A 72,089-nucleotide genomic window follows, 5' to 3' on the forward strand; every position below is an offset into this window, starting at 1 on the left:
AAGTTAGTCTGTCCACCCATAAAAAATTATTACGGCGCAAGAACCAATAAGTATTTGATCCCAGTATTGTATAATGATAATGACTGGTTGAGGCAAATGGACACACAGTTGAGCACATGTTCACTTAAAAAGAATCTGTTAAAAATATTAAACTTAGAATTTTCCAAAAATGTTAGTTAATGTATGTAGGTAGTCTGATGTTTTTAGTTTAAGTTAATTTCTATTTAATGTGTATTTTGATTTGCTTTTATGTTTATTTGTAAGTCCTGGTATGTTCCGAGGTTGTTTTAAATATTTTATAAAATGTAATAACGAGCGCTATTCCCGCCGTCAAACTGTCACAACAGTTTGGTGGGTTTATAAGATGTATGTTTTTTTGTTTAATACCAATAAAGGATTTTAATAATAATAATAATAATAGTTTTGTTTGTTTTGCATTAAAATTGAAATATGTGCCATTTAAAAGTTTGGGAATGGGGGAATTAGTTACGGTCGTAGGTTCTTAAAATTACAATTCATACGTAAAATATGAATGTTTTACATATTAATTCATTTGTTATTTTTGTAATTCAGATCTTCGCACTATGAGCGAGCGCCTGAAGGCACGTTACTACGTGTCAAAGCGACTGTTCATCGCTGACATGACGCGAATCTTCACCAACTGCCGGCTTTACAACTCGCCCGAAACTGATTACTACAGGTAAGGGTTTAAAGAACAGTATCCTATGATTTATTTGTTTTTTTTTTTAATGAAAAGTATATTTCAATACAAATCCAAACTTATTTTTTTTTCATCAACGACTATTAATTATGTAATTATCAAATACTTCCCTTTGATAACATGGATTGACTTGTATCAATGGCAGATTTAAATTGTCTCAAAAAGCATTTTTTCCATCATAAAATCATATAAAATGCTACTTTTACATATTTTACTTATCCATTATCTTGTTTCAGATGTGCCAACACTCTTGAGAAATACTTCCACACCAAGATGAAGGAGGCTGGGCTCTGGGACAAATGATACCCGGCCACCGCCACCTCCGCGCTCGAGGTGAAAAGTGAGCGGTCCTCTACCGACTAAACATGGAACTAAATATACCTTATGGGATAAAAACAATATTTAAAAAAAAGTATGTATTGATTTATTTGTGAAAGAAAACCAACAGCAACACGAATAAGTGATAAAACTAAGGTAAGATAAAGCCAATTAAAAGTTTTCACGAATAGAAATTGAATGTATTAAGTAGCTAGCTGGTCTCTGCAATTTTTCTAGCGTATTCGTGTAAAATACCGTTGAAATTAAGTAAGGAAAATTGGAAAGTTCATAATGATGGCGCGACCAAGATACCAAGAGCCCAGAACCCCTGTTCTGTGATTATAGTATTTATTGTATATATAGGGTGGAAAATTGCCTAAAATAGCTTCTCTGCTGGAGCCGTCTTAACAACCACAATTTCAACCCTGCTCATATAGCAATAGAGTCTATAATTGCTCCAGGAATTAGAGGCAGAAGTGACAAACCCGAGTACTTAAATGAAACTTAATTATAAGTGTTTCTTTCATTACATAATACTCTTGTGACAGACAAAATGTCTCGATAACTACTTAAAATTATGTAATGTTTAAGAATTCGGCTAAATAAGTCAAGTTCTGAATTACAAACATTGTTGTTATCCCGTAAGTCAAATCATTTGGTTCATAGTTAGTCGGTAGAAGTTTTATGTCACATGCAATCATTGTGGCATTATTAAACTCAGAAGTTTATTTTTATGTGATGACAGTTTTGTGCTATAAATTTTGTATTTTGATTTAAGTGATATTGTTAAATGAAATTTATTTTTGCTCTGCTATTTGCTGTTTAAAATTGCGTCTTTAAAATTGGTTCTCTGGTACCAAATTTGTTACCTGATTATGTCACTAATTTAGTGTAAATCTTGGATATTTAAATAGTAGCATAATATACTCCTAGTATTCCAAATACCTACCTACATAGGACTTATCAAGGCATTATTCGTCTGTTAATCTTTCAGTAGTGGGATTGGTGTTTAGTCTAACAATCAATAACGTCAGTAGACATTAGAATAAATGTAATAGAATTTTAGAAACCCGACGGCCTATAACCTCTTAAAGCAGTATGTAAATGTGTGGAAGAGATGGCGAATAGCACGGTGTCTCGCTTCAACAACTGATAAAATACTACTTTAAGATGTGCCTCGTGGGTTTGTTTGTTCCTTGATATAATAATATCTGTATATTAATGTGGGTAGTAACGGATTTAATATTTAGTAGTGGATTTAAGCAATTATTTGCTATGTATATAATAAGACTGAGTTTGTTTTTTTTACGTTGCAACATTTTAATTTGTTGTCCTCAAGTTTACCTAAATATAGGTATGTTTGCTCTTTTTTTACATTGTCTTGAAATGAAAACTAACCAAATAAAATCTCGAAAGTTTAATTGTAATATTTTAATTTATCTTTGATTTTTTTGTCAGTAGGATATTTTTTTTTACGAAACAAATGTATGTATTTTCTCGTGTAATAAGTTTTAATAAAATCATTATATTTAATAATCAATCGATGTTCTAGAATTGTTAATAAATGTTCAGTAGTAAAAGAATCGTAGTTGGTGTTTATCAATCGTGGCTCTGTTAGTAAAATTATTACAATTGTTCTAGAGTAGAACGTTTAGATTAGTTCTTTGTGTATATAAAGTATTGGCATTTCTGTCTCCGTAATAAGTCAATAAAATGCTTACATATATTATTGTTTCATTTCACTCTTATAAAATCAATTTCTTGATCATTCAAGGTCTACGATAGCGCATCTTCAGTTTCCTGAGGGTCTACCACCTCGTCTTCAAGTTGTGGACGCCTGACAGTGCTATATAAAGCGCAGAGCTGCTATTTCTCCCACACCCACTAAAGACAGGCGGTAGGAATTAAAATGCGTCACTTCCGACATAAAATTTTAGCGCATCCTAACGCCCAAAACTATAACTAGGCAAGCTGCCATGTTAAATGTCAGTGTTGCGAAAGTATTCCGTCTTTGTACATGTCGTTAGAGTTCAAAATCAGAATCTTACATCTGATTAAAAGATTAAAGATTTTGTTCGTACAAACGAGTTAGCTAGCTATCAGGAGAGAAGAAGTTAAAAATTAGTATTTTATTAAGTGTTAAGTGGACACTAGTGTTGATGTAGTGTAACCGGAGGTGAATTGTGTCGTCTGACTCAATGGAATTCGTGAGTGGTGCGGCTTCAAATTGTCATGCTTGATTCGAAGACTCATCTCATCTTCTGGGAAGTCGAATTCTACTACTTATTATTTATATCATTTGGTCGTAAACTATGCTAGCATGCCAAAGGCAGCTATGATCTGACGCGCAGTGTTATGAAAGTTCAAGCTGAGTACAAATAATCGAGGAGATGCGAACACTAAACGCGTAGTGCGAATTATATGTAGTTAGATTAGAAATCTACTCGGTACAAGCAAGTGCAAAAATGTGACTTACGTTACCCGCTACCCGCTTTCACGAAATTCTAAGTTTACCTTAGACGATCGATGGATGTTAAGCGGCTTTCGCGGCAGCCCCGTGTCTAACAAATTAGGATATTTTGGTAATTGGTAGGATGATGCTCATCATACGTGGTCTTCCGACACATCGGGACACATTCCGGTCATCCAACATAAACTAAGCACCCCGTCTTTTATTTGATATTGTCTTTGATGTTCTTTCGACAGGCTATATTGATTTGTTTGTAGATAGCAGTAGTTAGACGGTAGTCAGTATAGTTAGATTAAAACACAAATATCAATACTGTATTGGTTTTTATTTCAACACATTATGTTCGCACGTGTAGTTCGTAGAACAAGACTCGAACAAGCTCGGGAATGTATACAACATTACACAAATTACCTGTTACTAAAGTACACACCAGTCTCCTTGTTTTATATAAAATCCAATGGATTTAAGTACCTTTTGTCTATTTTCGTACATAATAACTTAAATGCTCACTTATTATAGCTTAAACTAAAATATTTTTTTATTTATATGATAAGGACAGTTTGAACGAACTAAGTCGCTTTTGAATACAATAGCTGTGAACACAATACTTTGATTACGTGGAAATGGCGCGAACCGCAAAAGGCGCGGTTCCCAACACATCTCCCTTTTTTATCTATGAACTATAGATCTATAGTGTTTGTCCTGAATGCAAATTAAAAAAGTATACCTCATAGTATCTATTTACAAATAATTCAGAACAAACACTTCGACCAATTTATTTAAAAAACAAATAAATTTGATTTGATTCAAGTTCATTGAAAATACGAGATGAAGCGAAAATCATTGGATTTAAAAGCGACATATCTTCAGACTAGATTTTATTAACTATATATTTCAGACACAGAAGTGTTTACAATATTATTTTCACAAATTGCACCATTAGAAGGTAGGTACACCAGTATTGTTCAAAATGAACTTTCGCTTAACATGTTATATTAACATTTGACATTCAGTTGCAATATGGCCCCTTTACACATCAATATGATTATTCCAAGATAAAGTTACTGAACATAGCTTACAATATCATTCATATGGCTGATGATTGTAGAAAACTTATAATTATAAACGACTGCCAACTAATATTAATAAAGCAGTCCATAAACCAACCAACACCTCTTATAAGATTGTTGTATTTGTGGGAGAGAGATGTTGCTATACAAAGTATACGCTGTCTCGCTCCCACAACGTCAACAGTCTTTTATAGGTGGTTGAAGGCCCTAGGAACAGACGTTTTAGTAGGGAGGTTACAGTCCGCTTAACGCGAGTATGGTTCAGTGTTAACTACAGACAAAGAACTGTATTACAATGTTAGTTATTATCATATGGACGGATACCCTTAATCCCAAAAACATTAAAAAAACAAAGGGCCACCACAACAAATACATTGTCTATCGGTTACATTGGCTGTAGGTTATTGCAGTTAATTAAGGATACGATTAACTTATGAGATCATGAACCAATCAAATATTAAGTACGATGATTGATATCAATATAAAAAACCGTTAATTTTCCTTGTTGATACATTAGTTGGGTCGTGGGGTCAAGCGTTAGGAAGAACACTTATTTCGTTGACTAGGCGGAGTTGCGGTGAAATCCATACGCTACGCTATAATGTCCTTAATTACGAAAAATATCACTTGATTCACCACTAGCGTCACTTCACTGGAGGTTTTCAATGTTTCGTGTTGAGTATTTGTATGAACACATAGTGTCACTGCACTGTCACTGTCACTGCAGCGTCTACTCGGGCGCGGTACTGCTGCCGGCCGCCTCGCCGCGCGATCCCGTTGGGGATGATGTGCACGATCTGTATAAAACATAATAATAATTATTATTACTAACTTCTTAAGTGTGCTGCGGGGGAGTTTGGTGCGTCGTTTTCTTTGCCGTTGCAAGAGCACTTAGGAAGCGATGAAGTTTGTGAGAACATGGGTTCTGTCAATTGTTTTGCTGTCCAAAAAATGTTTCTAAGTAGCTTTTTCGATAAATTGTTTTTGTCTTGGTTTTGATGTCGTTTAAATTTGATCATAACCAAAAAGTCTTTATCAGGATTGTGAACCCAAAAGCCAACGCAAGGAATTGGTACCTACTTAATAAGACCTAAGGCGCGGGCGCAGATCGCGTGATTTTTCGTAATTACCCTATTAGGATCTAATCAGAATGGTTTAGCTCCCCTCAGCTGTAGTGTATCTACGTTATGAGTCGGTGTTACCTGGGCGGGTGCGCGTGTCGGGGCGTGTCTGCGCGCGGCAGGGAGGGCACGAGCTCGTCCGGGGAGGACGCGCGGCTGCTGCGCTCGCTGCCCGCCTCCTCGTACGAGTTATCGCTCGTCAGCTGTAGGAGAAACATACACTGTTACAGGATTCATTTTATATATGTGGATATAAGACTCCCATGGGTACACAAACAATATAATTTAACTTCTTCCGCGGGTCTGACAGAAGAAATTTCTTATTAAATTAGAACTACCCATGTATATCTTTCCTTGGATGAGAACCCAACACACCAGTGAGTACACAACAATTGATTACAAAAAAGAGTTGGAAAACGAAGTGATGATGTTTTTTGTCCTGTATGAGTGGACAAAACTGAATTTTACTACGAACCGCTCTGTTCCACATAACAGCACTGCGTAATCTTTTCAACACGCAGAGATTCAAAACTGAAATATTCCCATTTAAATTGCTATAGGCCTTCCTTCTCTCCTTCCTCTTTTTCCTGTCATTTTACTTTTAACTAGCTTACCAAGTATAAATAACTATAAACATAAGTATGTATAACATTTACGAGTGTGAGCGGGTGTCGGTTGCGCGCTGGGCTGAGCGCGCGGCTGCGGGCCTCCTCAACCTCCAGTTGAAGGATCGACTCCTGGCTGCCCGTGAACTGTGAATACAAGAACACATTCAGAAGATGGAACTTGAATCGGACAAAACAAAATAGGAAAGCTAAATGTCCTCTAGGCAACATTTGATACGTGACATGTAGCACCACCACGTTTGGTTTGGGACGGTACCTTACCAAGGTAACTGGTATGAACGATTTATCGAGATATGAACTTTTCAATAGCGGCTTTTTGTTCATACCAAAAAGTAAAAAATACACAAGCTGGCCTCTTGATTGCTCGAGCTGTATGTCTAGGTAGACTACGCACACAAGAACGGTATAATGTCATAATTAAAACTAGGTATTTATACTCACCACGAAACCGTAGTATTTGAGTATGTCCATCTTGCACATGGGACAGGTGCGGTGCTCTAGCAACCACGGATCTATGCAGTTCTTGTGGAAGTCGTGTCTGGAAATCACAAGAAGTTATAACATTACTTACACAACATATATAATAATTCAAAACTATAAAGGTAGAGGATTTTGGACCTTATTTTTTGACATATTAGAGTTACATTTAATTGATATAACACTAAAATATTTGAGCATTGTCGACTGTTGAGACTTTGGCTAGTAATAATCGCCTAGCCAAGCGAAAATCTATCTTAAACCGTTTAGTACAGATTCTAAAATGTATTAAATCTTGATATTACAATATACTGACCTACAAGGAAGAGATCTTAGTGTTTCTGACACTTTGTAAGGTTCTATACAGATGGCGCAGCACTCGCCGTCACCTTGAACTTCCTGAAACGGAAATATAACAACCAAATTATAACAATATTACATGTATTAAGGCACCAGAATTAGATTTATTAAAAACATGTATTAAAAATAATAATATGATGTATTTTACAAATTACACACAGCGCCATCTGGTCCTAAACTAAGCAAAGCTTTTATAATGTTTAATACATAATATCTACAGCATTTAAGTTTGTATTAAAAAGATTAAGATAATGTAACTTCTTCATCTATTTTATTTATTTTTATTTATTTATTTATTAGGTATACCAACAGCATAACATACATATTTAACAAATTAGAAATTAAGTAACATAGTGTCTCGTATGCATGCCTATTATAGGTACACACAGCATTTATATTATAGGTGTACTAAGGTTTTTCTTACATGAATTTATATTAAATTAAAATTTACTTATACAAATAAAAAATAAAAATATACTAAAACTAGGGGTAATAAAACAAGTTAAACAACTAGCTCTATAGTTAAACAAAACAAAATGAAATATAACTTTAAAATCTTGAACACAAAAAATAAAATAAAACAAACAGTATTAAATTGGAAAATTTAAAAATTGAGCAAAATACTTTATGGTACGCATGTTACCCATCAACTGTTATTTTTTCAATGTAGTTTTTTAATGAATCAGCGTGTATATCGATATTACGCGATTTGACTCCAAGGGCGTTGTACGTTCTACATATTCGAAGAAGTGGTGCGTTAAGTCCCAGGTTTGTATTGCGGCGCGAAATATAAAATGTTTGTGTTATTGGATACCTGGGAATTCGTGATGGAACCGAATACATGATTTTTTCGACCAGGGCACTGCATCGGGTGATGCCGTTTACGATCTTAAATAAAAATACGAGATCATGTGATTGACGACGGTTTCGAAGAGATCTCATATTAAAATGTAGTAAACGCTCCACATACGGATACCGGTAACTAATGTCTGGGGAAAAGTAAGCTAGATGTCTGGTAAATGCCCTTTGTATGCTTTCAAGTTTTTGCGAATGGAGGGCATAGATGGGATTCCAAACTACACTTGCATATTCGAGTTGGCTTCCTACTAAAGCATTAAATAATATTGTTCTAGTCTTAGGTAGCTGAAAGCCCCGCGCATTACGCTTTAAAAATCCCAACATTTGGGCACCTTTTTTGACAACATTATTCATGTGTGGTTTAAAGCTTAGCACATCATCGACCGTAACACCAAGATCACGTATTTCTTTTACTTTCTGTAACTTAGTGTTGCATAGAATGTAGTTAACCGAAGAAGAAGTCTTTTTTTGGTAAAACGAATATGGAAGCATTTTATTGGATTCAGATTCATATTATTTGTTTTGCACCAGCTTTCTATTGCATGAAGGTCCATTTGTAAGAGTAAAGTGTCTTCGGAGGTTAAAATCGTTTTGTAAATTTTTAAATCATCTGCAAAAAGTAAACATTGACTATGCATGATCTTATCAACAATGTCGTTCACAAACAATAGAAACAAGACCGGTCCAAGGTGTGAGCCTTGCGGAACACCAGAGCGTGCATGAAATTCTCTCGATATGTAGCCATTCACTGCAACGAATTGAGAACGTTTTTCGAGGTATGATGAAAACCACCTCAGGAGTGATCCATGTACGCCACTAAATTGGAGCTTAGCAACAAGAAGAGGATGACTGACTTTATCGAAAGCGCTGCTGAAGTCTGTATATATAGCATCAACTTCTTGTCTTTTATCTAGTGCCCCTGAAATATCTGTTATATATTTGACAAGATTGGTTTCCGTAGATCGTCCGACTCGAAATCCGTGTTGACTGTCCGAAAATTTATTATCTAGGACTTTTGTAATTATTGGACTTACAAGACTTTCGAATAGTTTCGCAAAGCATGACAATATGGAAATTGGTCTATAGTTTGTAATATTTCTAGGATCGCCTTTTTTGTGTATCGGAACGATGCGCGCTTTTTTCCACTCATCCGGAAATACCGCTAACGATAGTGACTGGTTATATATGAGACAGAGTGGTTGAGCGAGTTGCCGTCCACATGACTTTATAAAAACAGGAGGTATTAAATCTGGACCCGCCCCTTTGGACGTATCTAGTTTTTTAATTTTTGATAAGACGTCTCTTTCCGATAGTTTAATTGAACTTATTACTTCAGACGATTCTGGAAAACCACTTAATGTGCTCGCTAATGGATCTGTGAAAACCGATGAAAAATGAGAAGCGAATAGGTGTGCGATTTCGGTTCCGTTGGTAGTTTCTATATTGTCCATAAACATGCTAGCAGGTATATTCGGTCTATTTTTGTTATTTCGTTTGTTCTTAATATAACTCCAGAATGCTCTTGAATTCTTGGATATGTCTTTTTCGATGTTATGTTTGTACTTACTAAATGTTTTATCAATCATTGCATGACAGCGGGATCTAAGTAACTCATAACTTAACCTATCTCGTGGATTTTTATAAGTGCGAAATTTTCTTCTGTATTTTTCTTTTTCGGCTAGCAGTTTGATCAGCGGTTTTGTGAACCACGAAGGATATTTTGTGCTTTTTGCTGCTTGCTTTGGCACATGTTTATCTATAATTTTTCTCAATTGCGAATAAAATGTGTGAACTATTTCGTTTATATTATTGTTTCATTGGGCAAATTGTTGTTGCCAGTTAATCATACTCAGATCAGATAGAATTTTTTGATAGTCACATTTGTAGAAATTAGACCGTACAACGCTCTTTGGGCGTAATCCTCTATCATTTCCCTGTGTTATAGTTACTAATAGAGGTGGGTGCTTAGGATCAACTTTCGTGAGTACATCAGTAGAGGAGGTAACTTCGACATTTAACGTAGTACTAATAACTAAATCTAAGATTCTATTATCACAGTTACAAATATAGTTAAATTGAGAGAGATTATTTATAGATATAAAGTCAACAAAAGTTTCGCCCAATATATTGCCATAATTTATTGGATTGCAGTAACTCTTATGGCTGTCAGTTGACCATGTGATAAAACCCAGGTTAAAGTCGCCAAGAATTAGGATTTCTTCAACTTTATTAATTATCGTACTGACTCTATCTGCTAAGTTAGTCAAAGAAATATTTTTAACAGGAGGAGGTAAATAGGTGACACACACAGCCACTCTTTTAACAGTGTTATTGATATTTATTTTAACTGACACCCATAGATCCTCGTTACTGCTTTCCCATTGGTGTACTCTGGTTGAATCGATTTCACGTGAGACAGCTAAAAGAACTCCTCCGCCGTCCTTTTTCAAATTATCGCATGAACGATCGCGTCTGTATACTTAATACCTGGAGTCAAACAACTCGCTATCAACTATGTTCGCATTCAACCAGGTCTCAGTAAAAGCTATAATTTTGTAATCATTTGACAAAATATTTTGGAACAATTCGTTTGTTTTTGTTCTTAATCCTCTTACATTCTGGTAATAAATATCGAATGTTACAAATATAAGTACCAAATCATTGTTAGTATGAATATAAAAATTGTTATTATTGTTAGTATGAATATAAAAATCTACAGGACGAAAGAGTTTTAAACAGTATTTAATAGACAATAAATATGAATTACTCAGAGGAGCTCGTGGCTAAGCTATAGCCGCATAAGTAAATCGATCACGGGTTAAGCTACACTTGACGCGGTTGGTCCGTAGATGGGTGGCCATCTTTGTCATAACGAGTTCGTCCGTGTTTTGGAAGGCACGTTAAATTGTGGGTAATGGCTGTTATTCCTACATCTTTGGCAGTCGTTACAAGTAGTTAGAAGCTTGAAAGTCTGACAACCAGTCTAACCAAGGGGTATCGTGTTGCCCAGGTAACTGGGTTGAGGAGGTCAGATAGGCAGTCGCTCCTTGTAAAAACACTGGTACTCAGCTGAATCCGGTTAGACTGGAAGCCGACCCCAACATAGTTGGGAAAACTAGCGTTTGGCCGATGATGAAATATAAATTACTCAGTTACTTTATGATGTAAGGTAATGGATTGTACATAATCTAATTAATACATAATTTATTATCAAATGTGACTCACCCTATCTTCAGTCTTTAAGCTCTTTACAGGTATTTTTGATAACGCCTTCTTAGCCGCACAACAAAGACGTTTCTGTAACAAAAATTACATCATTTAAACACGATTACAAAGATTCAATAAATATATGGAATAAAATTTAATTGAATAGATAGTAAGAACTTATTATATGCTGGCATTATAAAATTGTCTGGACCTTAAAAGAGACCGTGGGTTCTGAGTTTGTTTCGAAATATCTTTGCAGGGTAGTTAGACAATCAGCGTTCTCAAAATGTGTCTTTTATATTTAAAAGTGATGTTTTGTCCTACTTACAGAATAAATGATTTCATTTCATTTCATAGACAACTTCTTTAGAAAGATAATGCAAGGAAATAGGAAACAAAAGTTTCACTGAGGCACTAACATACAAAGACATGGCAACCGATTACACCTCTTGCGTTGCACAATTGGCTAAAAGTAGCAACTGGTTTGTTTTAAAGTGAATATTCTAGTAAATCGTTTATTTTATATCTCGAAACGTTTGTCCAACTGCATGCAGTGCATAAGGCGAGCTTACGAATTTATAATTAATTTATCATATTCCTAATAATGTTTGTATGCGTCAGAAAATATTTAAGCCTTTTTGGACATGGCCTTATTAGGTCTTCCGTAGCCTATATGATATAACATCATATAGATAAAGAATATTAATCAGATGCATTGTTTTGATTGTGTTAAGGTGTAGTTCCGTGTATTGCGACTGACCACAGTTGGGATGTGACAAAAATCAGAATCTGACAATGTACATATTTATTATTTTTGTCAAAGAAACTGAAACAATAGTTTTTTTTGTTGGAACAAGTTGAGTGTTTTTCCGCGATTTAAAAGAAACTTACGCAGTTTAGTTTTCAGTACAAAGTGAACCATACAACAAAATATTAAAATTTCCTTTAACGAGCATCTTTGTCTCGTTCAGGTTTTGTGTGATTTAATTTTTTTGATTTTTTTATGTGTACTTAATTGAAAATGTTATCCCCAGTACTTACTGCATACTCAAAATATTAAAAATCTATGTATTGTTGAGTCAAATATATCTATGCTCTTGGTTGTTGGTGTTGGAATACGCATGGAAATGTACCTTAAAACACCACCTAACAACAAAATATTCATTTGTTTGTCTGACTCAAGGCCCGTTTCGGTATCATATCATTATAAGATAAAAATCGAAGTTCAGATATCGGTCCACTTAGCGTTACCTAATATTTATTTATAAGTATTCGTCAGTTGTCAAAAGTTTTGGTCTTATCGAGCATAATTTGCATTAATGAAACATTTATGATTTTCTCGAGTCATCATATTTACACCGAATACTAAAACTTGCATCATCAGTTTTCTTATTTTATCAAAAGTACATAGTAATGCCAACGAATCTTCCTTTCACTTCAAAGGTTTAGGTACGTAGGACTATTCTATAGTCTGTGGTTTAGGTATTTAAAAGAGTAAACAATATTGGTTGTTATTTTTGTACGCACAAGTATTAAATAAATAAACGACTGATAATGATGTGATTGACAGCGGCACATTAGATTTTAAATTAGTTTTAAATCGCTTTTAATTTAAAAGTGAGATCTTCATCAAAAATTCTCACCAGGATTGTTCACTTTTAATACCCAAACAAATGATAAAAAATTCTTGCATAGCTCAGGATGGCCTTCTTACATACAAGTGGCCCGAATTGGCCTTCATAACTAATAGTAAAAAAACAGTATACTAACAGAGAGTCTGTCTTTGGCGTGTATGTATCGGAAGCGCTGGATGTAGTAGAAGACGAGCCACGCGAGGGATATCACCATCAGCACGATGAACGATATCGACACGAACAGCACAGACGTTCTGGAACAATAAAAACATTATTAATATATAGCTTAATAGTTAGAACAGTAAAACCCGAACACAGGCGCTATCGGACAGGTGGTAACGAAACTTCTTAAAATTGTAAGCTGTGTTATGATGATCCTAGACAGTCGTAAAGTCATTCCATTTTTGACGGATAGGTTTACTGTGGGCATATAACGAGCATGTTAGCAAGGCATTGTCTAAGCCAGATAGGCAATCGGTTTTCAAATATGATTTTGGTGAGGAAAAAATCTAAAGGAATTAGCTGAAGATTGGAATTCGAAACCTGACTATGTTATAAGTTTTAAAAAAAATGTTTCTGGAAAAAGACCTTCACTTTTTCTTATTAGTCCTGGTTTATTCAATTAATATTACTTACAACATGTTTTAATCTAATTATTTCGTTAATGAACGATTTAAAAATACTTGCACCAGCTTATCAAGTGAAACATCGATAATTTCGTAATTAATATATTTTATTACTCAATTAGTCATGCGACAATACCAACGGAAACAGACAAACACCTTTATTATGCAATAAAGGTGCTTTCCACATGTAAGTACCGTTTGCACACATTGAAACATCAAGAACAAACAATATAGATCAAGCGAAGTGGTACACAGCAGGGCCGGATTAAGCACGAAGTAAGATTAGCAAATACTACGGGCCCTGCGAATAGGAAGCCCTGGGTCCAACGCCTGTCGTAATAAAAAAAGAAAAGTTACACGCGATTGGAGTAAACTGCTTTGCTAATCCATGATGGCATTTATTATTATTGTTCAATTTAATTGCTTTTTAGTATTATTTATTTCAATTTCTTTTGGATCATTTCTTTATAAACTATTTAATGATAAAATCAAAAAATATTAAAAACCGTATGGTACAGAAATGTTACGCTATATTGCCGTAACGGACTTCCGTCACATTGTCGTCTAGTTACCTCCTAGTCGCGCCTTAAGAAGTTTTACTTCAAAAAGTTATACCACATTTTTAAAACTGAACTCTGGCCGCACACGTTTTTCTTTCTACCACTTACACTGGACTACATATAAGTTGTTATAACAGCACAGCAAAACAAACAGGAGAATTGGAAAATCTAAAGTAAACCAAAGGGCCCTGTTGGCCTTATTTGCTACAGGCCCGACGCTGTCTTAATCCGGCCCACACAGGCAGTAAGTGCAAAGCACTCGAAACGTTAAGCTTGGAACGCGATGGGCTATTAATCTGTCAGTCTGTCAGGTCGCCACTTCAGCCAACGTGAGTGCAGTAACACTCCTTGTATGCTTTTGTAGAGGTCGCTAGATGTCACTTGCCATGGCCGAATTGTTAGTTAAGATTATGGTTAAATAGAGAATTGTTTATTTGATATTGTTCTTATAGGCTGTAAATAGATGTGAATTATGTTTTGTCTCGTTCTTAAATTATAATCTTTACTTAATGTTCTCTTTAGATGGTACAACAGCGTGCTGGAGTTTGTTATATGTTTTGGTGTTGTTTAATCTCGTTGTTCAAAAAGTACTATTTAGCAGCCGATTTTAAACAAATACCTATCTTGAATTAATACATATTAGTTTGACAATTTTCTTAAATATTTTCTTTTCTAATATGTTTTTTAAGTTCAAATGTCATTTTATTATGACGTCGGGCTTAGAATTGGCAGCTGGTGTAATCGCTGCATTCGATCTATTATGGAAAATATTATAGTCTTCGCATTCTGAATCTGAATTATATTGTTAACATAAATATCTAAAATATGAATCTCGATTAATACGTTTGAGCTTTAACCAACCAAACATTGTGGAAATCGATTCGTGCTTAATCAAAATCCCATCAAAAAGAAATACCGAAAAAAATCAAAACTTATCATAGCTTCAGAAAACCCATAACCACTACACTTACTGAGTATTTTTCTCTAATTCCTCTCTGTCTACGTACTTGTTAATGTTGTTGCTGACGTGGGCGAAGGTTCGTCCCTTGATGATGCCGATGGTGACCCTGGTGCCGTTGTCCACCAAGCGAGCAATCTCCTCACCCTTCCATTTGTAAGTGAACACCGCGCTTATGTTACCTGTAAAGAAAAGAAACACAATATAAGTAAACTTGGTCATAGTGTGAAAATTTTTGTGCGAGTACTAAGTTCGACGCCTTAAAGTCGTTGAGAAAAAAGAGGTTTTATACATAGTTGTAATGCATTCTCGCGACCACAACGGTAATAGTTCCGATTTAAAGATTCATTGATGGTGGACTCTAATCTAGAAATAGTCCATGAGCTAACTTTGCCATTCAATACAAGTAGTGTTGCTTGAAGTGTAATGTTGTTTGTATGATGTATATAATAATCTAATATTCCACAATTTTCGCAGTACTTCATCTAGTCTTGTACTAAAACAAAAATACTATATAGTACAGTAATGTACTTATAGATACAGATCAGGCTAATCACACTAACATCTGGCCTCGATACAATTTAAATCGGATCCACGACCTCTAGACTGTTTGGGCAACTACACCAACAGTCAAAAGCGTTAAATCGTTCCAATTTTATCTATTTAAAAACTGTGCCTTAGCGAATCGTGCTAGCTTAAGTTCACATTGTCTATCCCCACAATGCAAACAACGGTTTCTTTCTAATTCTTTCCTAACGGACTTAAGAAACTACGCTACAGGCATTACTTAGACCAGGAACACGTAGTGTGCTAAGCTCCAGCTTAGTGCGCCATGTGCAATGCTAATGTGATCACCTCCAGCAGGTTTCACAGTCAAGGCGACGCCACGTGCGTTAGCCGATTAGACGTTATTCACTTATTTCTAGATAAAAATAGATGCGGTACAACTTTACAAGGTTAGGTTAGGTATGGTAGATTGAAATGAAAAAACCCGATCCAGTTTGGTGAAAAAGTTGATACGTTTAAATTCGATTGCATTATATTTTAACTTTGGAATTTTAATAAAGTTTTTGACTTTTTGTTGGTTAATATTGAGTATTGTTTAGTGTAACATTTTCGTATACATAGTTATAGTAGCCAATTATGTTATAAGTAATGATCAACTGTGATAAAGCCATAGAATCAATTTTTCAAGATCAACTTTTTGGTCGACAACAAAGTTTTAAATTAAAACAACGGCTTTTATTATTTATTATTACTTTTACACACTGATTTAATAATATCTTAAAATAAGAGCCAGTTTCGTTCAGTTTTGACAGCCATGATTTTATCTTACTGATTAAATAAAATAATGATTACCTTTACATACTTAATCAACTGGGAAATAAAATCTTTTTGTTGAAGTGTAATCTAGAGTCTGATATCAAATAGAAGAGGTGATATAGTTGGAGACCGTTATTAGATAAAATCTGTTGTTACCCGAGAATATGAGTACGTCAAGCTATAATGAAAATCTCGTGTGAAGTGTTTATTGTTTGTTGTCGAATTCCTCCAAAACCGCTTGATCGGTTGCCGTTTGTTTTTGTGGAGAAGTAGAAGAGATCGCAGCAATTTTTTATGTCCCAAACTTTTTGTGTATTTGACAAAACTATGTTTACGGGTCCGCTAGTAATTTTAAGATAAATGAAATACGATAAATTAGTATATAAAAAGGCTAATATTGTAAATTCGACTCCAGCTAACTTTAAAAAAAAGACTTGTAAAAGCTATGTTATTTATCATATTCGCAAAATAAACAATTCATATCGAAAAACAAGACAAGTCAGCATTTCTGCTAACTCAACCTGCTACATACTTCGTAAATCGTAAGTGAGTAAACAAAGTTCGCAAACGCAATGTTGCCATGACAACCGCTTCTGACGTAACAAAAACAGACAGATAATTTAGTTAATAACAGCGCCTCAGAAATAACAGGTTAAGACGCTACGTTATTATAACTAACGATTTAATTGCGCTCCGATTCAATAGCTTGTTACAAACACAATGTTTTGTGTTGTGATCAAAGGTGGACGTTAAATTTGAGAAGAAACGGCCCGCCATTTAAACTGTAAGTTAATGCACAACCACATTTGCTTGTAAAGAAAAAGTTGATCATTTTTCATGCTATTCACTGACATGTTCCATTAAAAAAAGTGCTTAAATCGATGTCAGATTACAAAAGAGGTTTTATAAAGATAAGTTTTAGTTAAAAATCATGACATTCAATTACTGACATTACTATAAATAAGTTGGTAAAACAAACAGAGTTTCCGTTTGTCATCGTTACTCTTATCTAAATAAAGTTACACACTATCTCAATATCTATCGTTGATAGCAGTGTGTGACGCTTATTAGTATAACGTTGGCTTCCAAGAGAGCAGTGCGAAACGTAATTTACATCGCGCCAACATGGAAGTGATGTTGTTTTTTACAAGTTGAGGAAAACTAAGCTAATTATACGTTATAAAAACCTTCTAGATACACATTCAAGCGGTAAGTTTAAGTTTTTTAAGTGATTTAAAGTGATTTTTCTTTGTCGTGTGATAATTTGTGATTGCATGGATTGTTTAACGTAAATGTTTTGTTTTAACGAATTCGGTTTTTAATCTCCATCAATGGGCGCATTTCGTATTTATTTGTAGACTATTTTAATATCAGAACTGGTTTTTAAAGTTTACGGCTCGTGACCGCTAGATGGCGTTAGTGCATTTATGTTTTTGGCTATTCACGATGTTTTGACTGATATTCTCCTCTTCCCCCCGGACCTCGGTAACGAGTAGACGTGTGTCAGATTTACGCAGTTTAAATTAAATATTTAAATAAAATATTATAAAATTAAGTTCAAAAATATAGAAAAAGTACTAGGAGTGCATAAACCACGAAGAGTTCACTGTCAAGCGGTGCACCGCAATATCCAGGGAAGCCCCTCCTACGGGTGAGCGAGACAAATATACTTTTACCATTGAATGAATTCCAATCACAAAGTACCAGGACAACAGACGCAAGAAGTATTATTTCTACAAAAAACAGAATTGTAAGAAGCACAATTTCAATATCCATGTTAATTGTCATCGTGGCTGAGTGGTATATTGTACTTACTTGCATGTAAGAGTCTCTTGTTCGATCCCGGTCACCAACTGATCTTTTTGGATTTATAAAAGTAATATTTCGCTTCGCTCTCCCCTGCATAACCGTATCGTGTAAATGTATAGAGGACAGCACGCATTAAATTATAATTAATAATTATTATATTCCACTTTTTAAGCAATAATTATGAACAGCTCTATGTCTGAGGACGGAAATGTCACTGAAAAGTGTATTGATGTCACTCCTCCGAATTATATTGCTATGCGTAGCAAAAGAGTGAGGGAAGAAAATTTACCCGCAGAGTTTAATAAATTTAAGCAAGAAATGAAGGAGCTATTTGAGGCCTTTATAGAAACTCAGCGTGACGAACTCAAGAATATCAACGCCAGTTTAAAGGACATTAATCTAACAAATTTCAAGATAGAAACTGCCATTTCGAATTTGTCAATGCAAAATGAAGAACTTAAAGAGAAGTTAGTTCAGTTAGAACTTCAAACAAAAAAAGACAAAGACCATATTATCATTTTGGAGGATAAAATCGAAGAACTTGAGCGTGGCATGCGTAAGAATAATATTGAAATAAAAAATGTCCCGAGGAAAACACAAGAAACGAGGGAAGATTTAATAAATATGGTTCTTTACTTTGCTAAAACTATTAATCTTGATATGAGCAAGCGAGACATTTCAGACATTTTTAGATCACAAGGGAAAAAAGAGGGTAAAAACCCTCCTGTTATAGTAAACCTAGGCTCTACGATCTTAAAACAAGATTTTTTAAAGAAAACTAAATCTTATAATATGAAGAACAAGACCAAAATACAGGCAAAACATCTGGGTTTCGTGACTGGCGAGGACGTACCTGTATTCATTTCAGAGCAGTTAACTCCGAAAAATGCACGTCTATTTTTCTTAGCCAGAGATCTGGCAAAATCCAAACAGTATAAATACTGCTGGACGTCTTTCGGCAGAGTGCTGATAAGAAAGGATGATAACGCAAGTGTCGTTCTTGTTAGGAGCGAGGCTCAGGTGCATAGCCTGATGCAAAGTATCTGACTAAAATCTATAAGTTTTTTTATGTCTAGTAATCTGCTTTTTATAATTCTATTGTTCTTTCTTGTGCTTTATAAGCTCGATACAGAAAGTTGCTTGAACAGTTTCTTTACTAGGATATTTTTGTATGAGACTTTTCACACAAAAAACTATCTAATATATACACAATCACACTTAATTTGTACTAAATACCCAACCCACAACTTCTGCATGGACACTTTTTGTCCTCAATACACATATCAAAATACACACATACAAAATGAACACGAGCGCCTATACGAGTATTACTGTCTTATTTTATTGATAAAAGCCGATAACTGTATTTTAAAACATTTGACTGTAGAGATACCCCTAATAGCGTTTTTACTTATGTATGGATAGTAATCTGATAACCTTGGGCGAGTTGGACAGTGTGGAAATTGCCAAGTCAGAATTAATTGACGTCACTAACATTCCTGGGGAGGTGCGAAATTCTGGAATGAAGATTTTAACGCAGAATATAAGAAGTGTATACCGTAATTTTGACGACCTGCAAATCAATCTGCAACAAATTGCTTTGGACCTCGATATACTGCTGCTCACTGAATGTAGACTCTCAAATACGAAAATTTTACCATTGCTCCCCAATTATACATCGTACTGCACTTCAAATCATCTAAACCAAAACGATGGCGTCGTAGCGTATGTTAAAAATAACCATTTGCCCATAATAACAGAATTAAATATAGTACATGCCTCAGCTTTACAAATAGTTTTCTCGGGTTTTACTATAATAGGAATTTATCGTTCGCCATCCAATAACTCTGCCGAAAATTTTATCAACTCAGTTAACAGTCATCTGGAAGCATGTGGTTCTCATAAAAATATAGTGGTGATTGGTGACATTAATATAAACATAATTGAAAAACCTACAGAAACACCACAAAAAAGATCCAATAGGCTTAACTATCTGAATATGCTATCTGTACATGGTTTACTTCCGGGACACTGTCTCCCTACAAGAGAGGAGAACTGTCTCGATCATATCATGATTAGACTTGATAAAACTAGATACTCAGCCTTCGTGTCTGTACTAAATACGACCATAACAGACCATGCCATGGTAGTCCTCGGTGTAACCAATTTACATACTATAAGAAAAACAACACGTAAAACTGTGACTGTAACAGACTATGAAAGCGCTCGAAATACCCTTTGCAACATAGACATTGCCCTCTTTGATACATATAAACTCCCAGATACTTTTGCCATAAAACTAATGGAAGTGATAAAATCATCACTCCTCGAAAACACAAAAATCAAATTGGTTTCCTGTAATAAGAAAACTAAAAAACCCTGGATCACAGCGGGTGCACTAAAATGTATTAGGCTAAGAAACAAAATGCACCACCAAACAAGAATTGACTGTTTTAATTTAATCCTGGTAATAACCTACAAACGATTCCGAAACTTCTGTTCCAATCTAATCAAAAAACTCAAAAGACAGTATCATAAAAAACAAATAGAGGAATCATCCAAAAACCCGAGAAAACTGTGGACTAAAATAAATGAGATAACGCAGTTCAGGACACCTAAAAACTCAAACGCTCACTTACTTAACGTAGCACCCCAACCACAGGACTCTTTAAACCGAGTTAATACGTTCTTTAGAACAATAGGTAAACAACTAGCCGATCGCATTGGCACCCAAGGCCAGGTGGATATACCGGCAACCACAAACAGTTACACTTTTTCTAATTCATTTGTTCTAGAGGATACTGACCCATTGGAAGTGAGTAGTATCCTTATGAGTCTAGACTCAAAGAGTGCACCTGGCTGGGATGGGATCCCCACTACATTTCTAAAATTATCACGGGATGTAGTGGTCCCACTGATATGCCGACTGGCTAACCTCTGCTTTAAAACAGGAACTTTCCCTAAAATTTTTAAACGTTCAGTGATCACACCAGTGTATAAGGGTGGGGACGTAAACGACATAAACAATTACAGGCCTATTGCGGTACTACCATGTATATCTAAAATACTAGAGAAGCTATTAAACAAAAGACTAATCAGCTATTTGCAGAAATATAAAATCATATCAGATTCACAATTCGGGTTCAGACAAGGGCTCTCAACACAAGACGCCATAAAAGCCCTAACATCTGAAATTATTGACAAGGTAGATAAAGGTCAAAAGGTTCTAACAGTGTTTATAGACATAAAAAAAGCCTTTGATACCGTTTCCGTCCCTATCCTTGTACGTAGGCTTGAAAGCATAGGTATAAGAGGCACAGCTCTCAACTTATTCGAGAGCTACCTCCAAAATAGATCACAAATGGTGAAAATTGATAATTTAAACAGTGACTTAGGAGAAATTGAGTATGGCGTTCCACAAGGGAGTGTGCTCGGCCCAACACTCTTTTTGATTTATATTAATAGCTTATGTAATTTAAAAAGTAACGGTGGCCGAATCTTCTCTTACGCAGACGATACCGCAGTTGTTTATTCGGGAATTACATGGAGTCACGTGAGAATTGCTTCTGAAAACGGTCTTGCAGAAATAGCAAAATGGCTCACAGAAAATCTTTTAAGTCTAAACACCAACAAAACTAAATTTATTTGCTTTTCTGCAGACCAGAGAACACAACCAGATATAGGATTTGGGGTCACAATTCATGTTTGTAATAGGAGTGTCTTGAACTGTGACTGTCAGGCTATAGAAAAGGTAAGCTATACAAAATATCTAGGTATTATAATTGACCAAAGATTGTCTTGGCACTCTCACCTAGAAATCCTAATGAAAAGAATCAGAAAGTTTATCTGGATATTTAAAACACTGCGCCATTTAATGACTGCACAGCTTTTAAATAGAATATACGTTTCTCTGGTTCAGTCAGTAATTGCTTACTGCATTCCAGTATGGGGAGGAGCCTCCAAGATGAAGGTCCTTGATCTTGAGAGGGCGCAGCGTTCATTAGTTAAGGTGATGTACTTCAAACCCTATAGGTTTCCTACAACTGACCTCTATAAGGTCAGTCAGTTGCTATCTGTTCGGAAATTATATATCCTAAATTTAACTCTGTGTCTACACAAATCACTTCCCTTTGATGTATCCACTCAGAGGAAGAGACGAAGAGATATAATGGCTTACTCATCTATGGTTCGCACAGTTTATGCGCAGAGGCAATATATGACCCAATCTACATACGTTTACAACAAAATAAACTCAAAAATTCAGATATACCCTCTCATGCTACATGAATGTAAAAAACGAGTACTTAAATGGCTAAATACACTAACGTACGAAGATACTGAAAACATCCTTATCAGAATGAGCTAAAGCATAGAACAAATCGCGCGCACACTCGCACACTCACACACACAACACACACACACACACACACACACACACACAACACACCCGCACATACACCCACCCTTTACACACACATATACAGTCTCTAATTTTAGTTGTGAAATATTAATATAATAATAATATATATAAAAAAAAAAAAAAAAAAAATGTAATTCAATTGAAATAAAATAACCTTTGCATTTTAAATAATATTAAATTAAAATAATTTTAAGTTTTGTATTTAAAACAAAATAATAGAATTGCCGTTGTTAATCGGTACCAACATTGTAATTATGTAATATTTACGGGAAGATGCGAGACAGCTCCAACACAAGTACATTCGTAACTTACCGGAGCTGCCTCAGTTCATGTATGTATTCAATGTTTAAGATAATAATAAAACATTTTTAATTTTTTTTTTTTAATATTGAGATACTAATTTTGATTGCTTGATGTGTTTAGTCATTACATAAGTTATGTCACAGATTAAATGAATGTCCGAAAGATGATTTCATTGAAAATTTGTCAATTCATGTTTTAAGTGAATATTTTTATTTGTTTGTTTTCAAAGGTATTGGCTTCTTATCTTTTTGAAAGTTGAACAACTGGGTAATGTTTATAAATAGCTTTTTATCTCTGTCAATTCACCGGTTTTTCTCTCTTCGATGAAAAGAGACCCGGTCTTTTTAAAGACACAAATGCCAAATTGGGAACGTTAAGATGTGATGGGACAATGACCAGGTGCCATCCACGCCTGCTCCATGAAATAATAAATGTCTTCGGGCATTTATTTTACACCGGTTTAACCATATTCCCTAAAGGCTTAAAGACTTTCTATGTATATTTTTGTAAAAAAAGTCTTTCTAATTTCAGGGTTTCAAAAATGTCGATCTCCGAGGATTTACAATGCATTGTGAGTACAAAAGAGGGTCCTATCTGTGGATATATCGACAAGACTGGTGGGACTGATCAATATAAGTTCAAAAGCATACCGTATGCGTTACCGCCTGTTGGCAGATTAAGATTCTTGGTAAGTGACAGAAACTTTACCTATCAATACCTTTTTTAAATGTTTTTTTTTCGTGTGCAATTGTTTATTTGTTCTCCTTGCGTTTCCAGCCGCCGTATCCAGTCCGACCATGGACAGAAGTACTCGATTGCACTAAGGACCACCCCATACCCAACTACAGTACCAAAAATCTGGATGTAACCGGCGCAGAAGACTGTCTCTACATAGAAGTGTGTTCTCCAAATATTCAGCCAGACAAACCCTTACCAGTCATGTTTTGGATAGGAGGATACTTCTTTACGTACGTAATAGACCAAATACTCGACCCAACGCTACTTGTAGAACAAAATGTAGTGTACGTGAGATGCGGATTCAGAACAGGACCCTTCGGATTCCTGTCCATTAATGATTACACAGCACCAGGAAACTGTGGACTCAAAGACGTAGTACTGGCACTTAAATGGGTGCAAAATAATATATGCTTTTTCGGAGGAGACCGAAATAATGTCACTCTGTTTGGAAGCTCCTCAGGCGGAGCTATTGTCAACTACATGATGCTATCCCCAATGGCAACGGGACTCTTTCACAAAGCAATCATACAGAGTGCTAGTGCCTTAAATAACTGGTCGTTAAACAAAAACCCATCACAACCTGTGATAGAACTAGCTAAGGAGCTGGGAATAAACAAGTCTTCGAAACAAGAAATTGTGGACGAGCTAAGAAAGCTGCCAGCTAAAGACATTATATCAGCATTTCTTAAGTTGAAGAAAGCATCGGAGAGCAAAGCTCACGGCTTCGTCATCGACTCAGTATTCAAGCCGTGCATCGAAGTCGATCTCGAAGGGCTCCCAGCTTTCATCACTAAAGGACCATCCGTAACCATTAAATCTGGGAACTTTAATAAAGTACCTATAATCATTGGAAGCAACAATACGGAAGGTTCTCTACTAGAGTTTATTGTCGAAGACTTTTATTCAGACTACGAAAAGTATAATGAGAATGTTAGTCTGCTTGTGCCAAGAGAATTGACAAGAGAAGATAAAATAACACAAACCATAGGACATAAGTTACTGAAATTTTATTTGGGGGGCGAGGAATATCTGACACCCGATACGAGAACGCAGTACTTACAACTGATAAGCGACTACTACTTCACGTACTATGTGAACAAGACTGTTAGGATGTTAAAACAGCCTATGAATGGGGTACCGATATATTATTATGTCCTAAACTTCGCTGGTGAATGGACTGTACCAAAAAAACTGGAGTTTCTGAACTCTGTTGGTCATGCCGCAGAACTACCTTTTCTTTTCCGTATTAAATCGGAAGATGAGGTCTGCAAAGGGAGCAGGGACTCCATAGCTACTAGGACAAGAGTCATTAAATTATGGACGAATTTTGCCAAGACTGGGTCAGTAGTTGCTTTTACTATCAATATTTTAATAGATAACTTATTATATCACCCAGATTTCATGGTTAGTTTTACGGTTGAACACGCGTTTATTTTAAAACTAGTTTTTGCTAGCTGCAAGTAATCTTCCCGAAAAAGGAATTATTCCAATCAAGTTCTATGTTTGTTGAGCTATTTGTAATGTTCTTTATCTGACTTGAAAAATAATATTAATGCTATTTACATTTTGTTTGCAGAAACCCCACACCCGAACCCCATGACCCAGCATTATCAATAACCTGGGACCCCGTCATGACCGAGGAGCACCTGAACTACCTCAGCATAGGGGCAGAACTCACGAAGGGCAGCAACCCCTTCTACGAACGGATGAAATTTTGGGACGACTTACAAAAAGAACATTCTTTCGTTAAAACACTCGTTCATTTTACTGATCTTGGCTGTATGTATTAATAGTAAACGAATTTTCAGCTAATATTAAAAAAAAGGACAAAGTGCTAGTAATATAAACGTTGTCATATTTTTTTTATTGTGATGCTTTGATACGAATACTTCTTCTACAGCGTTCGTGCTTATAGCTGTTTTAGAAACTAGGTGTAAATAGCTGATTTAAATTAGATTATATTTCTAGATGGAGGGTGCTGCATCGCCGCGAAAAACTAGGAAAAAGAATTCTTTGTTTTACTTTTCTAGCTATCTCTCTTTCTTCCGTATTGTTCGATTTCTGGGCAGTTGTCCATTATTATGTAAGGTATTTTTAATAAATAAATATTTTATAAAATAAATTTTGTTTTTCCTTTTTCATATTTTGTTATACTTAGAGTATGTCCAGTATTAGTGATATCTGTAGTACCTTTCTGAAGATTGTTCACAAAGTACGTTCAAAAGAGTACTTGTAAATATATCAATAGGTATTATTATATACAGATAATTGTCATTCACCGTCACATTAGGAGAACAATGTGGCGTCTGACCGGTCGGCCTTGTGTTGCCACTAGCCATAATCGGAGCAATCACAGAGTAGTTAGCAAATGGAGTGGAAAGTAGATTGATGACAAGCTTAAAACAGTTTTAAGAGTTTCTGAGTTTCTGTTAGAAAATATTTACAGTCTTATGAAATGTAGAATTTTTCAATTCTATTCATAGAAGTTAAAAGAATTACTTGTAATGTCATAAAAATGTACTCATTGTTGTCCTGTGAGTTTCATCATAGGCTTTGTCAGTTCGAAGATTACCTAAATAGACGATTCATTATCTGGTTTATAAATACGTAGATAAGTAAGGGGGATTATCGCAGAAATCTTAATCAAACGCAAAATTGTTGTGTAATTTAGTCTTACATAACAATTTCGCTATAAGATTTGCATCGTCACAACGCAAGTCTGATAAATCCAATTAGAGATAGACTGGAAATTGACAAGTAATCATTAAATGAGTTTCAAAACAAATGTTTACTTGTTTACGTATGCTTAAATTATCAATTATCATCACCCTACATTTTATAATCACATCATGCAGTTGGTCCTATCGCCAATTTTGCATCACTCATGATGCCACACTTTGATAACACGATCACAAGATTGTGAAGAGATTTTTTAGATAACGACACGAATACGCAAATAAACCCAAAACTGATAACCTTTCTTTTGACCGTTCCTTACATAATTTTAGATCATCATCCTCCTAGGCTTTCTCCCAACTATGTTGGGGACAGCTTCCAGTACAACCTATCTGACCTCCTCCACCCAGTTACCTGGACTTCACTATACCCGTTCGTAAGACCCAACCGGTTGTCAGACTTCCAGCTTCTGACTATCTGTCAAAAATGTATGAAAAACAGCTGGGACCCACAGTTAAACTTGCCTTTCGAAACACGGAAGAAATCATTATAGCAATAATGGTCACCCGTCTACGGACCGACCGCGTCAAGAGTAGCTTAACCTATGATCGATCAACTTATGTAGTAATAGCTTAGTCACGAGCTCCTATCATATTTTAAGATGTTCACTCCATCTGTTTACTACTCTTTGGCCGCGTATCACTCGTCAGTTTTGTTTTGTACGTCCAATAGAGGGGCGATGTTTTAATTGAGAGTTAAGTAAGAGAAACGGGTTATTACCCGTGAGAGCGATGCTCAGCCTTGTAGCAAGCGACATCGATAACTTATTAATTGTTTTTTAATTGACATAAAGGCTATAAACCCTTAAATGTTCGACAATTTTGCTGAATACAACTTTATAAAGTGTTTATTTCTCTTTATCATGTAGCTACGTAATTTTTTTGGCTAATCCTTTATCAAGCAAAGTATAGAATCAAAGCTTTCCTATTTCCTTAATGAAGCAAAATTTCTTCGAAGCTTTCCTCCCTTTGTCCTCATACTCATATCATAATATTTTTATTGCGGGCAACGACATTCATAACCTTATGATTAATCCGACCACAGGATATGAAAGATTAAGAACACCGTACCATTTAGTCAGCTTTTCTCTTTAAATTAACACTCCAATTAATAAACAAGTGAATTAATTTCAGACAAAGAGGAAGGAATCTGTTTTGTTGTCTGACATAGCATTTGTTTTGTCTGGTATTGATGTTAGTCATCGAATTGAAAGATAGCAAGTTATTGCGAGCTATCAAATGTATGTATTTGTCGAAAGATAAAATACTGTATCAATTTTATTATTGTGATATAAAAATATTACGCAACAGCCCGCTCTATTTTTACACACTTTGAAATGGAAATCTGTACGTACGTTCTTTCTACAGAAAAGTAATAAATTGCAATATAAAAAACACCTCCAATTGTACAAATAATATAATCATTTTATCGATAATTTTGTTTAAAAAGGCGAATCACTTCACGATTTTTTTTTATAAACTCTTCGTTTATACCTATAACCCTACTTAGCACGTGAAAGGAAGCAAATAACAACCTTAACTAGTAATATTATCAGTGCTAGCTGTAAGAAATATAACACAAGCTACACTTTTATCATAAACATTCCCCATGAGAGATCACATTGAATAGCCGTGACGTCACACGGGGAAGTGACAAGGTGAGATGATAATCGATTTACGATACAGACAGACAGTAATAATAAATATTATGAACTGACGGACTTCGAATACCGCCTTTCTACGTGGGCCTCCTTGGAATGTATGAGCGAAAGTCACGTCAGTAAGGCTTGCTTTTCCTATATTTATTATCATGTTATGAAAGTAAGGGGTTTGTTTGATTGTCAACTTAAATCTTTGGGGAGTGTAAGCTCGAAAAGTTTTTGTTTTTTTGTGTTGGATAGTCCGTCTATCAAGGAAGACAGCTAAGGCTAGGCCACTGTAAAAAAGCTACGTAAAATTACGATAAAAGACGAAAATGACTACGAAAATTTACATACATCAGTATCTTCATCATCGCCATCAGCGCGCCTCAGTTTACTGCTGCTCATATGCCTCTCTCCTGACAAGCCATTTAGCTCCATCTTCGGTTCTCCTAATCGGTATACCATTTATATTTAACCGTATAATGCGTCCTCTACTTCTACCTCGCTCTTTATTGTCATACTGCCTCTACAAGATCAACCTTAATAATGCTATAGCTATCTCTTTCTTTAGTTCTCCATCTTAAATTGATCGAGTGTATTGTAATATAATATCTGTGCACTTACGTCCAGTATCCGTGGACAGTTTCATTTTCTCCAGGAGCGTGGTGTCCCGGTCGTTGTAGATGAGCACTGCTGTCGCGTTTGCTCGCCACGCATTGTTCACCTGAAATCAAACAAGAACAGTTATCAATAAATGTTTTTTCAGTATATAAATTATATTTTTCAAAGTATATTTTTTTTTATCCTATGGAAAAAAAAAGTTTGCTGGGATAGCTAGTCCTTATGTAAAAATGTAAGTATTGTATACTCATCATGCTGTAGAAGGAAAGTTTAAGATTTTTGTTCACATAGGGATGATGACTGGGTAGAAAAATCTCATTAGTCCCTGAGTTAGATAATTGAAAAGTATGAGACACGTATTTTTTCCTTTTTCAGGAAAACTAGAATTGACAAAGATTATTAACTGCTTTAAAGTTTAGGAGAGGGGGCTTGTGACGTAACGATATGGTAAAATTTATACTCAATCGTGACGTCACGCGTAAGTTTCATTCACTGTAATTTGGTCAATTTATGTTTGTGGGACAAATTAAAAAATACGTATCCAAAAAACTACAAGACGGACACTGCAAAAAACAATTGTCATCATCCCTATTGTTATAGGTTGATCTTTAATGGTCGTTAGTCATGGAAATTCTGACAGTCTAACTGTGATCAGAGTAAAAAGTAGGCAGTTGCTCCAAGAAAAATACCGTGATATTCAGTCAATTTCAACTTTTGGAAAGTAAGCTTATAAAGCCAAATTTCAAGCAAAACAAGATGTATTAAAAAATATATCTTCAAAATCAATCAAAATCAAAAAGTTTTTATTTCAAATAGGCCGTATCTCAGGCACTTTTAAAACGTTATATTACTGACTCTAGTTGCTTGACTTTAATCGACTAAGAACAATTTTTTTTTAATGATGAGATCAAAATCACCTGTACATTCCATTTATATAGATGCTTGTGGGACTTCCACCCACACAGCAAGTCTGATGAGAAATACATTTCTGCTTGACATTTATCCAGGGTGACATTTGAGCGACCCAGTGGTCCAGCCACTTCGGATTGCACGGGCTTTCGCTTGGGTGACATTGATTACGTTTTGTTAGAAAAATAATGCGGGAAAATATTCTATCTGGCATTTATAAGTTGATAAGAGCGTTATTGAAGAATAGTTGTGGTTTGGGTACGTGATTATATCTGTTTTCAGATTTGAAATCGGTGCTTAAATACAATCACTGTCTCGTTAGGCATCTCTAGTGAAAACCTAACTGCAAAAACTCGTTAGCTGTGTTATTGATTTGTTTGATTCTAGTAAGTTTGGCAATTCTGTCTCGTTCTACGCGTAAAATGTTATATGACAAACTTTGATTTTTAACTTTTGGACTTTTTCTTTTTTAGCGCTTACGTATGTCTAGAGGCTTCACGAACATTATAAATCGCAAATTTACTCGCTGAAGCTATCGATTTAGGCAGCATTTAGCTATGTTGACTCCTAAATGACAAGACTTATCCTACATACCCTACCATCCCTACGTGTCCTACAAAATAAAAAGAATAATTTAAAAAAAATCTAATAATAACGTGAAAGTTTAAATATTTGGTACTATTTTAAGCAAAAACCACTGAACGGAAGAAGACGATACTTGGTACACAGATAGTTCATTCTTGGATTAACACACAGGAGTTTTTATCTCGATTTTATATTCCCGTGGGATAATTTTCGATTGACAGCCTGCTCTAGAATATTTCACAATTATTGTACAGACCGTTTGTAACGGACGGCAGTGTTAATCTGCTGTAAGTAGAGAAGCATTTAGAGTAAGATACCGTTAAATACTAAGATTAACACTGACAGGGAAATCTCGGAAGCTAGCGGTGGTTCAGCTCTTACAAGTTACGGTATATTGGAGAGGAGTAATGCTGCTTCGCATCGGGTTCTGACAGTCAATGGGATTTTATGAAATTTATGATAAAAAATATGGATTTTTTCATCTAATGACAAAGTAATAGAATATGTTTTTGATGATAATGGTTATTTATGTACAAAACAATTAAAAAAATGAAATCGTTTAAGGACGATCGATGAAAAAAAGGTTACTCATATATCACATTTAATAGGAAGAATAATACTTTCGTAGGGACATGACTAAATTAATCCAGATGTTTTTTTTATCGAAGTACGGATAAATTTTAAAAACTAAAATTGTCAAACCAGCCAAGTATGGCGATTGTAAGTGCTATCATAATTTAATTGCAGTGTATTTCTTTTCTTTTTAATGAATAAGCAAGACTTTATTATTCCTGGTTTGCGTTAGAACGTTGAATGACAGCAGTTTATTCTCGAAACCAGGTGTTAGCTTAGCAACTATACCCAATAAACTACAACATATTATCATAGCATTAACTTTTCTTTGTTATCATCCAAATATCACAGAACCAAACGGTTTGTTATCATTTTATTGCAAGCGCAGTTGATCTACGTATGTATTATATTGTGTATTATTAATATTCATAAAATGAAGGGATATTAAGATATTGAGATATAATGGGGATATTTACAGTCAATATTACTGATAAAGAGTGATCAATCTTTTATATTAGGGGAAGTGGGAAATAATAAAGGTGTGGTTTTGGCGACGTGAGGCCATATTTGAATGAAAACCGGTTAAGTGCGGTTCGAACTTGCTATACTAAGGGTTTTTTGGACATATTTTTTCTTTAGACAACGTTTCCCAATCGAATGTATGATTGTTCCAACGTTGTTTAACCTTTTTTGTGTTAGCGGCAACTAAAATACATGATTTTGGAAAATTTCAACTGTTTAGTTATTTTTTTTATACATTCAGGCTAGTGGCAAAAATACGGTCAGGTGACGACACAAAAAAAAGTCTTTTTGGTCAAAGCCATTTGAAAATTTCCACAATGCACTTTAAGACAACATTATCGAAGAAGGTAAGTTAATTTTAATATTGTTTTTCTACTATAATCATAACTTTCTAGAGGGATAATTAACTGGAAACGTAATTAACGAAATTATTTCACAAGTTTAGTTTATAATTCGTCACAAGTTATTAACACCTTGATTCTAAAAAGTATTTACGTAATTAATTGAGAACTTGTCAGGTTATTTGCCACCGCAATCAATCAGGATGCGTTAACTAAGTATTCCTTTCTTTTATCAAAAAGTACTAATTGAATGACATCTTCTTAAAAATGATGTGTCACGTTGTTTGTCCGTAATGTGCTCCTAAACTGCTTTACGGATTTCTATCAAATTTTGCACACTGTGTGCAGCTTGATCCAACTTAAGAGATAAAGTAGTTTACCTATTACCTATCCTACCTACCTATCACGCAGGCAACAGCTAGTTTTATAATGAAAACCAGACTAGCTGATATACGTCCATTCTATAATACTAAACAGCGTTTTCGGAGGCGATTTAATCACATCCAATCATAGTGTCAAGAAAATACAATTCTATAACGCTTTTGTACTAAATATAACTAAAAAATATTAAAACATACATCTTCTAAATATAATTCCGGTACCACGATCAATCAAAACAGGACTGTTTCTATTGTGGAAAAGAGACAGCGAGCTATACTGCGTGTAGCGTCATCTCGCTTACTCAACGTGAACAATTCTGAATATAGGGATCATGGTATGAGGTTATATAACTATATTTGGGACAGAAATAATTTAGTGTTATTTATGTTCATTCCAATGATGTAGGTTGCTCCTTCATCGTGTAGGTGACAGGGCCATTTTGTCTAGTTTCTTATCAAGCGCGTCCGAACTCAGAGTCTAGACTGGAATATTAGTTTACGTTTAGGTATATCTGAAATTTATTATGTCCTGTTTGTTGATGACAGATTTAATTAACGAATAGTATAATTAATGTGTATAGGTCAAGCTGTTAGATAGGTTCTGTGAGACTTTTGTGCTCAATGGTTTCTTCTTTATTTTATCGCTGAAGTGTAGTGGTTTGATAGTCTGCTATGTACCTATGTCTTTGATAATCCATGAGGAAATACAGCAGATCGAATTCTAAAATATAGTTTCTGATTCCCCTTTCAGTTGTTGTTAATTAAAATTATTTACATTTTCTTGATCATGATCCAAGCTTTGATCTAAAGTTCCCAAATTGAAAATGAATCGATTACCGTTGCCAAATTGAATTGAGATTGAGTTGATATTCTTGAAGCCGATACTAGCGCCAATTCATGTAGTGGCACAAGTCCGAACTAAGTTTGATCGACAGACAACGACTGATAACACTCGCTACTCCATCTTGGTTTGATTGCATTCATTGATACCAATTCAGGACAAATCGAGAACTAGATGAAATTCAAAATCAGTACCAAAGAAGATTCTAGAGTACCTAATTCTGCTTTAAACCACGGGCTTAGATACTTAGTATTATAAAGCACCTAAAGTCCTGTTTGCAAGTTAGTCTAGACTGAGATGTAATACCTATTTGGAGTTCCATGGACTGCCAGTCTAACTACTTGAAACATCGTTAGCGAGTTGAGCAGTGATTAGCAAGTACAAGGACTTATAGTTTACTTGTACTTAAAGAGTTATTATCTATATAGCTGTTCTAGTTAAATCTATATACATTTTGATGCTTCTGATTTGTACAGATAATCTTTTCTTCATGACTTTTTCCAATTATTTTGGCCTAGCTGTTGCCCGCGGCCTCATCCACTATAAATCGAAAATGATCCCACGGGAACAAATATTTCTGACTAACTATATATTATATGGATGTTCCCATATATACTAACTTTCGTATTTAATATTAGTAGGATTGGGCCTAAGTTTTAGGTCTAGGTATAACATTTGTGATGCCACTGGTCATACCCAAATTTTGGTCCCAAATTTGATTTAGTGGAGAGAAGGCTGATGATCTTACCTTGATTTCAAAATTACAGCTGCCTCTCTTGATGACCGCGACCCAGGGCTCGCTGGGCAGGGGATCGTTGGGGGCTGCAGTGGACAGCAACGGCCACGTGCACCCGGTGTGGTCCCGCTCGTTAACCGCCCCCTTTCCTCGCACGTGTACTGCTATCCCCCTCGAAGACCCAATGAAACCTTCGCCGTATTTCCCTGACTGTGAAAGAAGAAAATGTAATAATTAAGCAACAAGTAAATGCTTATTAAATATTTTTAGTCTAAAGAGGAGTTTTTTTTTAAGGAAATTGCTGAAGAAAAACTTCGTGAGGGTAATTGGGATTTCTTAATCTGGAATCCGGAAACATTCCCAAGTTTCGGATCAAGTCTGATGATTAATGATTGTTCCTTCTCTAGATTTACGTTTGCGCTGAGATAGGATAGAATATTACCATAAGATATAAGGAAAGAAAAAGAATACGTCTTATTAGTATCAATGCAGAACAATCTTATGAAGTTAAGTTAAAAGCTGAAAGTTCTTCACATTTCAAAAGACATATTGAGCAACCATCCTAATACTTAATCTATGCACTCAAGCAAACATAGCCTTATGCTATGGACCAAGAAAATAGTAGTCATCTACATAGGTAGTCACAGTTTATCAGTTAGCAAACATGTCTGGTCAACCACAGGAAGCAGTTAAAATCTTTTGTTACTCATCACCATGACTAATTGTATGGCGAAAGAAAATCAGTTTGTCCGTTTGTTAGGTTTTACCTACTGAGGTGTATTTCTAATATTTTGTCATGAACTATGCGGCTGTCTTTTCCAAAACTACAAAAATCTTACTTTAAGACATGGCTAAAATCCCAGGTTACAATTTTCCGCAGTATTTTAGAAAAAACGCAGGCACATATTTACCTTTGTGAACGCTAGTCTATGCATATCGATAAATTTGAAGTGTTGGTTGTGATATTGCAATAACCGTATTTTATTACATGATTACGAATATTATATACGGTACACACAAAAATACAATTTCTGTCCGTCAGTCTGTCTTTGTGGCTGGCTAATTTGTGATATGGCTGAACCGATTTTGACTTTTATTGGCAGGTAGCTCATGTAGTAAGGAATAACTGAGGCTACATTTATTTTAGAAAAATCAAGTACCTACTTAATGTAGTACCCAACTTCTAAAACATCCAAACTAATTAACTTCGTTAAATCCACGCGGACGAAGTCGCGGGCACAGCTAGTTAATTAATAAACAAACCTTAGTGCATTAGGCAGCCTCGAGACGTTACTGGCATCACGCCAACTCAGCCTGCCGATCGACCAGCTATAGCCGTCTAACGAGGCCCTACGACTCGTGAATGTAATGTCCTCAATTAATAGTGTAAGTTATTTACATTAGGTCAATAACAGGCATTTATTCAAATATCGGTAGTACTTGTTCAATAGACTGCATAACTTGATTTGTAGAAATTGTGACGTTATTGCGATGACGTCACACATTTACTTGGATGCTTCTTCTACTGCTGGTGTATTGATTTTTCAAAATTAACTTTGATATCACAAAGTACGGAATTTCCGTATTCAAAAAGGTGTTTGACAAATTTCGTTTTGTGACGGACTACTTACAATTTTTAAGTCAAGTAGCCCTATTGAGACGAGAAGTGTGAGTCGTCTTGAAAAGAAGGGAAATGGAGTTGAACTCATAATCTAGTACTGACCTGAACCTTTTACCACAGTTACTAAAGTAAACTGAAAGATTTTAATATATTCAAACAAATTTCAGACCAAAAAGACTGCAAGGCAGTCACTAGTTTAGGAAAAACCTCTGAAATTAACAGCATGAGATTGAACGGCTACTCAATGTATCAACTGTACAAGAATTTAGCATGTTATGCATTCCATTGCATGGTTAAACAGTGATTTGTAAATAAAGCTAAAACAAACGCAGAAATGGATTTGTTTTCTTTACTGTGTTCCCATTTCAAATGTTTCAATGACAATAAATGGAAAGAGTTAGGGGGCCTATTACCGTCTATTAAAGTAAGCAAGACGTGGGAGCGAGATGGTGCATATAATATTTATTTTCCTTTGATAACAGAAAACCTTGAAAGCCTTACTCTTCAAAGTTGATTGAGATCCACGTTTTTATATTTATTACTTTGCTGTGAACAAATCGATGATCGTGGACCTCTTATTCAATTTATCATAATGTGGGTGTAAGATGAATCGCTAACATTTACAATTACAATAAACTACTTATTTGTATTGAAGTTGTTTTAACAGTACAGAACTTTATTGTTGCGTTACAATAAAGTATTGGCCATAGTTTGATTTTGAATAATGGAAAATGAATGAATCGTAAAAGTAATATATTCGTTTTATGGTTTTTTATATTAATTTATGCATTATGATAATAGACCCCTCAGTAAAATACTGGCTGAATATAAAAAAAAAAGAATACAAACATGTCAATCCCGTTATTCAAATTAGGAATAATTAAATTCATTCTTTAATATTACAAGTGTATGTAAGTTTTATTTAAATTACGGTATCATTAAAATAATATTAATATTTGTTGAGGTGTATGAAATATATCATTGAAACAAATACATAATAGTTACGTGTTTTTGTATGTAACAAGTGTGTAAATAATTGGTTAAATAACAGTTATATTAAAGCCGCTATCTTGTTGACTTTTATTCAATTAATTTGGGGTCAATATCTTATTTGAAGTTTGTAGAATATTCGAAGTGTCAACATAATTAATACTGAATGACCGAACTAGTTACTCATATGAAATGTTATATTGAATCTCGAGCTGTAGATATATGGACTGTTTGGCGTCATGTGACTGACAAGCTATTATTATGGAAGTTGTCATTTCATTTTAAGAGGGCTGCGTATCCAAAAAATGAATATTTAACCCTATTACACAGGTTACGATGTCTGGTCGTCTGACACCAGGCTCTAAAGAACCGTGACAGCCAGACACATAGAGAATTAAAACTTTAAATGATAATGAATTTCTGTTGCCTTATAAATAATGAAAATATCGAAGCTAAGCAAAGGTTCGTACGATTTCTTATCCTCAATTGCGATTGCCCACGAAAAAGACCACAAGTACTTGTGTTAAAATAGTAGTTACAAATAATCTTGACAATAAGAGCCACAAAAAATAGGCTTTACAATTATGAATATAAAGATCTTTGAATTGTACTATCTTCGTAGTTTCGTGTTAATATTCAGTTAATGAAAGATTCATAACATTTAGTGAATATCAAAAACATAATAGACAAGACACGCTGAGTGAGAAGTGCTTCCGTATCATTAGTGAGGAATGCCTTTATTCATATCTTGTGTTAACATAATTGGATGTATTTCAGTCAACGGTTAGCAAATGGAACTAAATCTAGTCGATGGAATGCCAAACAAATATAGAACAGAGCATAGCACTGATAAACACACTCCAAACTCTTTATATGAGTATTATTTTTGTTAAAAATATAATTATTTGCACAAAGTTGAGAATTGTGGGCGTTACAATAATTTAATTCATTTATATACATGATTATTGTCAGATATTAACTAGTTTTTAAAATATTCTCTACTTTTACTATTCGTCACGAGTTGACCAGTAAAAGATGATAAATTATGTGTTAAAATAAATATTTAAGTACTATACGTCCAATAAAAAATGATTTAGAATTGTTTACTTGTTGTCTCCTAAAAATGAAAATAATTATGTGTAAAGGAAATAATTTGCATCGATTAAAAATAGTTGACACCACAAAAAAATGACCGCATCCTAGAAGACGCATAGCGACGTCTCACTAAAATAAACCCCACTTCAAGATCTCATAGTACAGGCCCAGGTCAACCATTTGTACCGTGATTTTTATTAATAATCAAACTTCAATCTTGTGATAAGGTAGGGTCAATAAACTGAAACTAGATTTGTGTGACATGAATTTTCATGCTATTGCAAAACATTGATTTACTAGCGATAACAACAGTGACTAATTTAAAATAGTAATTGTGTTTCAATCAAGATAGATGGCGTTGGTGACGCTTGTCTTTGGCTAAGACAGAGAATACTCAACTTTAATAAAGTAAATAAAACTTAAATATCATATCCACCAACTTGTTCCATTAAACGAAGACATTCAGACAGTTTCAGACTTGTATATGAAAATTTCACGTGTTTATTATATGAATAGTGTTTTTCATTTTTTTTAATACAAAACCTTACAGATGTATGTAAGAACGACGCACAGCAAAATGTTGCCTTTTTCAGTCATGCCGTCTCTCTCATTTCCAAATGAAATGTAGAGACGGATATACAATTATACATTTCAGAACGGCACTTACCCAAGTGTCTTGCATATGACTGTTCGTATGAATACGTGAGTCAAGCTCTCAAACTATAAAATAACGATATAACTTTACAGCCAATAGTTTATGTATTAAGAGCGAGTTTATGGTGCAGCAACAACTTATTATTATCCAATATGATAAGTTTTATGAGGTGTAAAACATATATAAATGTTATGTCAACATCGATAGCTATAATAGTTAAGTGGAAAGAAAATGGACGAATATGAAAGTTGTGAAATGAACGCAACAGCGATACAACTGTCAAAAATTTGACAATTTGACTTGGTATGGCTGGAATCGCATGGTTTCACAAAAGGGAAGAATATTTGTGTATTTGAACATGTGACTTGAATGATTGTATAAAAAGGGTTACCTTGTTACTGCGAGAGTCGTTTAAATAAAGTCTTCTTATTTTTATTAGTTTAAAAACTCGGTACAAACTGCAAATAAGTTAGAAACATTCAAGAGAAATATCAAGTTCTAACAAATTAATTTGTGAAATACTCAATTCAATTACTAAACAAATACCTCAGGGCGTGATATCTAAGTACGAATCAACTAAGTTCTATCGCGTAGGCGGTGATAGCGAGTTGTGAAGCCGCCTAAACGAATGCGTGGGACCTACATTGTACCTGTTTTCGCAAAGCCTATTAATGAATCTAAAAAAAATATTATCATAACTAAAAATAGATTATGAAATTGCGTGTTGTGCTAAGTTATTACCGTTTTTTTGTTAAGACAGGGGAATCTTTATGTACTTGGGAAAGAGGGTTTTGTCAAACTCTTACTGACTAAACCTGAACCCTAGTGCATCGTCTCCAGTAATTAGTCAATGCTTGGCACAATTCATCATGACTGGTATAGTAGTATCGTTCTGATCAAGAAGGCCGGTGTATGCATGTGAAGTGAAAATCAACGTTCCTTTCTGTTTTAAACTGATTTCAATACTCACATCGACTTTAATGAGTACTACACTACACACACTACACTAGAGTCGATATGTCTATTGCCAGAATTTTTGTTTTTACCCAGCCTATACGGTCCCATAACGAGGCACAATCCCATTCGTAACACCGGTTCTTAATGCTATCAGTTCTCATAAAATGCGTGCAATTCGACCCACCATTTAAGTTTAACTAAGCCAGAAATGTATTAATTTTAAGACATTATTTTGTACGTAAGTTTTACTGATATCTGCTTTTTAACTTAAGTACATACCCCAAAAAATGTATTGTTGTAAATTATGAGCATGTTATCGACTCAGTCTATACAAGTGTAACCAATTAATTTCCATCACCAGGTAAGCGCTGACGTAACCGGTAGTACAGCGTTTCGATACGATGTTACAATGCCGGATAGAAATTAGTGTGTAATCCACTGACTGGGTTCGTTCTTGCTTTATATAATCTTGGATAAAGGTAGGCTAGGTATTGTTTCACAATGACCCCATTTAATGTGATTTGTAATAGGTTATTTGTCCTTTAAAAACAAATAGACTGGGTGTGTTGGGTTGGCGTTTGAATGGAGAAGTTGGAATGAATGAAGTATCCCTTCATTTGTTTATTCCCTTTTTTAGTTTGCAGTAATAATTAAGAACCTCTTTTGTTTTTAATTTCCCGAATTATGTTCTTGACCGTCATTTGTCAACAGCGTAACGTGGTTTATGCAATAATATAACATACACAATATAACATTAATACAATGACTACTGTACAAGAATTTGACAGGTAATAACTATCTGAAGAGCACTAAAAGTCTAAGTTCAACTTGCACCTTTTATCATCACTTCTAGACATATTATTTCTACTAGGCGTTACATTAAAAACATTCTAGTTCAGGAGTCATATAAAATTTATTTGAACATAACCTATGAACATTAAACAACTTTATCTTATACTTATTTATTGCATGATATGGGCCCTTTTTGGGATCAGGAACAAGGGTAAAAGGTGTACAGCTCCCCAGAGAGGCTTCTACTTCCTGGTAGGTTAAAACCAACAAAGGGACTTTTACATGTGGATATATAGGTATACACTAATGTATTACTTTTACAGACATCAATTATTTACAATACAAGGCTTGGACCGTTTTCCGAAAATCATCATTTACTAAGAGGAAACGAAGTCAAGAGTTTGTTAATTAAACTCAAGTTTTCGTATCAAACAGACAGTTTAACAGAGTTAAGGTAAAGGCTCTATTCTTATAGACCAAATATCCAACCCCGTACAAAAGATTATCATGAAAAACACTGAAATGCTATATCCCAGTTACGGCATACCAAAAGAAAATTTAAAAAAAAATCTGCAAACCACCCTGTCATCAAATGATAGTCATTTTTCCTCATTACGGATAATTAAATTCAGTTCACTTTACATACTTTTACCTAAAGTAATAAACGCATGATATATATCAGAATGTCTTGCTTATCTAATCAACGAAAACCTTCAGTTGTTGCTAAAACTTGTTCAAACTTCTGATAATGTCGCATTTCCTCGATGACCAACAATGGAAAGATCCCTAAGAGTTGAGTGGATTTAAAGGTTTGAAAAACTCGGCATAAACATCGGCTAAGGCGAGAATTATGCTCAGGGTGCTGTGTGCTGTGTAATGTAAGAAGGTTAGCGAAAGCAGGATGGGAATAAATGACCGAAAGGAATGGGGAAACCAAAGGATATATCCAGTTGTTGGTCACGATTAAAAATGATGATGATAAACTACACGTCTGACGTGGTCAATTGTTTTCCCTTTGACAATAAGTAGACGTTTCTTTCAAACGCATAATATTCAGATTTCGATTTACAATTTTGTCTTTTTAAAACCTGTTTTTTTTTATTTGATGCCAAGTGACACTTTTGGTTTGTCAAAAAATGTCTTGAGTGTTTTAGTTAAGCAGATGTTGCGCAACACACCCCAGCAACACTCTGATTCACGCTGTCTTTCCGTGTACAATAGAAACATAGCATCAATATTATAATTTAGGAACCGTGTTAAATAATCAAGTGTAGTGACGTTACTAATTATTTTTTTACTTAATCAAAATTCCAATCACCTAGATATGATTGTCCTTAATCAGTCGACAATCGAAAGCTGAATTAGGAACAAGAACCGATTATAATTATCGCAATACTAAATACATTGTAGTGATTAAAGAAACTGGTTTCTAATCTTAAGATTAGTTCATTGAGATCAAGGCTAAATTTTCTCGTTTTATTACGTCAAGACGGTTTAACTGTAGAATTATATTTTTTGTTTGCTATTGCTAAAGTCGATGGGCATTGGTGAGTCGAAAATAGACTTATTGGGAAAGATATCGAACTAAGAGAATTTTCTTAGATTGATACTTTTTTATTATTTTAATAATTTTCATAACAACATACAAGTTTTTCAAAATTATTTTCTTGGTATTCGAATAAAGATAAGGGCGGAATAGATACATATATAGTTGTAAACCTCTAACATCTTTGATTAGTCTGCCCGTATACCCTTACACATGTAAAGCTTATAGGATGGAGCAATTGGGCAGGCAAAATGGCGCACTACACTGCATGTAGCGGCCACAATACAAATAGTCCTGGATTAGAATTTAGAATAAATTTTCTGCATCTGTACATGAAAATTGGCTTGGCAGTCAAATGATTCAATACTCTGTCTGTAGGCACTATTTACCTTGCAATGTAAACATACCAGCCTTTTTTTAAATTAGTAATACATAGCTATATTAATTTGAATCTCCAGAACAATTGTTGTCCTTACAAAAGATGATAAATGCGAGACATTGGATGCCCTTGCACCGATATTCTAATTGGTTTACGAATACGATTGAATAATTAAAATGCTTATAAATGAAGGCTATTACGTCCTTTGATAATAAAGAGATATTGCCTTTCATTAATTATGCTTAACGCAGCCAGGATTCATTATATTATTAGACGTGACAGATAATTAAAAACAGGATAAATGATTCCGGTTTATTTTCCTGATTGCACTAAGATATTTTTTTTTCGTTTCTGTGAAAGGTTCACAGAAAATAGTTTCGTAACAAGAAATTTTCTTTTAATTTTTTAGCTGATAAAAGCTAATAAAACATAATTTATGTCAATTTATAGTACACACAGTCGAATGTGAATAAACAAAACTTAAATATGAAGTACGATTTACAAATGAAAATTGAGTTTTTAAGAAAATTTCAAGCGTGACATAAAAAAAAACTAAGTGTAACAGGTTTTGCTTTGAAATTCTTCAATTTATATGTATACCTATAAATAGAACGCTAACTTGAACAAAATTTTGGAAAACGTACTACATACATAATCCTCAATACCAGTAAATTCTATAAGCAGTATTAATTTAACAAGTAATTCCTTAAATTGCTAGAAATAATTCCAATTAGTTCCCTAATTAATAACGTCTCTCTAATGAAAACAGCTTTCACTAGCTCGTTATCAAATAACTTGGAAAATTAATTACGTGCCCACAATTACATCCTTTGATCGCAATATCTTAAATCTGGATTATGACCAACCTTCAGGTAAACTGAGTTTAAGAAAGTACTTCTTATTTAACAAAAATGTATCTGAGGGCACGGCAGTGCCACAGCCAAGTATTATTAACCGAATTGAGAATGGTTTCAATTTTTATGCTGTTATAAACCGTAACTTATTAAATTCAATATGTTTTATTTAAACGCGAAAAAATAAACTAATTTGATTTCAGAAGCGTCAAAGTGATTTCCAAACTTTTAAAGTACTTTTTTTTAATTTGCTTGCCATTATAAGTTTTTAAATACAAAGTTTACCATGGTCTTGACTTTTTTCATACCTTTAAACTAATGTTATGCTATTTTTCTCTAAGTTACATAATGAATAGGTCGTGTAGGTCTTAAAAAATTATTCTAGTCTCTTCGAATGCGCTTAATTCTAAAAACATTATAAACAATAGTTAATGTTTTAATTAAATAGGTAGAAGGTAGTAATTAAAAAGATAATTTATTATCCATAAATCATAAGGCTTGACAATAGACTTGACTCTGACGTAACATTTAAAACGATTAGCATAAAGAAAATCTAGAATTTTCACTTGTAGAGTTAGGTAACGGACACAAAATAACTAGCCCTATCTACTAAGAAACGAAACAAAGGTGGTCAAGTCTGTCTGTCTGTCAAACAACAGATGAAACCTTGAGGGCTGATGTTTATTCAACAAGCACGCCATAACATCCGCGCCGTCATATCCAAATTTAAAATTACAAGACGAACCCTGAATACTTTATTATGTATGCGGTACTTCGTCGGTACGAATCTTGTCCCTTTAGAACTTATGTACTTTTATATCATACCTATCATGAATAATCATATTATGATATCGACTATCCAATTAATTAACTTAAAACTATATATTATTGTTCACCTTACCAAAAGACCTACGTACCTCTACGTTTTAAAGTAATTTATTATTTTATTTTATTATCAGGCTACTAAGGCCCATAGACATATACCTTACAGACTAACATCGGGTGTGGAAGATAATTCCACAACAACAACAATATTATTTGAAGACTTGGCGGTAAACCCTCTCGAACGACAAAATAATATAACTGGCATACGAAGTAAAACAATGCCTTGTACAAATAAAAAAATGGTTTTAAGAAAAAGAAACACACACACCCCAGAAAACATAACACTTATTTTCGGCCAGTCCTTAAAATTCAAAAATGTTCGAACATAAGTTCGCATCTTGGAAAACTATAGAGGTTCGTTAGTACATGGTTAGTACGCCTCGCGTCGTCGCAGGCTAAAGTCGTCAGGTGTCGAGAGCTTGTTGCCTCATGCACAAAGGGTCCACGTCAACTTAATAAGTACATACGTACTAGCAAATCGATTGTTTGTCAAGTATGTGATCTGTAATATATTTGTTTACCGCACGGTTTTCTCATAACAAAGGTGTTTGTAGAAGTATTTGCTTTTTATATTTAACAGATCATTACTTACTTGCTTGTTAGGGGATATATTATATACGCATGACTGGTTTGAATTGATATTGGTAATTTCGTCGAATACTGATAAATATAAAAATACTATAGTCTTTACTACCCATCAGAATATTGATAAATGTCTCAGTATGCACATTTATAGAAAAAATAATAAGTATAGCCAGTTTCACTCGATACCAGATACCAATGAAAACGCTTAAGGCATCAAAAGACAAAGGAGATGCATACACAAAACTGAATTAACTCTAAAACATTATGGACCACTTTTGGCAGTTGTGAAAAACAAAAAGAAATCTGTTATTATTAACAATCCTGAAGTAACGTAGATCAGTAATACGATCAGTAAATCGAAAAATAAAATAAATAGTGTAAACAACTTGTAATACAATTATTTACAAGACATGTTTGATTATCCTCTCGGTAACCTTAAAGCGAAGTGACTTTGTTATTCTATTGAATCCAACGTCAACACAAGTCGACCTAAAAGTGAATTGAAGTGTAATGCCCTTATCAGCTTATCCGTCAATTTCTATTATGCATATTGGAATGATTATCATATTTAAATAACTATTGGTCTTTGTGTACTTGGAAAATTCAACGTTCAAGTTTTTAAAGATGGCGCCGTGTGCATGTCATTTTAATCGATGGTTAGATGACTTATTTTATGAATTTAAGAAAAAGAACTTCTCAAACAGAATCTACGTATTGCAACATGATTTTTTTTAATGAAAACAAAAAAGTCCTTACCTACTTGTGTACATTGTTTGTAGATATCTTTTATTATATTTATTTTATAGAGACCTACGTATTAAGCAGAATGCCATATCAATATTATGTAATTGTGATCGCAATGTCAAATAGTTGCGTACATTTCCGCCGTAGCACGCACACTGGCTGGATAATATTATTCTTTGAAATTAATTAATATTAGATTGATATTTAATACATGATAAAAAATTTAATAATAGTTTATCTTTTTCTAAAAAAAGATTCTTAAAATAAAAAAGTATAATTCAATTTAGGCTTGCAGTCTTTTGAATAGAGGGCACTCTAAAGTGGGTTTGTAAAAACATGGCGTCAAAATTTTATTTTAGTCTATAATAGTTATGGTAAGTACTTATTTGCAACGTAACATAATTAATTTATTCATACAACAATAAAGGTACATAGGTAATAAATTAATAATTGTAGCAAAAAATAATGAAAAACAACAATGACTATTAATCTATACTAATATATAAAGCAGAAGAGTTTGTTTGTTTGTTTGAACGCGCTAATCTCAGGAACTACTGGTCCAAATTGAAAAATTCTTTTTGTGTTGAATAGAGCATTAATCGAGGAAGGCTTTAGGCTATAAACCATCACGCTGCGACTAATAGGAGCTAAGATACAATGGAAAATGTGAAAAAAAAACCGGGCAGGTTCATAACCGTAAATCTTAAATCATAACTTATATCTTCTACCCACGGGGACGAAGTCGCGGGCAACAGCTAGTTTTATAATAATACTTAACTGTATAATCCAGATTTATTGCCGATTGTAAACAATAAACAATGAAACATGAAGAATAAATAAAATAAATATTTACTTTTATTATTTACTATTTATTTAATAGCATAGGTTTTTCTTGGCTTTTTATGCATAATATAGTGTAATTTTAACTGTTTCTAATCTGGCAAGACCGCAAAGATTTATTTTTTACTTCCGTTAGTGTTCTATATTTAAATTTCAATTAGAGTAACATAACCCGAAGATTCACATTAGGTTACCAAAAATCCACGGAAATAAAAGTCATAAGCCTTAGGATTAAGGTTCAATTTGATCTGCAGAGTAGATCACTGGCCTCTAACATCTAATTATCTATTAAGTAACTAATCAGATGTATCATATTAAATCACTTCTGTTTGTAACTTTATACTCATTCAATTAAAACCATACCCTGATGGTCTTATTACGTGTCTAGCAAAAGCAATAATTTCGTTTCGTTTTGCATATTTTACATCGCTTAACGCTATGATATTCCCTAATTTTAAAACCATTATTGCGCAATACCGCCGCGGGACATCAAATCGTAAGTACAACGATAGATTTTTTTAACCAGAAATCCTTGTTCCTACGTAATTGACTTTGGATTCCTATTTCATTTCTTTTATAAACTACACTAACTCGGTAATTATTATCAAGACAATGAGGATTCCTTATGATTGGCCGGGTAGGGTTAATCACCGTGACTCATGAACAATATTCAGTGTCATACTACAAAATATACTCACAGACACATAGCATAAGGTTGAATTTCCTATAAAGGAATTCCTTTATTATGACGCCTTGTGCGACGTTTCGTATGTGAATTTTATTATTGTGAACGAAAACAATACAAATTAAAGCAGCGGATGAGCGATAATTTAGTTGTCAGACCTCTTTGGTTATCCGATGTATTCAGTTGGAACTAATACTGTTTGGCTTCCTGCGATATGTGACAAGTCTGGCGTTTTTTAGTAAAGAGGAATCCTCATGTATAGTGTACCCATTTTCACAAGGGCAGAAGTGGGTAGTGTCAGACTCCCACTAACTAAACCTAATCACCCATACAACGTCCGCATTTGATCGATGCGTAGTAAATTGGTGAAGCATGTAATACATCGGGTAAGAATAGTGCAGTCGTGCAAGCGAGAAGTGTGTATGTCGTAAAAGCGAGACGTATAGAGCGCCATCTCTCTTCCACAATGACAACGCTGGTGCGTGGTATAGGGAACTGCCCCTAGGGAAGTGTCAATTAAACACTATCGAATTCATACATAAGTGAACAATTGATGAATTATCATTTTCAATGGTCTCGTGCCACACAACGAAAATTTAAATCATTTTGTTATAATCAGGATATTAGTATATCTTAAAAGAACAAGTTTTCATTTGATTTTGATCAAACATCGAGATATACTGAGATTAGAATTGCGGTCAAACGCATTCAATGTTGTATTAGCGAAGACTATTTTCAGGTCAGTACAGATTACAGATGTGTTGAGAAACTGCAACTACTGTTAGATTGACGGATTTTGGCTGGAGCAATTATGTAGGTCATCTCCAAAAACAAATTAAGATACGTTTACGTTAAATCCAGTGACAGGTAACAGTCTTTTGTTTAGCTATTGATAAACCACTGCAAGGCAAAGGCCTTTCTCCCATTCTTCCACTTGTGACTTACAAACGCACGTTTTCGCACAACGCGTCTTCATACCATTTAACAGTTAACACTTCCACTTTTACAAAAAGGTTTGCGAAGGATAAAAATTTATATCGATAAACGTGTTTAAAAAATACTTAAGGTACGGTTACAACGTTGGCACGTCATTCCGGTTACACAGTACTGCTGTCAGTTTTACCTAACACGCAACAATCTATGCGGAAGCCAGGTAAGACAAGTTTTTCCGCGCTTTTGATACAACGGATTAGTTTTACAATACGCTATTTGTTATAACAGGTGGTAGATATGAACAATGGATGGACGGTAAGACGGTTATATAAGTCAATAATGAAGTGTCTTATAACTTTAAATGTGCTTGATTGTGCTGTTTGTTCAAGAATGGACAAAGGGGTAAATAGATAGAATATTTTTGCATTTTGTAGTACAGGGCTTGTGATGCACTCGTACACTGGTCAGATTATTTAATTGCATTTTGAAAAAATATACTTTATTTAAGAAAACCGTAAAAATAAAAACTAAAGAGCGAAACTTTTTTGAAAATTTGCATGCTACCAAATGACTGCTATTGCATATTAAATTAAAGTTCCGGCGTTCTGAGGTAAAACATTAAAAATATTGACAAATAAGAACCTTTTGGGGTCGGTTTACAATTGAGAAAGGTTGAAGACAACGAAATACATACAATATGTAAGACTTTAGTCCCTGACGACCTAAAAAAATATACCAAAGAGTTTGTATAGCCATAATCGCTTGGATACAAAAAAAGTCGGGTATTGTAGACTTGTGTATGAACTTATGAAGACTTGCATCGCATTGCCATACACCGACACAAAACGCGGATGACGTAGCACGGCCGTTCAGGTTTAGTCAGTAAAAGTCTGACACTACCCATTTCCTCCCCCGAGGGAGTGGGTGTCCATGAGGATTCCCCCGAAAGGGTATTGTAGACTTGAGTTGTGCCGTGTACAATGGGCCAAAAAGTGCTCAGCAACAGGTAAGTTACATAACAAAAGGAAAAGCGAATTAATTTTAAAACAGTTTTTCCCTTTTTCCAATGTTTACAGTATTCCAGCAAAGTGCTCTACCGAGAGATTTTTCAGCCTTGAATGAATTATGAATTTCATCGTCTTGAAAAGAAATTGCTTATTTTTTTTACAAACCATATTTGTAGGATGATTAAAAACGAAATGTTTTACTGAGGAAACGTTAGAGCGATGTTATGAATGATTAAAATATGAGTTTTGTAAAAAAGACTCACAGGTAATAAGATAGAGATTAATATTGTGTATCATCTATCTAAACATGTTTTCATAACAAAGCAAAAAATACCTTTTACTATACTATAATACTAGGAAGGTAATAACATCCAATGAAAATATATACAAATAATAACTACACTCATATTCGGCAACATTTTACTCGCGAACCAAAATAAAAAACAAAACTAACTAACTCAAGTTCTCATTAAAACCCGATACATATTCAATGGACTTGAAAGCATTAAAATCCAATTTCAATGGAACTTGTCCAGACATGGCGTTAGCTCTAATCGTCCGCTGAACTCAACTTATCATTGATGCTGTCTTAGAAACGTAAACATGTTATTCGCAAATCGTGTCCGACGAATCATTCAGGTGACATGTTCTGATAATGGACAGACAGGATGGAAATTATATTATATGTAACTAGCTGTTGCCCGCGACTTCGTTCCCGTGGTTAGAAGATATAAGTTATGATTTATACCTGCCCTATTTTTTCACATTTTCCATTGTATCTTCGCTCTTATTAGTCGCAGCTTGATGGTTTATAGCCTAAAGCCTTCCTCGATGAATGGTCTATTCAACACAAAAATATTTTTTCAATTTGGACCAGTAGTTCCTGAGATTAGCGCGTTCAAACAAACAAACAAACTCTTCAGCTTTATATGTTAGTATATAGATAAATTAATAATAAAGCCAAATGTTATGGTAAATAAATTATCTGTAAGTACTTACAAAGAGGTAAATTTTGAGAATTTGTGACGTTGGACTATAATCTCAAAATTGCGAAATTTATTTCTGAAATTATTTTCTCGATGTCGTAAAGTATTTTTTTTTGCAATTTGGAAATTATTTCGCCAATGGACAGTTACTTTATGTATGTCCTAGGGTATGATATACCAGGCAAGTACCATGAAGTTTATTGGGTACATAGGCCAGACAGTCCTTAACAATTTATTTGCTCTTTACAATGCATTCAGGTTTTATAAATACATTTAGGAACAATTGTGATACCTGAAGAAACGGTTAAGTTAAGGTTTTTTGTGACTCGTTAAAGCTGCTAAGCAAATTAAATTTGGTGTGACTTATGGAGGTAGCTAGCACAATTACTGCACGGCTAGCCAATTGGTATAAGATCACTACCCCTAACCCGATGCGCACGATGTGTCGTGTGTATACCCGTGAAGGACATGTTTTTGAGTGTGTGATGACGAGCAGTTTTTTCTAAGTCTCTTAGCATGTTACTTGAATGTTTAGGAAATCTCTCATATTCTTATAACGGAGTCGTTAAAAATATATATATACATATATATGTACGATAACATAAATATGTTTTTCCCACGAACAACAAAATGACGTTACTGTGGAGTAGGTTAGTTTTGAGATAAACTGCGGGCGATTATATTAGAAATCATTTGTCTATAGATTTTATCGATGAAAAATAGTCGATTATTAACGATGATTGAATTAGGAACCGATAACAAGTGGAGATAATTGTCATAGACAAACAATCTAAGATTGTATCTCGTACAGCAACTAGCAACTAATTCGGTAAAGATTGGCGACGATGATATATAGTTATCGTTATAATTAAGAACATTAGGGAAAATTTTGATAGTTTTCCTATTCGCAGTATTAGTATTTTATCTTTCAGAACCATCCATGGATAAAGAGGATTCATCAACAGCTGGAATGTTAGTTAATGACACAACGGTTTTCTTATGCGTATTTTTTTTAAGTATTCGCGTTTCATAGCATTTCAGCTCGCGATTATAGACTCGTGTCGTATGATTATAGAGTCCGGTTGGGTCCGAAACTAGTCGGGCGATGCTAAACATTTGTATCATTTGCGAATGAAAGTAACTTTAAATAGTATAAATAGGTCATACAATTGCAGACAATCTTCTTCAAATGCAAAAATCGTCTGAAGATTAACAAGTAAGATAATATGACGTGATAAAAGCTTTTTGTTTTCTATTCTATCTTCTCTCACGCAATTCAATAAAAACAATAAACAATTTCATCAATCCAGTACAAATTTTCAAACTATAAAATTAAACAATTCAATAGATATTACGTTATACGCTTACTCTAAAACAATACAGTGTGATGCAACACTAGGCAGGGGGGTGGGGAACAATCAACAACTGGTCATAACAATAGTAACAATGAGTTGCAACATAACAGCCACGCATGCGTAATAATACTGCTAGTTTACCTGATACAGTTACTGTTGTGAACTAGGTGGAAAACTTGGGAAAATTGTTACGAAAATTGACTGTTGGATAGGATTAAATAGAAGTGTATGGCACTTTTAGTTCAGAAAAAAACTGAGGGGACATCCTTCGATTGAATTTTATACGAATCGTTTGACAGAATCAATATATCACCAACGTGAAAATCGTTGACACGAGAGAAAGTCCAATTTTTAATAAAATTCGCCTTGTGAATGTTGGATATAGCTGCCAAAAGCAAAAACAAGCATAAGTATGTATTTCTAGGGCCACCTCCATACAATATTAAATACAGACCACTTACCCCTTCATACCATATTATATCAAATTCATTATGCAACTGAAGAAGCCACAAACACAGTCGCAATCATTAACATTTGAAACATTAATGTGTTATCATTGATGCATATTTGATAAACGGTATCTTAGACCCATCACGATTGTTATCACAGAATTATTCAAATTGAAGCGTCATGATTAGTATGGAAAATGAGGTGCTAAAGTTCAAACATGCATACGAATTATATAATTATGCAAAAAGAAGAAAAAAAGACTGTTGAAATTGTGAAAGAAAGAGACAACAGTCTATGCTATGTATCGTGCCGTTTCGTTTCCACAACTACAGGAATATTTCTCTAAGATGTCGGGTTAGGACCCCACAATCTATATCTATACTAATATATAAAGCTAAAGAGTTTGTTTGTTTGTTTGAACGCGCTAATCTCAGGAACTACTGGTCCAAACTGAAAAAATATTTTTGTGTTGACCATTCATCCAGGAAGGCTTTAGGCTAAACCATCACGCTGCGACTAATAAGAGCAAAGATACAATGGAAAATGTGAAAAAAACAGGGCAGGTATAAATCATAACTTATATCTTCTACCCACGCGGACGAAGTCGCGGGCAACAGCTAGTGTATCTATAAATAGTAGCTTGTGAACTAACCCCTCATAAGTCAATATCCTGTACAGCCCTTATAGTAGGGGTGGTCATCATAGCGTAATTCCAATCATTAACCGGTATTGTATTGTGCAAGGGAAAATAGACTTTATGAACACAGTTTATTAATATTGTAATATTTCAGTAATTTCTAGTAAATTTTATTTTAGACGTTAAGAAATTCCGCAATCATGTATCTTTTACTTCAGGTGGTAAAGATCTTTTCAGTTTAATTGACTTAGCGGCAAAATTTCAAAAGCCACATTGCCTTTTCAAAATGATGCGACATTTGAAACAAGATTACTAAACAGAATATACACAAACAAACAGTATATTGCCCAAATAAATAATTCCACCGAAGTTTCTTTACAGCAAACAAATTGAATAGGTGAGATCTTTACGAAACGTGGTAAACATGAAAAGTAATGAAAACAAGATGCCAGCTTAGTAAAATCAGCATGTAAAGTGAAACAAACTTTATCGGCAGCCAGCAATAAGGTTCAAAATATTTTGACAAGGATAAGATCAGGGTATATGTCTTAGAATGATTTTATAATGTGCGGTGACCTACTTAAGTCATCATAAGCTTGTTTTATGTGCCTACAAACGGATTAACTTGGGCGTAAACTTCGTCTTGAGGTATCTTTTCTTTGATGTGATGTAGTTTGGTAAGAGATTACTTAACCACTTCGTCTACATTGAATTCGAGATGTCAGAAATAGAAATTATAATTTACAGGGTATACCAATATTAAACAAGTTACTAGATTTTACTTGTACATACCAGTACAATGAGCTCAAACAAGTGTAAGTTGCGACTGTGGGAGAGAGTCAGCACTATTCAAATATACCTTTTACCTTATCGTCATCTCGCTCTTATATAGCCTCAGTAAACGCTAGTATCTTACGTCGTCATGCGTAAGCGGAAGACTGATTAAGACAAAGAGCCGGCGATCATTACTTTTATTTATCTAAACAGTTGCATAATCACAATATTATTAATACCAACCAATGAATCAGGTACACTAACATCCGCCACCACCCTATACAATCATCTTACACCTGACTGTTAATAGTACTGGCCACTACCGTGATACCCGTGGTTTATTAGATGCTCTGCCAGATCTACAAGTTTTTCTTCCTGACAAAAGTAGCCTGTGTTAAACTTGGGTTATCTGACTCCTGACAGTAACGAAGCAGATCCCATTGAAGGAGCTCTCCTAGGGTTTGTAGGAGAAAACGAAGCAGTCCCTTTTGGTCGCCTTCTATAGGGAATAGAGGAGCATTAAAGTGGTTTTAGCTGTATAGTCTGCCACACCCCTTCCCCTCTATCAGGGATAAGGGAGCCCACGAAGGTTTTGACAGGGTCATAAAATAAAGTATTAGCTACCTATAGACTGTACTATCGTGCCTATTAAGAAACATACTAACGATAGATTTCATTTTAGGATCATTTTATAGATGAGTTTTGATTCAGGATAAAGGGAATAGTATCGCATTCAATTAAAAATTCTATTAAAAAGCCTAAATCAGATAGCTATATTTTTTGCTATGACATCGAGTTATACCGTAATTCTAAATTCACAAAGTGATTGACATATATTTAGAAGCTCTTATTACCTCAATTGATTATTCAGTGGAAGTGGGAAGGACTGACCCTCGGATTTTGCAAGGCTGATTGGCAGAATCAGGTGTGGGTAATTTAATCTGCTGTCAAATCTACTGATCCCGTCCGAGATTGTTTGATCAAGATCCAAATCACTGTTCGACAGGTGATTATTAAATTTTTATATTGATTGCCTTTCAGATACTGGCGAAAATGACGCAAAATTGACCACGTGTTTAAGCAAAGTGTATGTATGAGTATATCATCTCTATGACGAAAAACAAATTATAACTTAATTTGAGTATTTTTTGCATTTGGAAAAGTTTTGAATGGAACTAGTCTATCTTTTTCATGCGAATTTCATATCGGAACCGCGCAACCGCTCATTAAAAAGTGCCTGAAACGGAGAACTAAAAACCAAAATCTTTTGGTTTCGATTTCGAGAAGCCAGTTTACTTTTAAAGCACTTCTTGAAAATAAAATCTATACTATACTATTATAAGCCTTAGCCTTTGTGCCAAACTTCGATACGATAATAATTTGATCAAAATTCTGGTCTAGTGCAGTCCAATCTCACGAGTACCGAGTTATCAAGTATCAAAGGATGTCTCGCCTCATGGAACGCACGTTTTCCCATTACCAAAGTGTTTGGATTCCATCGATCGATATGAGCTTCGCTATTCAGGCTCATAAGTTCTGTAGTAGATTTTGTCCGAAACTTTGTCTATATACCGAAACAAGATTTCACTAGATAGGATAGAATAGATGAGTGGAATAAGTCATCTTGATAAGCCGACCGTGCGCGACGTGTCGCGGGTTCGATCCCCACGACGGAGAAACGATTGTGTGAACCACGAGTGTGTTGTGGATGTGGCCCTGCGGCTCAACAATTTAATTCCTCAGTGCAGGAGTCGATTTTTTTAAATAACTCCAGGGTTTCAACTTTCAAATCAATTCCATAAAAATAATAATCAGAATTTTCGTGCAAAATTGTTAGCTTCAGTTTAACACGTAACAATGACGTCAAATAAATTGAAATTCATTTAAAATTTTAACATTATTATGTTTGTACACAATGCGCGTACATTGCATGAAATCAATTATTACAGTTGTGTTGTGTGTTCAATTTTCAAACGTCATATACATAAGTACAGTCATCTGTATTTAAATTAAATTCGTGTTCGCCCAGAAAATCACGAAAAATATTAAATAGTGTACAAACAACGTTTTTGGAAGTAAAACAAAAGAATTACATTTCATGAAACCAGTTTCCGAACTAGGTAATGATTGATACTCTCAAACATATTTGATCGTGTCAAGAACGTTTTAGTCTTCAGTGATATGTATCACCTATCTATTTGGTCTTTTATCGCGTAAATAAAAAGTGTAGATGATGAAAATAGTTGAAATCTCGTGTGACGTCAATCATTAGTACCTACACTTTTACCGACAACTGACGATGTTAGCCCTCACTTCCGTAAGTTTCACCATCCTTAGATACGTTGTATCTTAATATTTTTTAAGTAATTATGTAAAATAAAATTTTAAGTTCTTATCCAATATTTCTTTTTAATTCGTCTGATGAACCATAATCAGTTTCTCTTGGGTCAAATACCCTTACCTCATCCTTTATTAGTACTTGCAAGCGAAAGCTAACAAGATGTCGGATCACAGATCTTTCAAATACCCATTCGATACCATATTTCCAAATAGACAGCATGTCATTTCCCATTTTCAAACAATAATACTTTATAATTTTCCTTTTAAAAATAATTATTGTAACTATAAATAGATTCTCTTACATAATTTCCACGTTTGTCTGGACGTTTCACTAGCATCATTACCGCTGTTATTGCATGCCACCACGATAATACTAAACTATAAATTCTTGAGGACATCTCGCGCGCACTCATGACGTTTTCTCAATTGACGTAAATTTTCTCGCAAAATTAATTAACTCTATCTATAAGTGCTATAAGTGTTTGACTTATTGTAAATGTATTTAGCATAAATAGACTTTTATTTCATGTTAATTAGACATAATTTTTCTATTTGTACAATAAAGAGTGTTATTAACCTTTTATCTCAAGGTTTCGTTTTTATTTTAGGTTCCTTTATTAACTGCGTCATTAACACTATAATTAAAAACTGTAAAAAGGGCACAGAAGAAACGTAATAATGATCACATCATTTTTGACTGAACGGGATGTCTAGATATTAAAGTGTAAAATCAATTAAGTCTAACAATTAGATTTCAAATAATGATAGTCAAATGATTAAGGGCTCCTGACGTCACTAGCCAAAATTCAGTAGTCGACGTCACAATCCTGCTCTGCCAAACTTTAATGCCTTTTATTATCTAGATATATAGATTATATTAGATTATCATAGAGTAGATGATACTTTATAAAGCTTGTTAATATCAATGTTTTCTTTCAAAAAGTTACATTTAGTATACATTTGTATTAATATTTTCTTTACACTAATGACAAAATTGAGCAATAATATAGGTGGTAATACTGGTAATTGATACTACGCATCAGGAAGTATTTAATACGAGTTTCGATTACAATGGCGTCAACAACAAATAGATACAATATAATTGACGTATTTCTCTACATTTTCAAGAGTTATCATTGTTTTTTTTTTATACTGACAGGAAGGTGAATAAAAATGTAGAACGAAAAGAGGCTTTATTTCATTGAAATAAAGCTCAATTCCTACATAGCCGTTACAATTCCTACATGCCTGAGGAATTACTTTCACACACGTCATCTAGTCTCAAACTAAGCAAAGCTTGTGTTATGAGAACTAGATACCTGAAATATACTTATATATTTTTGAATACATATATAATATAGATAAATAACATCCAGCCACATAATGAATGATCATGCTCATCAAACAAACATTTGTCCTGGGTGGGAATCAAACCCACGACCACCGGTATAGCAGTCAGGGCCACTAACCACTAGACCAACAATCCAGTCAGGTTCATATTTAACAATATCGCAGGACACTCACGCATATTTATCGATATCGCCCGACTAGTTGACGGTTCGCCGTCGCATCACTCCAGTTGTGAACGAAACTATTCGGTCGATCCCGGAAAATACTCGTGAATAAATAGCTGTATCATTTAACTGTACAATTTGTAACTAGTTGTAAGTCATAAACACATGTGCAGTAATTGATTTAGTACCATTAAGTGATAATTACCACTTTATCAGGAAAAGAAAGGAATTGATTACGTCATTGGCTTATCTCGTAATGATTATGCTCGCAAAATCGAGTGTTAATACGTCAATGCAAACACATGCGATTCTTAATAATCTACGTAGTTTTATGAAATAAGGACTGATTTAGTCAATTGTTTTAAATTTTATATAAGATTTTAATATAAAACATTGACGCAGTTGTTTCGATTTTTTTTTGTCCACCTTCGAAAGCGCTAACAATTCTTTTAATCGAATCCATTTTGGGATTGATTGATCGATTTTGAATCAGGAAGTAGATTCTTAATTCACATGAAAAGACGAGTTCATTTTCAACCGACTTCAAAAGAGTGGGGTTCTCAATTCTTCTGTATTTTTTTAAAGTTTGTTACCTCATAATTAATGACTTTATGAACCGATTTTGTTAATTATTTTTTATTTAATGTGATATAGATGTCAGTTGTCAAAAAAAAACATTTTATATTATTATAAACAGCGATGACAAAAAAAGGGAAAACACTGATTGGGCTCAATGTTTTCTAAAGAATTTCTTGTCATACAGCTGCAAACTTACACATAAATGTTTCACCGAGTTTTACATAAGCAAAAGATAATGGAGTATCTTATCAAAATGTAAATATACACGATCTATTTGTTTTAATTCTGCTGTGTAAAACGGAGAAGTTAAAGAAACAAATGAAACCTACATGTTTCTCCTTCAGAATTTAGTCTATCAAAGGTTGTCTGTAAAAGAGCTTTTAAAGACCGCCTATTGTAGCACCATGTAACTATTTATTTGTGTCCAATCCTGGGTCCCAATTCTGATATTTACAATGGCCGATGAATTAATGAAAATTGGCTTATATTGACACTTTTTCTCATTCTATTAAGCATTTTTCCTACAATAATTGGAAATTCAGTGAGGGACGGTCCACCTATAATAATGTGGTGAGCAATAAAGAATATTCTATCTATCTAAATAAATATGGTTTTTCCTTTATGTGCTGCTGAAAGGCGGTGCTGCAATTTTTTTTATTGCTGAAAATTCTGAGCAATGTTGGACTTTGAGGCGGGTGGGACACACATTCACAAAAAATATCACTATGTATTTTTTTTTATTGTTATGTTTTAATGTTTTTTTTTTTTTGCTATTAGTATTATTGTGTGTTTCAACTGATGTTAAATAAATTATTTCTTTCTTTCTTTACAAGAGAGTAAGTAATAAGCGGGATTGTCTGAAAAGTTGGTTTTGCCTGTATCTATTATATTACAAAACGTGGACTATTTATAATGATAGGTTAAAGTTATGTGGACGTTTTGTAATAAAGAAAGTTCACCCAATCAATTTGTTAATCTTAAGCATATTTGTACGGAACACTTAAGTGTCGGGAATCGGACTTAGACTTGGCCGTTTATTTGAACCTGGCTTCACGAATTCCCAGGATGCTCAAGCCTCTCGTCAAAAAACACTACAAAAATGTTATAAACCCGCTTAAATTAAATTGCTAACGTTGCTAATGGACCCGGGTTTAAAAACAAAGCTATACAAGACGTACGATGATTTTTATTTATAAAAAAATTAACCTTTCGAGCGGTCATTTTCGATGTAAATTATGTGCCAAATAAATAATTAATATAATTTTATTCTAATAATCACAAGGACTTTGCACAATAATTTAATAACATAACGACAAGTTATTTTAAAATGTTTGTTTTGCCTATAATAATACTCACCTACATCAAATATTTAATGTTTATAGCTTATACGATCCCATAAATCAAAGTTACGATACCTTCTAGCAAATTATTTTTAAACATACCCACTGACACAGAATCGAAAGTGTTTTGCGAAACAAACCTATAAATCTACGAAAGGTCACTCACCTCTGATGTCTCCGTGTATTCCTCTCCATGTTCATCCTTATATGTGATGTTTATGTTGGCGACAGTATACGTGTCGCTCGGGAACCGGTCGTCCGCCGGCCCGTACCGCACCGACTCCAACTCACTGCCAGGGTTATGGCACCCCACTAACACCACCCACCCGAACGCCGCCAACCCAGACCACAAACCACGCATCTTCATACCTTACACATTCGATAATAAAACTTCAAAAATGTCACACAATACGCAGGCACGCTCACTCGAACCGTATACGAACACACTTGGCTAACGGTCGATATGTTTTTAAACATTGGCGAGCGAAACGATAGCAGTCGTACAGCACTATTAACACGTCTCGGTTGATGCGCGACCGGCTACGATGTGACGGTAAATATGAAACGACAACACTTTATCAGCGCTGCTATCGGTTAACGAAAACAGACGCACTGGATTAAGTTATGAACACGATAGCATATCGCGGGTATTTAGCACAACACTAGCTGCCTTGGGGAGCTCTGGTAGTGTTCTTCGTTCCAGTTTTGAATTTTGCTTTTTTTATGCAAAGGTCAGGATGCGTTCGGCCAGTTTGTTTCGCTAGCTTTGTTTTTCTTTGAAGTCGACTGCTGCCCCATAACCGGCCAGGAACTTGACAGCGGCAGGCACCTAGAACAATAGAACAGTGACGTCAGACTTATAGTAATTCGGTTTATGGTCATGTAGCCGGTCATAGATATCAATTACTCTGCTTTATAGGTTATCCATACATGATATGCAGTATGTTTAAATTCTGAGACTGTGAGACAATTAGTTACAATTGTTTCAAGATTTGGGCAATTGAAGTGAGAAAACTTTAATTTTTATTTTTTTCTCGACATTGCTCAATGTTACAGCAATACAATTATCTCTATGACATCATCAAAGCAATGGCTGACGACAACATTTCTAGAACATAATAACGGCTATAAAATACTTTTTTTACAACAATAACAAGGATAAAACAGGTCACAAACAATCAATCATTTTTATATTAAATCAGTATCAATTGTTTAGAACAATAATTTATCTATACTAGAGCATTTAGACGATGACTTACAAAGTATTAAGGTTATATCAAATAGACAATTTTCAAAGAATTATGGAATGACGTGCAAATCAAACATCTCAGTTTTTTTTAAATATTATTTAAAACCTGTCTTAATAACGCGACTTATAAGTAAGAGCGAGACACGCTTATCATCATATATAGCGTTATCTCGCTGCCACAAGAACAGCTCGTTTTAAGAGTTCATGGTGCAGGCATTGTTGTAATAGATAAACATTACCTTTCCTTTTCTCAACACACAAGGTAACAAGGTTTTCAATGAATGTCACTGAGTATCTGCTTGGTGGATTTACAATTGAGCAAGTATTGTCAAACTTCACAGTAAAGTGTGAAGGTTGGATAAACTTCAAGAGATCAATGCGAAAGGAACAAATACCGCCATTAAACTTAATTTGAATAAAGAATAAATTGATTACGGCCAGTAACGTCAACGTTTTTACTTTTAAAGTTAGAGGTTGAGGCAATGTTCCTGAAAGTTTCGATTTAATTTATTGCTGCTTTCTAATAATGAAGTTCAAATAGAGACCCGCTCATGTTTATAGTGATACTAGCTGACCCAGCAAACGTTGTTTTGCCGAATATTTTTTTTTCTAGTTGTATGTATTTTTGATGCCACATTATAAAAAAAATAAAATCAAACAATTTCGTCCAAAAAATAAAATATTTTTTTTAGTGTGAGCATCCCTTATCACTGCGAAATAGATCGGGCGGTTAAGCACCGAATTAACGCAGGATGGATGAAATGGCGGCAGGTAACGGGAACGATTTGTGACCCCCACATTCCCCTTAAATTTAAGGGGAAGATCTATAAGAGCATTGTCAGACCTGCTGTCTTGTATGGATCAGAGTGCTGGGCGACAAAAGGGATGAATGAAATACAATTGCATGCAGCAGAGATGAGAATGTTAAGAGGAATGTGTGGTGTTACGAGAGCGGATAGAGTAAGAAATGAGTATATAAGGGGAAGTTTGAAAGTGGCACCGGTTACAGAGAAACTACGTGGTAACCGGCTGTCAGGGTATGGGCATGTTATGCGGAGGAATGAAAATCATGTGGTAAGGAAGGCGTTAAGCATGGATGTGGATGGATATAGGGGGAGAGGACGACCAAAGAAACGATGGATGGATTGTGTGAAAGACGATATGGCTGTAAAGTGTGTTTCTTGTGAGATGACGGCCGATAGGAAGGTATGGAAGAAGATGACATGTTGCGCCGACCCCAAATAAAATAATTGGGATAAGGGCAGGGGAATGATCCCTTATCACTTAGGGTACAATAATGTTGTTCTATCCTCAGACCTACCCAATATGTATACAAAATTTCATAAAAATCGGTCTAACCGTTTCGGAGGAGTACGGTAACTAACATTGTGACACGGGAATTTTATATATTATATTTTTTTATTGCCTAATATCAGGCAATACAGAAACGCTATCAACAGTCTAGACATTCAAACGCAGGTACAGCCTAATCTTTTATCACTGTCATAGTAGGTCAATGTAATCTTAAAAAAAACGGCCAAGTGCGAGTCGGCCTCGTACCTTTAAGATGTTTGCGCAAAACTGTAATTGGTTGGTGATAATTAAATTTGAAGTTACCCACAAAATTTGTCACCCAACAAGTTTATAACCGTAAAAAACTCAACTTCAACTCGATCCTAAAGTTAAGTATCTTAGTATGATGTCGTAGGGGCAATAGAAATACAAAGTCTTTAAAAAAAATCTAATGACTAGCCAACACGGTTCATGATATATATACAGTCTGGTAACAGACGGATGGACGCCGACAGTGGTGCCTCTGTAATAGGCACAGCAGGGTTCCGTTATTACACATAGTCCAAAGAATCCTAAAAAAGCAATGACGTCTTATACCAATATCAGAAAGATAGTATAGATAATTTAGTCTAGATAGCAATAGAATAAGCATCAGTATGTATTTACGTACAATTTTATTCGATCTAAATAGGTCGTTCGGTGCGGTCAATAGCCTATGAAAAACTTCAATGTGTGAATCATTGATAGTTTGTATTGCTAATTTTCATTGAATTTTTAATACGTGAAGGAATAAGGTATTTTTTCCCACATTTTTATACACTCACTTTCTTGTTGGAGTCGTTCCTGTTGGATTTTTGTAACTCAATTTTGAGGCACTTTCCGATAAACTAGCAGGATGAAATTTTCAGGATAGCTTCAAACCCGATGACAATGCACTTTACAACAATAAATTCTGTCAAAAATTGATAAAATTTGACACTTAAAAACGTTTTTTGAATCTCTTTTATTATTTCATTTATACACTCACTTTCTTGTTTGTTTGTTTGTCGTTCCTGTTGGATTTTTGTAACTCAATTTTGAGGCACCTCCCGATAAGCTAACAAGCTGAAATTTTCTGGATAGCTTCAAACCCGATGACAATGCAATTTACAACTATAACAACAGCAGGACTGATTTTGATAAAAATTAAATGGAGTGATATTTAAAAACATGGGTATTTAGATTTTTTTAATCTATTCATTATTATTAAATATGGTAGGTATAGGTATTTTACGAGTCTTTGGCATGCAGTGGGATTGTCCGAAAGGGTTACTGTGGCTCCGATGCAGGAAAGGCAAAGTCGGTACGATTTTCTATAAAATAAATTTGTATTTCGTAATTGTCATGCATTTGTTTTTTTTTTGCATTTGCTTGAAAGTCTAGAATGTTTGCTTGTAGATACCTACATAAATATTCACAATTTACGTGTGATCGACCGCTAATGACCGTGATCGTAAGTATTAACTCCTTGCTATTCGCAACTGTGTTTTGTATTAAAATAATTGTAATTGAGATGATGTCACTGACCTTCGGAACGTTAACTTGTCAATAAGTCCATATGATAAGTATTTTCTGAAGTGACTCATGTTTTTGTGATATTCAATTATTTATACATATACAAACATAGCTGTTGATCTCAATTATCATATATTGATCTTTGATAGTTATTTTTGGAGTTCCGAACCTAAAGGGTAATAACGAAACCCTACTGCTAAAGAACCGCTGTCTTTCTGTCCGTCTGTCACCCGGCTGTGTCTCATGAACCATGTCAATAACAAGACAGTTGAAATTTTCACTAAAGATGGATTTCTGTTGACGAAACTTGAAGCGTTTTTGAAACGGCCATAAATTTGTTGGGTTAGAGATATACTTTTACGGAACCCTCAATTATGATAGTCAGACTTGCACTTGACCTGTCATTTTTTTAATTTAAAGAATACATCCAACATATAAATACCTTAACTGTGTAGGTCAAATAAGGTATTCAGCCTCATCCGATAATATTTAAGTCAACCTCATATAACTTGTACAGAGGTTGTATAGAAGACAACTAATCTTAAATCTCAATCCCTTTATGTCACACCTGCGTTTTCACAGAGGATTGTTAAAATAATCCATTATCATGATCAAAAAAAACAAAATCATAAAACATATCATCGTACTTAACCTACAAACCAATTGCATATTTTATAGCATAAATCAGACAGTATTAACCAAATCTATATTCTATGGATCAGTCAGTCATTGAACTTGATAACATCTTAGACAAATGACCTTCAAAAGTAGGATGTCAGTTCATTGCCATTTATAAAGGGATGGATTTATGGTGAAGGTTTAGGAAAAAGGCCTATAAGTGGCATTGGCTTAATCAAGTTGCGTGGCGTTGGCCCGAAGACAGGACGTTGTTCCTTGTTCAAGGTGCGGCAAGTTCATTCCACTGTGTGCCGGTGTTTTATCTAATCACTAGAATTTGCACGCGAGTCTGCCTGTGTTACTAAAATACTATCGTTTGATCCTGACAGGTGCGACAATATGACGTTTTCAAAGTCATGACGTAGTTTCCTAATCTTTCTAAAACACCACTAAGGAATGATGAAGGAAAAACTAAAAAAAATATGAAATTCGTTTTGAAATTGTAATCCGAAATCGCCAATCCGGTGAGAGCTAGCGTGGTGATTAATACTTAAACCTTCTCAATGTGGGAAAAGGCCTGTACCCAGGTAAAGGCTGTTACTATCATTAAACTATGTATTTGGAACATCAAATGACTCTATACAAAAATGAATTGAAATATTTGTGAGCAAGTACAGATGCAGCAGGTTTTAGCGAATCTAAAGCCTGTCTTTGTTCTTTATGTCTATTCATGTGCGGTCAACCATACATTTGTATGACGTCTAGATTGCATGGGATTTTAAACGGTGTAACGTCAGTAGACTTAACAACACGTATTTATAATGTTGTAGTTTTATATTTGTTTATGTTATTGTTTTCTTTACATTAAACCATCTAATAAATAATCCACAAATTCCGCATAGCGCCATCTAGTGTCAAACTAGGCATAGCTTGTATTATGAGTACTAGACAAAATAATGATAAGCATACCTACTTATATGACAACTGAAACATTACACCAGCCACGAACAAATTATTGTGATCATAACACAAAGATTTGCATTGCGTGGAAATCGAATCCTCGACCTCCGGTATAGCAGTCAACTCGTTGCCGCTTCGTCTACAACTTGTGTTGTAAACCTGCAGTAGACGAGGTTAAGATATTTCCAATTTTTTCCAACTCAGTTCATATCTGGCTGAAAAAGTGTCGTGTTTCGCTTAACTCCAGGACAATCAATTGAGTATATATGTAAATATTCAACCTTTTACACTTGACGCATTAATGCATTATCAGTTGATGGTCTGATCTCGTATATACAAGCTTTTAGGCTCGCGTACCTATGTATATGGTGATAGTAGCCTGAATCGTCGGGCATCGGAAAAATACGTCGACTTATGACGAAGTACCCAAAAGTATCAGATAGATTTTGATAAACCAACCTTTCTTGGTGTCCAAAGGGTAAAAATAAACTCTATTACTAAGGTATCAATATGGTATCAATATATGTCAAGTGTACGTTTGTCACTCATTATCATCATCGTCTCATTAACCGTTGTATGATAATATATTTCTGTTTAACAACCAAAATCTAACAATAAGGCTAAATCGGTGGGTTTCCATTTTATTCCAGCCTTTTTGTACGGAACCCTCACTGCCGGGAGTTTAACTCGCGCTTTCCCGGATTTTATATCCCATCACTATAAAACATCAAAAACTAAGCCAGAAAAGTTGTTGACCAGAAAATTCTTTGTTTGCGAAGGCCGTTATAACAATGTTGGCACAATTTTTTACTAAGCCGCTTTGCATTGTTTGTCTCATCTCGGTCTCAAGATCAAGTCCATGAAGTGACGTCACGATACGAAAAAGTGTATTTAGTAGGTAAACGCTTACGTATACACCTGTCTACAATGTCTAGTGAATGTTTATACTTTGAATTGTAAATAATAAGGCTGTTTACACATGCAACTCTGGTGAAGACAAAATTAGAGTGAAAAGGATCAGTGATTGTGAGATCGAAAACAGTTTTTTGATACAAAAAGGTATTTGACAAAAAAAAAATCTGTTAGACAGATTTTCAAAAAACATTGGATACGTATTTTTTCTTTTAACTCGTCAGCAAGGGGATACAGTGATTTAAAGTCACCTGTAACGTCACTTGCCAGTGCATTTTCTCCTAGCAAGTGGTGTTTTAAAACCCACCACCAAACGTAATTGCTTTTTATCTTAATAACTTTTTAATATTTTGATAAAATGAATAATACTTATTCAATATTTTTTGTTAATCTGCCTGATGGACTAAAGATGACTATACAGGTTTATATTATAAGACTTAGTCGCATACCCTATAGCGTCACCTGACAGTGTCGTCCGTTATCAGGGTGATGCCTCTCAATGGCGTGGAGTGCTTTGTCACATTTCTATCGCTACAATAATAATTAAAAGGATGCGGTAGGGGCCTCTCTTTTTGGCAATGCTTTCGAAATAATAGTTATCGAGATTAAAGCATCACGTTTAATACTTCGTGTGAAAGCATCCTATGTGTTTGCGGTAGTTTCAAGTGCGCATAGCAACGTACACACTACAGATAACAATTAAATAATTAATTGTATGACAAGACAAGAGTCTATATTACTTACTCGTATGTAAATTCTGATAGCAAGTGATTGTTATAAATATGTTGAAGTTTAAGTGACGCCTAGTCACAGAATTATTGTTTATGTTTTTCCGACATGTTTTAAAACACATTTAAGGGAACCGTGTTGTGTGTTGCCTGTATAACTCCATACCATTCTCATGAGAAACTTTTTTTTTAAACCAAGTTTCTAGATTGGTTTGTGCTCTTGAAGTCATCGTATTCGAAAAGACAATTCAAACGAGTGTCAAATCAATTTAATGATGTTGATTGCGTTTTTAGCGGAGCTGAAGATGATGTAGCCACCTTCCAGCTCCAGCAACAGATCAGCCCTATGTCATGACATACTACTGTATGGTATTATATAGTTAACTAGAAATTGGATCAAATAATTTGCAAAATTTGATTAGACGTACAACGAGAAAGCTTGTTAAATAAAACGTCTTCACCAAGATCGCGTCTTAGATCAATTCGCAGCCAACAACATGAGATTAACGTCGCTTATTTAAACCAGCATAGAAACATGGTTGACCTTAAAAAACACATAAAACCTTATCGGAGCGCTCCATATAAAGTGGAGCATGAAAAACAAAAGTTTTAAGGAAATCGCTCGTGAAAATGCTATAAAATGACGGAGTAAACTTAGATGTATGACGGACGGAAATTGAATAGGCATTTTAAAGACTGAGGGGGATAGATATCGACGCACTAACCTCCCGTCTCATTTTATCTCGGCGTAAACATTTTTGTCGTAATAGTTCATCAGTAGTCACATAGGCTATGAATCTTGAGTCTGTTTCGACGCTTTTTCTTTAGGTAGCCAGTTAGGTTAATTCATCAGCATTGATCTCAAAATTGATAATATAAAGTAAAGAAGCACTGATGATTTTTTCAAAACTTCTGAGAGTTTGTTATAAGTAAGTTGGTATTGCTACCTACTGCTAAAGAGGAGACCCTCGCTACTGGTACCTGTCTGTCTTAAGCTGCTGCCGATAAAACAGCAAACCAATCTCAATCATTTCACTAACGTCATGGAGTTCAATTTACACTGAAAGAAAAACCACTATCAACAGCATCTTTACCCTTATCAATTAAATACTATAATATTTATTTCTGTTGTTTAATTTCCCGTTTCCGTGAAAATAATTCCGTAAGCCTTCATTTCTGGTTATTACAAATTAATTCGTGCAATGCCACTGAAACTTCCTAAAAATAGATGACATATATTATAACATTCAGTATCTGCGTTCCGTTCATTTGATTTAGGTTTAAATGTATAATTGAGGGATTATCGCGCTATCATATATATGTTAATTGAAGAATGATTACCGTGTTTCAGAAGGCAAGTTAAATTGTGGGTCCCGACTGTTGTTCCTACATCTTTGACAGTCGTTACAGGTAGTCAGAAGCATGAAAAGTCTGACAACCAGCCAAGAATGATTACATACACACATGCTGTCATATTTTATGAATTGAACTGCGTTGATGATTTTGATTTACAAGGGATTGAATCAAAGTATTTGCTGTTACATTTAGAAAAAACAATCGGTGAGAATCGTCAAAATCTTTTTCCATAGAAAAGCCGCTTACTACTTGCAATGAAACCTCCTTGTATATAAGTTTTAGTGGATATTGTGTTGTTATCTAACGCGGCAGAATACTACAGTCATTTATTGATAACTTGTTGTCTGCCGCATTGTTTAAAGATACTTTACTTATCTTTTCATTGTCATAATTGTTTATTTGGACGAACTAAATGGTAACTGAATTTAGTTATGTTTTGATATAGAGTTTAGATAACGGAACTTCTGTTGAATATTTGATAGAAAATCTGCTTTGGGTACGTGCAATGATTTGGAATTAATTTAAAAATAAAATGCCTATTCATGGTTAATTAGAACATACAAATTCTTGAGTCTCTTGCCATAAACAAGAAATCACTACATTGTTTGAACCATTTTTAGTATGCTTTATAAAAATCTTCTAAGTATTTATTTTCTACACGATTGTACAAATTAATTACATCTACAAAAGACCCCATTTATTTCTGAATTGTCTTCGTGTTCGTCGGAAATAACCAACTTCTATTTGTTTCCTTAATTGGCGAACTTTTTATAGACTTCGTTCAGCATCCATCATCTCTGACAAGAGTTATACAAGCGGTAAATGTATTTAGTTTATTAAAAAAAATGGGAGTAATGAACATCAATTATTTCAAATCTAATATACATATAAAATTCTCGTTTCACGGTGTACAAAATTGAACTCCTCCGATTCTCATGTAATTTGTGCGCATATTGGATAGGTCTGAGAATAGGAGATGTATTTTTATAGGGCCTATTTTATTTTATTCCCTACTAGCTTTTCGCCCGCGGCTTCGCCCGCGTCTCTTCATAAGTCCGGGAGAAAAACTATCCTATGTTCTTTCTCAAGGTCAACTCTATCTCTACCAAATTTCATTAAAATCAGTTCAGTGATTTAGGCGTGAAAGCGTAACAGACAGACAGACAAAGTTACTTTCGCATTTATAATATTAGCAGGGAAGTAGGAATAACTAATTTGTATGGCGAAAGAACTTTTGCTGGTACAGCTAGTCTTTAATGTGATTTTTTTCTCTCATTCGTCTATTGTTATTTAGCATTTTCCTCCATATTTTTGTTTAATTGACTGTAGGTCTAACATAATATTGGTTTTTCCAATCGTATATTGAAAGTAATAAAATACAGTAATGTCTGTTATCACGAGAAACCCTACGAAATTACTTTTTTATGATTGACAATATTGGTTTGCATACGAAGTTATGAACCGTTTTCGTCGACACCGCATGTCTACTTAAAAATCGATCAATTCTGCGACATTGGTGAGTTCTATTTATATAAAGCGAAGGTAGGTGAAAGATGGGGTAATCATTCTTTTACTGTCAGGAATATAAGAGTTTTGGACGAAATTGTATTCTGTGGGACTTCGCTTATAAAAACTCTCTGAAAGAAAATGAGTTTACATTGAAATGGAAACTACATATGTATTTAATTTCATGTTTTTGTGTCTTCAATATTCGACATTTTGATAACAAATTCGGGTTTATTACATTCAGAACTTAAAAAGAAAAAGACAAAATTGAATGGAATTAAACTGAAAATTCTATTTCTTTTGTAGGAAACCAGATCTTGCCTTATCAGCGCTACAACTGCAAATAGTAAACTATAAAATTGAAGTTACAAGTTGAACCAAGGTTGAGGGACGATAATACAATCACTACGATACGCCTTGACACGACAAACAATCAACAAAAAGCTAGGCACCTCTGCAGTCCTAGTACATTGAGTAGACAGACTTCATTCTTTCTTAAACCCTGATGCAAAAGGAGTATAAAAAATGGCGTGTCTGTCTGTGGCATCATGGCTCCTGCATGAATTGAGGGCTTCCAATTTAGTTTGTTTTGTGTTAGAGATAAATTAACTGAAAGTTTTTTTATATAACACGACTCCCGCGTTAAGGAATTTAATCCTTGTGTCGTTTAAAAGTTGTGGGTGGGGGGGAGAAAAAAGGTTTTTCAAATTTATTTTGTTTATAATTAACTTTATCTAATCAAACTATTATTATATAGAAACTGGGTCATGTTCCATACTATCTCGTTTATAGGTGAACGACTCTGCATGAGTGCGAATGACCTCTCGCATTAGTCGGCAACAGTGCAGGTATAAACAGAAGGCACACTCGATTTGTTCCTCGAAAATTCGCGAATACACTTGAAATGATGAATTGTTTGTGACATCATTGTTTGTAAATGCATTACACATAGTGTAAACTAAATTGCGTCAGTGCGTATGATTGTATGCGTATGATATATGTATTATGATTATGAATACTAGTTTCTGCACGTGTGTCTTATTTGTAAGATGTGTTTGGAATGTACTCGAGATTACGAAAGCTATCTAGTAAAGATGGTGTTAGATATATGGTCTTTAAAATTACGTCCAGAATATTTATTAACTCTTTTGTGACAGTAAAGAGTTTTAATTTTTTTTAATTAACAGTACTTTTGCGACTTATCCGTGCAGTTCCACAATACCGTCTGGTAGGGTGTTATCATAACGACGTCGTATTATTAATAAAATATTTACAAAACTGTGTGTAGTGTATAATGTTTACATTATCGTGTATTATTAGCACCCAATTTTATTCTCGACAGCTGAACAAACGGAACATAGTATGAATCGGACCGCAAGATTTGATGATTTAAAAAATCTTGAATCGTATTTATTATCCGAAGCATACCTAAAAGGTTTGCATATGTTGCTGGTTAACGGATTTATCCCAGTTTTTGCTCTACGATTGGAAAAACCCAGATATATATGCTAACTATAGTAACTATACTATAAATCACACACTAATCATCTATTAGCCTACATCAGTCTATAATACATTATTTTATTACACGTCGGTAGGTATAAGTTTCTCCTGATTCGGGAGCACTGCAAAATTATATCTTCCTCTTGACCAATTATTTACAGACATACTTAAAATATTGCTGAATCACACCACCAAATGTCATCGTCTGATTAATTATATTTCCAAGAATCGAGTTCAACGAACTGCCATTAATAATCAACTCGTAAAACTGCTTTAGGGTCGATAACTCAACGAGAAAAAAGTTAAAAACAAATAAAGCACACCCAATTTTCCGTTCACCAACTCCTAATTACATGAAACGGAGAATTTGTAAAAAAAAAACAACGAAACGAAGAAAAACTTCTGCCCTAAGCGACTACGAGAAAAACAAGCCTCTTGTTATTGAGTTACAAAGCGGAAACGAAGGAAAATAATTATTTTAGGGAGGTTCAATACAGTAGAATATATTTTCTTAAGATGACATATCATTAGTAACAACTTAGTGTACTTAAAAATATTTGCTATGCATTTTTATTATTTATTATTCCCTTAATTCAGTTGTTTATACTAAGTTGGTATCACTTAGGGTCTAAACAGACGGACCGCATTTCAACTGCAATCCAACTGCAAATTTTCAGTTCGAATGCAGTTGACACGACTACAATAAAACTGCAAACCAACCGTGTGGTCCAATTGCAGTCGGCGTGCAGTCATGTGACGGTTGCTGTAACGTAAGGCGCTAGAGAGTCGGACTGCATTTCAACTGCAATCCAACTGCAAATTTTGCAGTTCGAATGCAGTTTGAATGCGGTCAGTCTGTTTAGACCCTTACATAGATCTTTGAGTAGAAGTTATAGTATCTCAACACTTAAGCAAATATAATATAATATTCCAAAGAAAGTTCTACTGTAGCAAATGCAGCAACATGCTCCCACCATTCTAATCCACCTTAGCATACATCATCAACATCTAACTAAATTCATTCACCCTTGAGATATACTAAGAAATGAAAACCCAAACATCTTACACATGCTCAAATCAAAACATCGCAGATTGGGATACGGAAGTTCAGTATAATGGGGAAGGCAAGGTTGTATGGCGGCCGTGACAACAGGCGACCTTGAAAGCCCGACCAGGGGTAGATACCATAGAGCTATACTCTATAACCATGAATAATACGCATAGCTTGATGACGTAGCTATCTTATGTAAGGAGGAACGAAACATCGCGTAAGAAAAGATGGAGGAAAGAGGAACTTGGCTTGAGAATGGATGATCATGGTGTAATGGTAAAGCTAAGTAGAAGGGCAGACAAGTTCCATTAAGAAAAAGTTATTGTTTCGCATTGCGAGTTATAATTTATTGTATTAAAAATGGGATTATCAATCTAGCTGAGTGGTTAATTTTATCGATCAACTTATTTAAGATTTTAAGGTTTTTTTTATCACGCATATAAGGGATCATCACTTTACCGTACCTGAGGTTGAGTGATGATCAAGGTGGCTGGCAAAGGCTGGATGCGAGCAGCCGATCACGATGGCGTGCAATTGGTGGGGCCTATGTCCAGCAGTGGACGAATATTGGCTTATGAAGATGATATAAGGGATGGTACGTCTAATATCTAATAGCATAATTGTAATACTAAGTAAAAATGAATAAAAACATAAAAGATCTAAAGAAATACTGCACAGTAATGTACGTCGTACGGTTCTTTCAAGTCATTACATAAGCAACAATTACTGTTCTAGGTTAGGGGCGGTTATTGGTAATGGATTTCGACGAGGCTGTTTAACGACCGTAGTACCGGCCCTGTCCTTGTCACACGAATACCATAACTACAAAGCATTCCGAAAGGTGTATTATGAAAAACAAACTCATAATTTTGCTTTATCCGATCTTAAAGTAATTTTGGTAAGAATATTCATCGGTGATTACATAAGACCCTTTTGAAATACTGTAATGAATTTACCTGATTTTAAATTAATAAACCTTAATACATGCATAATGGAAACTGCTTTCCACTGTTACTTGAAATGAAATGAAATGAAATGAAATGAAATGAAATGAAATGAAATTTCCTAAATTAATGATATAACAAACTAACGTTTCAAAAGCAAAAGCTAGCATGACAAACAAAACAAAACAACGAGTAAAAAGTGGAACAAGAGAAAGAATACAAAAGTTTATAATGGTGTGGATTTTTTGGCAAGTTTTCCATTGGCCTTGACAGCAACCTTGAGCGTAATTATGACGTAGAACGTATAATTTCGGCAACGTGGAGCATGTTTAATTAAAGCCTTACTTCACCAAATATTTTTTTGGAAGTATCATCATCAAAACAATA

The 72,089-nt window shown here is 34.5% G+C and overlaps 3 protein-coding genes across 10 annotated transcripts in view; 2 read left to right on the top strand and 1 right to left on the bottom strand.

Moving 5' to 3' along the window:
* LOC113499825 (histone acetyltransferase KAT2A) overlaps positions 1 to 2,765 on the top strand; it is a 17,450-nt gene extending 14,685 nt beyond the window's left edge. For all 3 annotated transcript variants that reach the window (XM_026880369.1, XM_026880371.1, XM_026880372.1), the window contains exons 19-20: positions 574 to 700; positions 958 to 2,765. In XM_026880369.1, the coding sequence (XP_026736170.1) occupies positions 574 to 700; positions 958 to 1,024 (194 nt within the window). In that variant the 3' untranslated portion in view covers positions 1,025 to 2,765. The remainder of the gene's footprint in view (positions 1 to 573; positions 701 to 957) is intronic.
* A 1,050-nt stretch (positions 2,766 to 3,815) lies between these two features.
* Positions 3,816 to 58,912, bottom strand: LOC113499827 (protein goliath). 4 transcript variants are annotated; one of them, XM_026880376.1, is made up of 11 exons: positions 58,195 to 58,912; positions 33,498 to 33,695; positions 28,602 to 28,701; positions 15,020 to 15,188; positions 12,999 to 13,116; positions 11,247 to 11,318; positions 7,120 to 7,202; positions 6,768 to 6,864; positions 6,351 to 6,452; positions 5,782 to 5,903; positions 3,816 to 5,376 (listed from the first exon to the last, which is right to left on the bottom strand). In XM_026880376.1, the coding sequence occupies exons 1-11, from the start codon at positions 58,393 to 58,395 to the stop codon at positions 5,310 to 5,312; spliced, it is 1,329 nt and encodes a 442-aa protein (XP_026736177.1). In that variant the 5' UTR covers positions 58,396 to 58,912; the 3' UTR covers positions 3,816 to 5,309. The 4 variants fall into 4 exon arrangements, with proteins under 4 accessions (XP_026736177.1, XP_026736178.1, XP_026736180.1 ...); XM_026880377.1 differs by having other exon boundaries at positions 6,357 to 6,452; positions 58,195 to 58,909; XM_026880379.1 differs by having other exon boundaries at positions 6,357 to 6,452; positions 15,056 to 15,188; positions 58,195 to 58,893.
* LOC113499826 (venom carboxylesterase-6-like) lies at positions 17,016 to 25,721 on the top strand. 3 transcript variants are annotated; one of them, XM_026880374.1, is made up of 5 exons: positions 17,016 to 17,113; positions 23,393 to 23,549; positions 23,639 to 24,939; positions 25,176 to 25,378; positions 25,568 to 25,721. In XM_026880374.1, the coding sequence occupies exons 2-5, from the start codon at positions 23,403 to 23,405 to the stop codon at positions 25,597 to 25,599; spliced, it is 1,683 nt and encodes a 560-aa protein (XP_026736175.1). In that variant the 5' UTR covers positions 17,016 to 17,113; positions 23,393 to 23,402; the 3' UTR covers positions 25,600 to 25,721. The 3 variants fall into 3 exon arrangements, with proteins under 3 accessions (XP_026736175.1, XP_026736174.1, XP_026736176.1); XM_026880373.1 differs by lacking the exon at positions 17,016 to 17,113 and adding an exon at positions 17,396 to 17,538; XM_026880375.1 differs by lacking the exon at positions 17,016 to 17,113 and adding an exon at positions 17,874 to 17,980.
* Positions 58,913 to 72,089: the final 13,177 nt, after the last annotated feature.

This window comes from Trichoplusia ni, chromosome 13 (genome assembly GCF_003590095.1).
Source record: "Trichoplusia ni isolate ovarian cell line Hi5 chromosome 13, tn1, whole genome shotgun sequence".
NCBI lineage: Eukaryota > Metazoa > Arthropoda > Insecta > Lepidoptera > Noctuidae > Trichoplusia > Trichoplusia ni.

What these genes read in the sequence shown, in the direction of transcription:
- LOC113499826 (XM_026880374.1), top strand. Translation starts at nt 23,403, where the DNA reads ATGTCGATCTCCGAGGATTTACAATGCATTGTGAGTACAAAAGAGGGT. An exon ending in ACGAATTTTGCCAAGACTGG is followed by an intron (nt 24,940 to 25,175) that starts GTCAGTAGTTGC and finishes TTTTGTTTGCAG; the next exon opens with AAACCCCACACCCGAACCCC. An exon ending in TCATTTTACTGATCTTGGCT is followed by an intron (nt 25,379 to 25,567) that starts GTATGTATTAAT and finishes TTATATTTCTAG; the next exon opens with ATGGAGGGTGCTGCATCGCC.
- LOC113499827 (XM_026880376.1), bottom strand. Translation starts at nt 58,395, where the DNA reads ATGAAGATGCGTGGTTTGTGGTCTGGGTTGGCGGCGTTCGGGTGGGTG. An exon ending in GCTTAAAGACTGAAGATAGG is followed by an intron (nt 7,203 to 11,246) that starts GTGAGTCACATT and finishes TTTCCGTTTCAG; the next exon opens with GAAGTTCAAGGTGACGGCGA. An exon ending in TCAAATACTACGGTTTCGTG is followed by an intron (nt 6,453 to 6,767) that starts GTGAGTATAAAT and finishes TTGTATTCACAG; the next exon opens with TTCACGGGCAGCCAGGAGTC.